At 43.9% G+C, this 72,089-nt stretch overlaps 1 protein-coding gene across 2 annotated transcripts; it reads left to right on the forward strand.

The window, feature by feature from the left end:
* Positions 1-9,126: 9,126 nt before the first annotated feature.
* MFAP3L (microfibril associated protein 3 like) lies at positions 9,127-36,759 on the forward strand. 2 transcript variants are annotated; one of them, XM_075611496.1, is made up of 3 exons: positions 9,127-9,288; positions 25,569-25,918; positions 33,465-36,759. In XM_075611496.1, the coding sequence occupies exons 2-3, from the start codon at positions 25,582-25,584 to the stop codon at positions 34,370-34,372; spliced, it is 1,245 nt and encodes a 414-aa protein (XP_075467611.1). In that variant the 5' UTR covers positions 9,127-9,288; positions 25,569-25,581; the 3' UTR covers positions 34,373-36,759. The 2 variants fall into 2 exon arrangements, with proteins under 2 accessions (XP_075467611.1, XP_075467620.1); XM_075611505.1 differs by having other exon boundaries at positions 9,133-9,281.
* Positions 36,760-72,089: the final 35,330 nt, after the last annotated feature.

Raw genomic sequence — 72,089 nt, forward strand, 5'->3', positions numbered from 1 at the left:
CCTGTTTTTTTTTATTGTTTCAAAGAAATGTAAGCATTCCCTTGTGAAGTTCGTTTATATCATTGTGCTTAAGCAGTAATGGTAATGTTTGCGTCGGGTAAAGTAACCTCGAGAATTAAATCATTTTAATTACGCAACCCTTGCCAAAAAAGGATAGATGGAAGGCCATCCAGGACCTTAGTTCTTCCAAGATTTTTTTAAAGTATTGGTTTAATGTTGTTGTTATACAGCCATGTCATACAGCCTTGTCATACAGCCTTGACAGGTCTGTTTCTAGCATTATCCTCAAGTATCAGATCGGTGTTCTCATAATTCTGACTGGAATCTTGCTTTCGTTATTTGTTTTATTCCGGTTTTATATGTATAACAGCTCTGTTTTTAATTCATTACTTTTAAACCCAGAAAATTAACCAAATGTTGTTATGCTCTCTAGTATTTTGGCTATTGATATATCAAGTTTAGATATAAATAGAAGGATGTCATCTGTAAACATTGTTAATTTTAACTATGTGTTTCCTATTTTGATTCCTTCAAAATCTTCCATATGTTTTAGGAAATGTGCTAGTGGTTCTTTAGCTAGATTAAATAATAAAGGAGACAATGGACACCCTTGTCTCATTTCCCTAAATAGTGTGAATGCTTCTGAGAGGCATTCTGCTGTTATCAGTTTTGCCATTGGTTTACAATACATGCCCTTCAACATTTCATTGAAATTTCCATGTAACCCATATTTTTCAAAGGTATGAAAAACATGATCACAGTATATATTATCAATAGCCTTTTTGTCGTCAATGGCTACCAGAGCCGTGTTTTTTAGGTTGTGAGTTTGTATCCATTGTATTACTGAAATCACCTTTCTAATATTTTTTACTACGGATCTGCCCTTGAGAAATCCTGACGAATCCAAGTGTATAAGTGAGGGTAGAATTTTGGCCATGCAGTCTGCCATTATTTTTGTCAATATTTTAATATCTTGATTAATTAAGAATATTGGTCAGTAAGATTCTGGCTTTAAAATATCTTTACCTGATTTGAGTATAATTTTAATATGGGCCAGCTCTGTTATAGCCACAAATTTATTCCCTTCCTATACTTCCTGGAACACTTTTTGTAGTGGCAGATCAATGTCTTTTTAAATTATTTAAAAATATTCCTGGGACAGCCCATCAGGACCTGGGGCTTTAAAGCTTTTCAAATTCTGTATTGTGTCCACTCTTTTCTTAAGGATTATTGGGGAATTTCTGCTTTCCATTTCTTCTTCCTCTATTTTTGGAAACTTAAATTTAAAAAAATAAACTCTCTAGCTTCTGTGTTGATGTTTCCTTTTCTATATGTAACGGGTATTCCCCCCCCCCCCCCACCCAATCGCATATAGGGTGTTTGTGCGGGGAACCTAATGTTACCTGGTGTGGTGCGTTATACCTGTCAGGATCACAGGAGGCCTGAGCCTCCGCTAGTGAGAGCCTGGGGTGAATCTCTGGAACGTTCTCGTCGGTCAGCGTCTCCACCTATGTAGGATTCTATAGGAATGTAGAATGGGCCTAGCATAGGAACCCACCCAGAAACCACATACACCAGGGTTATGGCTAAAAGGTTTACTGAACGAGCAAATAACACAATAACATCACATCACATCATATTGTATAGCAACACAACACAGAGTATCATACTTTCACAGTGCAACATCATCAGTATGCACAACGATATATATGCCACCCTCTGCCACTAGCTGGCAGCTATAAACTTGCCCCTAACTGGGCTATAACCTCCTTACACAGTATCCCCAAAGTCATTGTACCCAAAGTCCCAAGAGTCCCACAACCCCACCCACGTGGGGAACAGCGCTGCCCACTAAGATGAAGTGTATAGGTGGTGCACTTGGTGACTTGGATAATACTTGCCCAGTGCTCCTGCTACCTGGTGCGCAGGTGACCTTTGCTTGGAATCCCTTACTCCAGGAGATGATCCAAGATGCCTTCCGCCTCAACGGTGGGTGGCTCCCGCATGGAGTGATCCACCTTTATAATGTCTCTTATCTCTGCTAACGCAGAGGACGTATTACCTTCACAGCAATTGCCAGGATAGTCACGGTTCCTGGCTGGATCCTCACTTGTCTAGGTTCTACAGGACCCTGTCCCTAGTCTAAGGGGAGTCCCTGAAGTAACCACAAGCTGAGGTGAGTAGGGCCTAGCTGGGGCCTAAGGGGAGACTTCTGGCCTAGTGCAGGAGGCTACTTTCCTCCCTGCACAAACACACCCTCCCCTCTCTGTGTCCCAGCTCCTAACTGACAATCCCTGTCTTCACACAACATTGTTGCAACTTTGCAGCATGAGAATCTGTCAGCCTTATTGGTTGTCTGGCTGCCTGTGACCAGGGTGAAAGTGCAGTCACCAGAGGCTGCTGGGAATTATAGTCCTTGGTGGCTCTCTTTAAAATAGGGCCTCGTGCACGCTGTGTAATGGCTGCCGCCGCTGCTAACTGCGCATGTGCGAACTGGGGGATCTCCCTGACTATGGAGCGCCTCTTCTCACTCCCTGTATTGGCTGCCGTATCGCACCTGGGGCTATACTGCGCGTGCGCGAGCTTCTGCCTATGCGCGAACGCACACAAGATGGCGACGCCCAGTAGCTGATGTCACCGGGAGCCCCCCGTGACGCGATAACCCCTGCAACTGCCCTCACGCTGTCGCAGATAAGAGAGAGAGAGCCGAATGTCTGGGGAGCCAGAGGGGACCTGGCTACATATATATTTCTTTAAACTATTTTTTGAATACTGATCTTATTTTTTCTGGATCTGTTGTGACCGATCCCACTGGATCCATTATCTTGGTGATGGGTTTTAGATTATTAACATTTTTCATGAGATTTCATAGAAGTCTCCTTGTCTTGTTATCATATTTGAAGAATTGCACTTCTTTTTTTTTAATTTCTTTTTAATTTCTTCTATCCAGCCACATTTCACAGGCTGCTTTCTGTTGCCAGCATCATTCTCTGTTGGTTTAAGAGTTTTTTCATTTAAATTGTTTACATGCCTGATGTAGTGCCTTGCTTGCTATGTTAAATCCCTTATTGCACTGTTTTTATACCTGCCGACGTATGTCTCATAACTACTTTGAGGTTTCCCAAAATAGAATTGGATTTGTTTTATGTTCCTCATTATTTATTTCATATTCCTTCCATGCATTTGTCAAGTATTTTATAAAATGCTAATTTGGGGACAGATGGGAAACTCAACGTATTTGAACTCTGTCAGGATAAGCACCAGCTCTATGTCCATATAGACTGGCGTGTGGTCCGAAATGATAACTTCCCCTATTTTTTATTCTGAAATGCTACAGTATTTAACATGGATTTGTTTATCAATATGCTATCTATTCTTGAGAAAGTGAAATGGACATTAGAATAGAATGTGTAATCCATTTCTGTTGAGTTGAGTTGAGTGTTCTCCAACTGTCCACTACTCCTAGTGTTTCTTTTACAAATTTCATATATTTTGGTTTGGACATTAGCTTTTGGAATATCTTTTTTTTCCCACCCGACCTGTCCATGTATGTATCCTGGATGGCATTCCAATCCTTACCAGGATCAGATTGATACTTTTGTATCCTAGTAATTAATGGATTAGGTCCTTGAAGTATTGTGAGTTATGGTCATTAGGGCCATATATGTTCCCCAGCACATATTCTTTCCCAGCATTTTTATCTCTGTAATTATTAGCCTTCCATCCTTATATCCTTATGAGGGTCTAAGCCAGGGCTGCACAACATATGGCCCGCGGGCCGCATGCGGCCCGCCTGGCCTCTCTGTGCGGCCCGCGATGAATACGGCCGGGCGACAAATTAATTAATAAAATAAAATTTAAAAAAAGTTTTAAAAAAATGGCGACGATTCCCTGCGGTCCGGGCGCGCATGCGCAGGGCCCGCTCTCCTCCCCCCCCCCTCGCAACGTGGGATGGAGGGGAATCCTCTGCGGGCCCGCTCCCCAACGTGGGGCGGAGGGGGAAGCAACACGCAGCTCCTCTGCGGGCCCGCTCCCCCCCCCCTGCTCCCAACGTGGGGCGGAGGGGAAGTAATAATTATTAAGTAATTCAGCTCCTCCTGCTGCCTTCTTCTCACTGCTTCCCTCCGCGGCCAGCTTCCCGCGTCCCCCACGAGCTCACCTCCCGTGCCCCCACCCCCAACCCGCGCCCCCAAGCCCACCTCCCGTCCCGGGCAGCTGCCGCAGGGATATCGGGGGCAGGAGGGGAAAGCGTCCGGCGGCAACCTGCACCCACCCGGTCAAGGTAAGTCACTGTCACCCAGTCACTGTCACCCAGTCACTGTCTCCCACCCAGTCACTGTTAGTCACTGTCTCCCACCCACCCAGTCACTGTCTCCCACCCACCCAGTCACTGTCTCCCACCCACCCAGTCACTGTCTCCCACCAGTCACTGTCACCCAGTCACTGTCACCCACCCAGTCACTGTCACCCACCCAGTCACCCTGTCACCCACCCAGTCACTGTCACCCAGTCACTGTCACTCTGTCACCCAGTCACTGTCACCCTGTCACCCAGTCACTGTCACCCAGTCACTGTCACCCACCCAGTCACTGTCACCCACCCAGTCACTGTCACCCACCCAGTCACTGTCGCCCACCCAGTCACTGTCATCCACCCACCCAGTCACTGTCTCCCACCCAGTCACTGTCACCCAGTCACTGTCACCCACCCAGTCACTGTCACCCTGTCACCCAGTCACTGTCACCCACCCACCCAGTCACTGTCTCCCACCCACCCAGTCACTGTCTCCCACCCACCCAGTCACTGTCTCCCACCAGTCACTGTCACCCAGTCACTGTCACCCACCCAGTCACTGTCACCCACCCAGTCACTGTCACCCACCCAGTCACTGTCGCCCACCCAGTCACTGTCATCCACCCACCCAGTCACTGTCTCCCACCCAGTCACTGTCACCCAGTCACTGTCACCCACCCAGTCACTGTCACCCTGTCACCCAGTCACTGTCACCCACCCACCCAGTCACTGTCTCCCACCCACCCAGTCACTGTTTCCCATCCACCCAGTCACTGTCTCCCACCCACCCAGTCACTGTCTCCCACCCACCCAGTCACTGTCTCCCACCCACCCAGTCACTGTCACCCACCCACTGTCATTCACCCAAGGGGGAGAGTGATGTGAGCTGCAAGGGGGGAGAGTGATGTGAGCTGCAAGGGGGGAGAGTGATGTGAGCTGCAGGGGGGAGAGGGATGTGAGCTGCAAGGGGGAGAGGGATGTGAGCTGCAATGGGGGAGAGGGATGTGAGCTGCAAGGAGGGAGAGGGATGTGAGCTGCAAGGGGGAGAGGGATGTGAGCTGCAAGGGGGGAGAGGGATGTGAGCTGCAAGGGGGGAGAGGGATGTAAGCTGCAAGGGGGAGAGGGATGTGAAGTGCAGAGGGGGTGGGATGTGTGTGATGTGCAGGGGGGTATTGTGTGTTTGATGTGGAAGGGGGGTATTATGTGTGTGGGTGAGGGGGAGAGATGGGGGTATGAGAGATAGATGGGGAGAATCGCAAAGGTTGATAGTGTTGGGTTCTGGGGGAGATATGAGGATGATGATGAAGGGTGCTGGGGGAGATATGAGGATGATGATGAGGGGTGCTGGGGGAGATATGATGATGATGATGATGATAGGTGCTGGAGGAGAGATGATGATGATGATGATGATGATGATGATGATTTTACCCGTGCTGCCCAATTTTTTTTTCCTTGGAGCATTTCGGGCCTTCGCACTTTACGAGTTGTGCAGACCTGGTCTAAGCTCTACTGGGATGTTCTTGTTTATTAAAATAGCAACTCCCACTTGTTATTTATGGCTGGAGAGAATAAACTGTGACCTACCCATTCTCTTTGTAATTTTAGGCTTTCTTTGGAATGTAAATGAGTTTCATGCAGGAAGACTGTGACAGTGAGGGGGTAACCAGGCTCTCAAATAAAGGTTAAGCCCATTTAGTTACCCCTGATCCATGTTTTTGGGATTAAGAGTGTCATCTCTTGAGCCTAACCGTTGTACTTCCATAATGTGTAATTGTGCAATAATAAAGAATTTTTATGTTTGTGCCTTTCCAGGGATGCCAGCAAGCAGGGATTGCTAAGGTATGAGTTTCAAGGTGGGTTTTGCGGAGAAATTGTTGTCAGAATGTGCCTAGCGTGTCGGCATCCAGAGTTGCTGGTTCCCCCAAAAATGTACCCGAGAATCATGCCTGGTTCTCATATACATGTAGGCACATTATCCCGGCAATGTCTCACCTTGAAAACGTTTGCACGACTCACCGCTAGGGTTCCCTGCTTCAGCACAGCCCAGAAAGGTAAATGGGGCAAAGGGATGAAAAGTGTCCTTGTAACTATGAGGGGTCCCTAGGTTAAGGGGGATACCCAGTTACTTTCCAGGTAACCCAGAACCTATATAGGGGTTCATGGGTGCTCCAACCATAGATAAGGTTGTGACAGGATTCTTAGAGTCCAGTCCAAGTCCATGAGATAGTGTGTAGGGAACATAGGCTAGTAGAAAATAAAGTGCAGCTTTCTATTCTATTCCCCATACCCAAAGACTTAGGATATGTAAAAGTATATTTTTAGTAACATTGTGTTTCATATAAGGTATACTGTTGTGCACGGTAATGAGCTGGGACTTTCAGAACCAATGTTCCGACAGGCTACCCGGGCTACCAAGTTTGGTGCCAGTAAGTCTGCTGAGACATAGGAGTTGAAAGCCACCAGAGGATGCCTGAGGTGTGAAGACCATTTGCGTAGGATGGAAGGGCTCAAGTACCCACATCCTGGGATGAATGGAAGTCGTCCTGACTACCATTTGCCCCATCAGACTTGGAGGAGCCTGTCCAAGCGGGTGGCATCTGAATAGCAAGGAACTAGGTGGCGACTTGCGCAAGTCCCTTGGCAGATTCAGAATCCCTGTTTACCCGGCTTCACAGGACCGACTTCGCTCTGATTGGCTAGAAGGAAAGTTCCCACGCTGTGATTGGCTGTAGTATTTTGTGAATGAACTCCAAAATACTATAAGAAACCTCTCAGCCAATCAGCCGGCAGATTCTCAAGCACCTAAACAGCTACAGATGCAGCGGCCGTTATTCGAACATTTCATGCGTTGTATTCCTCGGAATACCCATGTCATGGCGCGTGATTTCTTCCAACCTTACCGCCTTAAGACGTGAGTGCATAAAATTGCATTTTAGTGTTCTGGTTTTTAAGCACCTGAAATTGACACAGTAGCACAGTAGCCCAGTACTGTACACATTACAATTCATTCATTTCTGCCACGGATACGCAAAGAATTGCACCCAAAGAATCCATGAAATTCAAACAAAGCAACCGCGACAAACACGTGTGCCTGGTGTGATTCGCCCATCTGCAATCTCGTAAATGGCCGCCGCAACTCTGCTGTGCATGCGCGAGGTCCCACGCATGCACGAACGCTTTAAAGATGGCGGCGCCTGGCTGTAGATGCCGCCCCTGCAGCTCCCCAGCACAGCGCAGGGGTCCCCCCACTAAGCGGAGGTAAGGGGGGCCCGTGGGGAACCCTGCTACATATATATAATACGTTACCATCCAGACGAACGATAAGGCAGAGACAGCACTCAGAAGGTAAGTTGCAAAACAACTATATTGTCATAAACATCACAAAGAACCGACGCTTCGAACCCACAGAGGGATCTTTTTCATGGGGATATGTATATATACTGTATATTACTGCTAAGCTGGACTGTCCCTTTAATGTCTTCATGAAAGACTATTAATCAGATATCAACTCTAAAAGCAAATAGTTGTTTTTGCTTTGTAATGTAATTATGATGACATCATTAGTCTTGAGAGGTTAATGTGTTGGATTAAAATGTTAGATGAATAAATGTTAACCACTTGACCACTATTTTGGAGTGCTACTCTTTTCGCTTAATTTTTTTTGTCATTTCGCCATCATTAGTCAGACAGACATAATTAGCAGATATGCATGAATTCAACTGAACCAAAGAAAAGGAAAACATATTAATTTTTACAGTACACCAATAAGCCAAGTTGTTACTTTAAGTGAGTGAATCTATACAAAGAAGTTTATTTATTTTTTGACAAGCTATGCAAGAGCATCACTTGAACGGTTCACTGGGCTCTGTATCCTCCCATCACAGACATTTAGATTGGTGGTGACTGCAGAGCGCCCTGAGAAGAAATCTAATTGCAACCGGGAATTGTTATAAAAATGACATAGGCGAGTGTGTGTTTTGTTATAGTGAATACAGGCATGTAAACATAACTGTGCACACAGCACACAGATACCGACAGCTGTGCATCTTCAAACTAAACGTGTGTGTGTGTGTGTGTGTATATATATATATATATATACGCACGCACACGCGCTCTCTCTCCTGCACACACAGATAAATAGCTGTGCATCTTCAGCTCTGTCCCACAGCACACACAGATAAATATGCATCTTCTGCTCTATCCCACAGCACACACAAATATGTGCATCTTCTGCTCTGTCCCACAGCACACACAGATAAATATGCATCTTCTGCTCTATCCCACAGCACACACAAATATGTGCATCTTCTGCTCTGTCCCACAGCACACACAGATAAATATGCATCTTCTGCTCTATCCCACAGCACACACAAATATGTGCATCTTCTGCTCTGTCCCACAGCACACACAGATAAATATGCATCTTCTGCTCTATCCCACAGCACACACAAATATGTGCATCTTCTGCTCTGTCCCACAGCACACACGGGCGCATACAGACTTGCAACCTCATGCTTTCTGCAGATGTATGTCAACCTAAAAGGACCAACGGGGCTCTGCAGAGAGCAGGGCGGAGCTCGCGCGGCTCTGGACGAGCTGATAGGCTGCCCGGCGTTCCAATAAGGCCGGAGGGGTTATGCAGCGCTTTTGATGGAGCCTCAGATATGGGGCGGAGTCTGCATAGGGCGAGGGACAGAGCCGCAGCCAGCCAGGCGCTTGTCTCGCTGTGTAAGGGGCGTGACCTATGCCGGCTATGGGTGTGGCCCGGGCCCGCTTCGGGCGTGACATGCCTGCGGTGGGCGTGGCCTGTGGGTGTGGCCCCGGCCCGCTTCGGGCGTGACATGCCTGCGGTGGGCGTGGCCTGCGTGTGCTGTGGGTGTGTCTGGTAGCTGCGGCTCGGGGGCGGCGCAGTGTCCGGATCTGGGATCAGGACGAGGGGGATCAGGATTGAGCCGGGTCCGGGTCTCACAGCGGACCCCCGGATATAGGTGAGAGGTGCGGCTACTACATTGTCCCCGCACTCAGCTGCATTTATATCGCACCGGGCTGTGTGCTCCCTGCGTTATCTCACCCCCGATTGTGTTACATCACTGCATGCCTAGTTATCTCACCCCCTGATTGTGTTACATCACTGCATGCCTAGTTATCTCACCCCCTGATTGTGTTACATCACTGCATTCCTAGTTATCTCACCCCCCGATTGTGTTACATCACTGCATTCCTAGTTATCTCACCCCCCGATTGTGTTACATCACTGCATGCCTAGTTATCTCACGTCCTGATTGTGTTACATCACTGCATTCCTAGTTATCTCACCCCCCGATTGTGTTACATCACTGCATTCCTAGTTATCTCACCCCCCCGATTGTGTTACATCACTGCATGCGTAGTTATCTCACCCCCCGATTGTGTTACATCACTGCATTCCTAGTTATCTCATCCCCCGATTGTGTTACATCACTGCATGCCTAGTTATCTCACCCCCTGATTGTGTTACATCACTGCATTCCTAGTTGTCTCACCCCCCGATTGTGTTACATCACTGCATGCCTAGTTATCTCACCCCCTGATTGTGTTACATCACTGCATTCCTAGTTATCTCACCCCCCGATTGTGTTACATCACTGCATTCCTAGTTATCTCACCCCCCCGATTGTGTTACATCACTGCATGCGTAGTTATCTCACCCCCCGATTGTGTTACATCACTGCATTCCTAGTTATCTCACCCCCCGATTGTGTTACATCACTGCATTCCTAGTTATCTCACCCCCTCATTGTCATATCACTCTTAGGTTGTGTTATATCACCGATCTTGCATAAAGATCTTGCCTTCTGTTCATGTTATCTCACTATATGTATAGTTATCTCACTGCAGCTTGTCTCACAACTCCCTCTGCTCAGTGAGTTATATCGTATCTGTGTTATCTGTGATGTTATAATGCAGTGTGTTGTCTCACTGTTAACTTGTAGCCACACGTATCGCATGATATGCACTGTCCTATTTGTCATGTAAATTGTCCCAGGTGTGTGTGTATCCTCTCACGTCTTCACAAATGAAAGAAACATAGTTTTTTACAGTATATAATTATGTGGATTTTCCAGAATTTTTGAAGACAAGTGTATACATGTGTCCCTGGCATGTATTCCTGTCTGTACTTCTCTGTGTGATACTGGTGCTTGCAGCCATAGTCACCAAAATTACTGGACTGTGCTCACACTGGTTAACTGTCTTCCAACACAAAACGATGAACTGCAGTCGTTTTGTATGGAGTGGTTGTGTTCCTTCTGTGTGCTCTTGATAACCTGCAATCTTAACCCCTTCAGTGCTGGAGAGGGGGTTGCAATACATTGCAGTTGCATGCCTGCCCAGCATGGAAAGGGTTAAACTAATCAATCAATGTGAGATTTGTTTTGATTTTTAATGTAACATTTAAGCAGCTTTATTGATGCTTTAGGGAGACTGGACATTTGGATAGTATGTTTAATTGCTGCAGGCCTCTGTCAGCAAGGGGTTAAATGTGAGTGCGTGTGTATACATACATACATACATACATACATACATACATACATACATACATACATACATACATACATACATATATACATATATACATATATACATACATATATACATACACATATATATATACATACACATATATATATATACATACACACACACACACACACACACACACACACACACACACACACACACACACTTTAAAAAAGAAAAAAATTATATGTGAGCACACTCGGGTTATCAACTGTTTATTTTGCCAGTTGTGAAATCCGTTTCGGTCCTCAATGGGATCTTTGTAAAGATGGCTCAGGATACAAAAAACACAATCATCAAAGAAAACTAATCCTAACAACTACAAAGTATCACAATAATTCATTATATAAAAAAAATATATATATTGATATTAATACAATGAGAAAAATACAGATATAATTGCTCTTTCTGCATACATCATACATATCTAATTTGATTTACTTGATACAAATGTATAATAATAGTTAAATTCCTCGGACTGGAGAACACTAAATAACACAGAGGCAGCCTTAATCACAAAATAAAGAACTGATTAAAGGAAGGGACATATACTGTAGGCTTCACTACTACCTAACTAAAGCAGGAACACTGTATTAATATAGCTAAAAGAGTATCTAGTGACTTAGCATGCCCCATGTGAGTCCAAGAATAGAAAAGGATAATGAAAAAGTCCTCTTCCTAAATGTTACGTTTATGTCTGAAGCACTTATTCTTACGACCCGTTATTTATATTATTTGTTATTTAAATGATTGTCACGTGTATTACTACTGTGAAGCGCTACAGTATGTACATTAATGGCGCTATATAAATAAAGACATACAATACATACAATACAATACTTGCACAGTGACCTTGTTTCAGTAATTTTAGTAGTTTTTTTTCTCTCTTATCCGTGTTCAAATCTGTACTGCAGCTGGATAGCTGTAATAAGTGTAGTCCAGTCAATATCATGTTTGCACAAGCTCAGTGTTTGAAGATGTGTTGGCATGCATCCTTAGGAATGTGTCTAGTTTGGAAGCATGACAGCTAGTCATGTGCAAATTTCTTCAAATTTGCGTAGCAATTTTTTTTGTGTGGTTTGCTCAGAAATTTGTAAAAACTGATATTTGCAACATTTTTGCCAGATTACCAAAAATGTCTGCAGGTTTGCCAGAATGACACCAGAAATGCACCACTGTTTGTCATAATTTCACGTAATTTGCAGTATATAAAGGGCCAAGTAATCTTGCACGCTGACTTTTAATGATTGGTGAATTTTTATTTGCGACGCGTGCCATTTTCACACAATGTTGGGATATTTTGTATTTTTGTCCTGTCCCTCTATCAGCGCATGACATGAGGGATATGCTTCTCCAAGATGAGGTAGGAAACAGAATACTTGACTCTATGAGACCTATTTAAGCCCTCCTCCAGTTTGTCCCTGGTCAGTTCTTTTGTGTCCTATGTTGGAGGTGGAAATATTTAAAAATGTTTGTACCTATGGAGCAGCTCCCAGTGTCCTCTGGTTATGGAGTTCATCCATAGGTGGTCATCACGCCACCCTACTCCCACCAAGGAACCACTAGCCACTAATCTCATGACTATAGTCGTTCCGTGCAGATAAGGGCCATAATCTGTGGAGTCTTGAACACAGGGTGTCAGAATTATTCATATGGTTTAAGGCATCCATGGTGGAGTCATTTCAGGCAGCCAAAGGAGAGGCCTCTCAAGGGTCAGTCAAGCGTTCAAGACAAATTACATCCCAAGAAGCAGAGTCAGATTTTTCAGGAGCAGATTCTAATATAGAGTATGCATCAGATATTTACTTACATTCCTCATAAAATGAAAAGGCTAAGGAGGAATCTTATAGCTCAGGTCTCCTTGAAGAGAAGGAAGAATTGAATAGATTGCAGGGGCTGAATGAGCAGCTCAGTGAGTAAAGACACTGACTGGCACTGAGTTTGAATGGGAATCTGGTTCAATTCCCGGTGTCGGCTCTTTGTGACCTTGGCCAAGTCACTTTATCTCCCTGTGCCTCAGGCACCAAAAACATAGATTGTAAGCTCTACGGGGCAGGGACTGTGTCTGTGAAATGTCTCTGTAAAGCGCTACATAAAACTAACAGCGCTATACAAGAACAAACAATTATTATTGGACAGATGTTTGGTGGTGCTAAGAAGAGGAATAGGACTTTTTCAGTGCACAAGGTGTTAAAGGATCTCTTTCTGAATGACATATCCTGATAGGGAGAGTGGCAATCCTAGCAAGTTCGCCAGGAGGAGGATAAGGAAGATTGGGAAAATCCGCCTAAAGTGGACGTGGTGGTAGACAGATTCACCAGACGGTGACTATTCCATTGGAAGATGCGGCATCCTTCAGATATCCTCTGGATAAGAGGATGGAAGGCCTCCTGAAGAGACTATACACTAACCTAGAAAGAACCTACAAATCCATGACAGTGGCAATGCCAAGAATATGAAGATTTGGTTCTCAAGAGGCAATAGAAGCAGGAACTTCACATCAGAAAATCTTAAAGGCTTCCGCAATTGTTTCTGAATGGTTAGATTTTTTTTATGCAACAACACTGCTAGCAAGGTCATCAGTGCTATAAGTGGTGATACACCCACCTGAACCAGTGGGCAGAAGATGGTGTTTTTTCAAGAACCAGTTGTTTTTCATACCATTCTTGGGGAAAGCTCTGTTTGACCAGGAACTGGAAGCCATAATATATAGAATTACAGGGGGAAAAGGTTATTTTTTTACCACAGGTTCAAAGACTGAGGCCGTCATCTTCTTTCAGAAGCCAGAGGCAGACCTTTTTGAGGGACCAGAATATCCAGAGGGCCAAGAATGTCTATCAAGCAGAAGAGCACTGCCTTAAAGTACTCAAACAGGGAGACACAGATATGGAGCAGGCCAGTCCTTCCCCATAAATTTGCCTTTCTGAATATTGGTTATTGGTCACTTTCCTGGAGCCTCTGGCAGTTGGTGGAAGACTCAGATGGTTCAGGAAGAAGTGGGCCCAAAATACAACAAACCAGTAGGTTCTTCAAATAATAGACAGTGCTTAAGTCATAGTTTCGAAGATAAAAACCCAAGTTCAAGATTTCTTCCATCATCAATTCCTTCAAAAACTACAAAAGATACAAGCATTATAGCAGTGCCTATCAGATCTTCTACAAAAATAAATGATCATAGAAGTGCCCAGGGTTTAAAGAGGTTTTACTCCATCTTATTCATGGCCTCACAAACGTAGGGTTCCTTCAGGCTAGTACTGGACCTCACAAATCTGAACAAGTATATCAGAAAAAGGCACTTCAGGGTGGAATCAATTAGTTCCATTATCAGCATTTTTTTTTTGAAGAGGAGCGCTAAATCTCCTCTGTGCAAGAATACTATATCAATCAAGATAAAGATGCAACATATACCTCCGTGCAAGAAAACTATTAAAGCAATCAAAGTAAAGGAAATAAAGAAGCTACAATTTAAACCATATGCTTGACTTCTTTTTCGTCCACTGCCAGCTACTCACAGCTTAAAGTGAAATCAGCTGTTGGTTTGACGAATCTCCTCTACCCCAAACAGCGCATCTCCAAAAAGAGGAAACAGAAAACCAATGGTGCAGATCAAATGGATTTTATATGTAACACCCTTTCCCCCATCCCCCGTCCCCTGGGAGATATGCATACATGGGGCATTATGGTGCTAACCTGCGGGCTCACCGAAGGCCTGAGCCTTCACTCATAGGGAGCTAGGGAGTGCTCGGTGCAGCACCTCCACCCGTGAGGATCCTGGTGTAGACGGAATGGCTCCTCCATGGGAACATATGTAGATATACAGCAAATAACCACAGACACAATAGTAATAAACAACAACTCTTTTTCCATATTGTCCCACACAGATACACATATATCATACAACACAATCACAATATTACCCAATCCCTTCCTCCTATCCCAGGGAGTAATTACACACCTAAGGATCCTTGTTGCACCCTATCCCTGGGGCACCTTAGTACCACAGATGTCCGCCCAGGCAATCCCCAAATGTATGTTTTAGGGCAGCGCTACCCTCCCTTGTGTATTGGTGGTGCACGTGGGTACCTTCCTGGTTACACTCGATCAATCAGGGAATTCCTTCTGCAGAAATGGGAACCGCATACGTGATCCCAGGATGCAGGGCTTCCCAACAATATGCCTTCTCACTTAACGTCCGGCAGCCGCACGGTAGTACCTCCAAGCCTGGTGAATCCTCCCCTGCACTTCATCCTGCTCCGCTGAGAAGCAAACTAATGGGCAAGTCCCTGTAGTATGGCCTCAGCTAGGGTGGGTCAGGGCCTAACTCAGGCCTACAGGGGTTTCTCTGCTCTAGTCCTAGGCAGCCTGATTGGCTCCCAGGACCCAACCTTCTCCTCCGAGGTCTCCGATAGTTCTGACCATGCCCTTGCTGTACTCCAGAGGATATCCTGTTCGAGAAGGGGATATCCTCTCCCCAGTCCTTTGGGAGTACCAACATGGCCGCCGCACCTCCGCATAGGAGACCGAAGAGCTGCATCAACTCACCCCAGAGGTGAGGAGGACTACCCTGCCACATATTCATAAAGAATGATGCAATGAATTGAGTGTGCACTCACACTTCCACCAAATATGGATCAGAGGTAACCAGATTGGCTTAATACCTTTTTATTGAGGACCTGGTTACCCCCTCACCATCACACCCACACTTTGGAATTGTACTATCAACACACAAATACATGAGAGAGCACAACATTTCCACTGTCACTAGATACCTACTCCTCCCTCATTTGTGGCTTCAATACATGAAAGAAAGGACTAATGAGGCTACTCATCCTTCTTTTTCTACTATGGAGAATTGCATTGTGGCGTGTGGTGTGGGAGTAGGAAAAGGGCAATCATGGAATTTGCAAAAAATAAAAAAAGAGTCGGAGGAAAGCTGTTTCTCATTGAAAGTGGCTTTTCTAGCTAAGCTATATTTAACAAAAATACATGGCAGTGTTTTGGGTATAAGTGGTTTCATTTGCTTTGGCTCACTAGACAGGACTGTGCCCTTGAGACACACTTGGGCTCTAGATTGGGAAGCTATGCGCTGAAACTACTCCGTGGTCTTGATCCCCTCCAGTGCTGACGAGGTTAATAGAGAGACGTGTGTGTTTCTCCTTCCATAAAGCTGCTCCATCTGTGCCAGTTCCCAGTAATTTTCTGACATAAAAGGACATAGCGGCTGCTGAGCTTAAAATCGCAGTCAACTGGGGAAAAGTAAGCACTCAGGCAAATGAGAGCTTGTTCCGCTTGAATAGAGAGGCACATACAGTCAGAACAAACCAGTAGCTTTCTGCTCCTGCAGTTGCCACGTAATGTACAATGTGTATACAGTACCTAGAAAAATGTGCAATACCTAATGAAATCATATATAATTATTCTTTCATTGATTATGACAGAATGCACTGCTGGATAGTACAGACTGTCCCTTGCTCTAAATCACAAAGATGTTCCTCCTAGTTTTTGAACATTGATTGTGCACCTACTTTGTATGTCAGAGCATTTTGGGTGCACTTCCACTTATTGTGTTCCCAAAATCACTATTAGTTTTGTTTATTGTTCTGATCTGTGGTGCTGCATTTTCGCCTCAGTGTTGCATGAACCCCCTGAGAAGCATGAACTGTATTTTTTTTTCTGTTTGTCATTGTGAGGTTTTTATGACTCCAGAGGCATTTGTCGGAAATTCTCATATTAATAGCTTTCCTATTTTATTATTAACCTTGTCGGTGCATTCTGGCACTCGTACTATGTGATTAAGATGTAGTGATCACATGGGGGCGTAAGGCAAGGGAGCTCAAGCCCTCCCCAACAGGTCAGGTTTTCAGGATATCCCATCTGTGACTCAACGCCTCTGATTGATTGAGCCACCTGTGCTGAAGCAGAGACTGATTGAGCCACCTTTGCTGAAGCTGGGATATCCTGAAAACCGGACCGGTTGGCGGGTCTTGAGGACTGGAATTGAGCACCCCTGGCATAAGGAACAGAAGAAGACTTTCAATGACCATCGTAAAGGCCAACATGCCAACCTGAATAAGATACAGATTTTTTAATTTGTTTTAATACTCTGTAAAAAAAAAAAAAAAAAAAAAAAAAAAATCGGGAAACAATCTTAGGGTGTTTTAACCAGAAGGCATTTTTTTTTATTATGCAGAACCTTAGATTGTTATTTGCTATATGTGTAGGACCTCTTTCTTTTTCAACAAAATTTGGAGGGCCCTATGTTCAAAGTGTAGGTACAATGTGAATTGCACATAGCTGGTTGATCGCTTAGCTCATGGATTGGAACAAATCATACTGGAGTGTGCCCAGTACAGGACAATAAAGTTCATTCACATCCTTGCGGTTGCTTGGAACAGAGAGGAGTTTATGGAGCTCCCTAATTATGGGGCTGCTCTTGTTTTGAAAGACACTTTGGCCAGTGTGTTTTACAAGTGAGAAAACATGAGGACATAGCAAGCGAAAAGTACCCCCTTTTTGTTTTCAAAGACTAAAGCATTTTTTGCCCGCCGAATTGCGTGATTGTTTATTTTTTTATTAGCTGTAGTTTTCCATCTTTTGTGTGTTTGATTGATGTGGAGAAGGAAAGGCCAAATTGAAAGATGTACAGGATACCTAATTGGTACTTGCACAACAGACGCAGCACAACAAGTACAGTAATTGACTCATTTTTGCTGCCTGGTTACGAGCCTCTTTGCAGCATTCTTTACTTTATGTAAGTGGGCGGCGGGGATGTCCTGTCAACAAGCGTATATTGCTGTTTGTCAAGCAAAAGCCAACAAACAGGCGGGTGATTTCTAATATATATTGTGCAGTTCTACTTAGCAACATGCATTGGATTTGCAATAAAGAAAAAGCACTCACCCACATAACTGTATTACCAGTGTACTGGCTCTTGCATAATTTATGACTATAGCATAATTATGAATTAGAATCCCTGAAGAATAGAGCTTTACCTAATCCTCCAAGGACCAAAGAGAACTAATGATTGCGCTATGTTTAATGGGTTATATACAGGTAATTAATGTCGTTAAAAAAATTAAAACAAGTATTAGTATTTTTCATTTTCTCTGTTAATACACTTCATGGGACTGCCCTCTATGGAGGCGCATTAATTACCAGGATTAAGAGATTTAAATTGTTGCAATTAGAGGCTATACTGGTTTTAATTCTTTATTTAATTTTCATTATTTATTTTAGCAGAATGTTTGTATAGATGTTGTTGTAAGGTAGATATGTTTATAAAGCGTGTAACAGTGTTTTGCAGCGACTAAAATATGGAGAATGGAAACACAGTGGAGTTGTGTATAGATGTCTCCAAACCGCAAAACTACGGTAGGTCTAACCTGGAGCAAGAAAATAGCACCAAATATATAATACTGCAGCATACTTTACAATGACATTACTTCCCATGGGGACTTTTTCTTTTATAAATATGGTGCCATTGTCTTTTGCTCCAGTTTTGCCCTCATTTTGTATTGTATGGTATTGTATTGTATGTCTTTATTTATATAGCGCCATTAATGTATACATAGCGCTTCACAGTAGTAATACACATGGTAATCAAATAAATAACAGATAATATAAATAACAGATCATGGGAATAAGTGCTTTAGACATAAAAGTAACATTAAGGAAGAGGAGTCCCTGCCCCGAGGAGCTTACAGTCTAATTGGTAGGTAGGGAGAAGGTACAGAGACAGTAGGAGGGAGTTCTGGTAAGTGCGTCTGCAGGGGGCCAAGCTTTATGTATCGTGTTCAGAATATCCACAGTGCTATTTTGCAACCATAACACTTTAACTCCACCCAGTGAGTGTATTATTGTATTATTTTGTACTACCAACATTTTAAATACCGGAGGTTTGTTTTATGCTGTGTTTTTTTTTTTGTTTTTTGTTTTTTAAACAAAAGTACTGTATGTCTAAATTTCTCATCTTGTACTGTATTTCAGGCAGTAAGTTCAAAAGTGCCTTACTGATGGGGTGGGATAAAGGATCCACGGCCTAAATGTTTACCTGGATTTTGATGCCAAATATAAAAAACTAGAAATACCAAAAGGCTTTTCAGGAAAGGAATAATTTGAGATTAGGAAAGTGTCCAGATCTCCCTGTTTTGCCAACAGTTCTTCTGAACTAGAGCAGCTCACAAACATGCAGCAGGTGCATGCATTCCAGGCACATGGAGAATAAAGCCCTCTGCATACTATTATTATTATTTTTTTTATTTTTTTTACTAAGTATTCATGGAAAATAAAGCATGACATTTCAATGAATGAAAGAGCTAGGGGTTTTACCTAGTTTCAACCTATCATATACAATGAAATTGACTTATTTAGGACTTGCATTATATGTGTTTGTGACAGATGAAATGATGCTACATCAGTACATTATTTGTGGTGTTGAGGGATGAATCACATAGCATTTTGAAGCGTCTTTGCAAAATCTGTTTTTTGATTCAGACTTTCCAAGGATGCAGAGAAAACCCTCCTTTGGTGACTTTCTCTTTAAACATTTATTACAATCTTGCCACAGTATCTTTCTCCTCACCCTAAGGCCGCGCTTATAGTGCCGGCGACGTCGCCCGAAAACAAATACATTGCCGCCGCCGCGTGTGCTTACAGTGCGCGCGACGGAGCGGAAACTGGAAGGCAGCAAAGTTTGATTTTTCAAGGGCTGTCGCGTCACGTGACGGCTCTTGAACAAATCAAATTGCCGGAATCCCCCGCCACCCGGTGAAACATAACTTTCGCCGGTGGCAACGGGTGACGTCACCCGCCATGTCGCCATCGACGGCACTATAAGCACGGCCTAAGGTTCTTTATACTTCTTACAATGTTTAGCAAGGGACTATTGTAGTTGAACCATTTTGAAAATGTGTGGCTGGCTGCATTTAAAGTGTCACCATGAGTAGAAGCTACCAATGTTCTCCATGGCATTTACTTCATTAAAGAAGTGTACAACACTATATTTATTGTAGGGATTGGAGCAGTCATATTGGTCATGGAGAAACTATATTACAGTATATTGTTGGTCGTGATACTTTTTATTGCATCAGCGGGAGAGTTCTCCGTTGATGTTACTACCTGAGCATTTGAGAGAGACTAGTTGGTGCATGAGATTTCAATACCTTACACAGCACACACATCTAGAGATTTGTGGAACTCCCGAGACATCAATCTACCAGGACTGAAATATGTTCAATTTGAGCTTTCTAGATCACAAATAATAAACTATTTAATGGGAAAGTACTGATTTTTATCAGTGAGACGTCATTGACGTCTAGTAGATGGCTAATAATAAAATAATAAGACCGACTAATAGAAATCGGAGTTGACATGTCTGGATTCCACATGCCAACTTTCCCGCAGATAACTTCACTTAACATACTACCTAGATTTTTGAAGTGAGTACAATCTCCTGCATGCGGATGAAAATCCGTCACGGAAGTGATGTATTGGGCTGCTGTTGGTTGCACATCTGCAGACGCGGCCGTCGCAAGCGCTGTACAAGTGCGCATGCGCAGAAACGGGAATACTAGTAAGTGACATAATGCGCATATAAAAATATACTTGCTTACGCATGCGCAGAGACTTACATCAACATCTGCGCATGTGTGGAGGTCTCAAGCGGACACACACACACCACTGCTCAAGTGCGTATAAATATAGAAGTGCAAATAGCAAACATTTTATAAATGTACCATTTATAATAAAAAAAGGAAGACGTGGAAAACATGCAATGTGTGTAAACATATAACACATGATTGATATATAGATTAATATAGTAACTGTAATGATTATTAAAAAAAAAAAAAAAAACGGGTGTGTGTTGAGCTTCTTTGGGTTTTGCCACTGAAGTTGTGTTTTGATTTTTATGATTTAAATTGAATGAAAGACTTTTTAGAGTAACAGCATTTAGATAGATATATTTTGGATTGTAAAGTACCTTACTTTAGTTAGCATAAGTCAATTATATCATGTATTCCTTGTGATAATATGGAAATTTCAATACAAAAATAAATTATACTCTCAAATCTCTTTCATTGAATTAAAAACATCACCATCACAAATACAATTTCTGTGACAAAACGCAAAAGTTTCACTTACAATGCGCGTGCTCAGCACACAGTTTTTTTTTGTGGGTCACATACATGATGTGTCTTATTTTGTAAAACACTGGCATTTTGGTGTCACCAATTGCTGTATAATTCTGTTAAAGAACCAAAAAAAAACAGAAAAGGTCACCATGCATTAGAGAATAGGAAAGCGTTTTTATAGCCATGACTGGTGGTCTTTTATTATGATGTTCAAGGGAAGGAGTATACGAAATGGACATTTAGCGCATTTAGAGATTTGTCATATAGGAGTAAAATCTGCCTCTTGTGCTATCCAGTTGTAGCACATTTTCCCCCCTCCCTAAGGGAGATTTGGTAGCTACAGGGTTGTGCTGTGGTGCTGGTTAGCTCACCTGTGATCTTCCAGGAGGTCTAAGGGCTCCGCGTGATGGAATTGGGAGCAGCAACAGGTCAGGCTTTTGTCCTCGGGTTCTTTGTACAGCGCCTCCATCCTATGAGGATCCTGCCAGAGACAGGATAGATCCCTATAGGCACCTTCTTCCCCCACCCCCCCCCCCCCCCTCAATAACTCCAGGCTCAGAAAGGGTATACAGGCATACCCCGCATTAACGTACACAATGGGACCGGAGCATGTATGTAAAGTGAAAATGTACTTAAAGTAAAGCACTACCTTTTCCCACTTATCGATGCATGTACTGTACTGCAATCGTCATATACGTGCATAACTGATGTAAATAACGCATTTGTAACAGGCTCTATAGTCTCCCCGCTTGTGCACAGCTTCGGTACAGGTAGGGAGCCGGTATTGCTGTTCAGGACGTGATGACAGGCGCATGCGTGAGCTGCTGTTTGCCTATTGGGTGATATGTACTTACTCGCGAGTGTACTTAAAGTGAGTGTACTTAAAGAGGGGTATGCCTGTAATCAACTCGTTATTGCAGTACACCGCATGCCTTTATGCTCTCTCCTGGTCCCTAGAGCAGACCCAAGAGGCTTGAGGCCCCAAGAGCCCCTCCTTAGCTCACTTACCCTCTGATGGGGCGAAGGGGATGCACTCCCACTCCACTGAGGGAGGGAAGGGAAAACACACACAATTAAGTCGAGTCTCCGCTTTTATACCCGGTGGCGGGGCCTGTAAATCTGCCCCATAACAGGGCAGGTTCAGGTACTGACAGGCATCACACCATCTGCATGTGACCCAGTCTGTACCCTCCCCAGGTATGACCCTCCAAACTGCCGGTAGGCCTGCACCTAGACATGATAATATTGTAGCTATCCAGGCTGCAACTGCAAGCTAGGCCCTGTGCAGGGTTTTAACCCCCACACTGCCTGTTCCTGTTAGGACTTATAGTGTTGAGGCCAGTGGAAAGGCTATAGCCAGGGGCACTAGGCTACATCGTCTAATTTACAGTGGGCTGAATTCAGATATTTTTCTATGTAACTGCAGCTGAAGATTCAGCTCCTGGGCACCATGGGTTTGAACGCTAGGGAAGTGAGAGTATTATAACCGTATAAACATTAGGGTCACTGATGGCACCAATAAATACATGGCAGCATATGGGTAAAATAAAGCGATCTGCAGATGAGATATTTCACAAATGTGGCACAGGACATGATCACAGCAAAATTACAACCCAATTTTGCAAGTTAGAACTGTTTATTAATAATAATAATAATAATGGCTTGTTCTTGTATAGCGCTGCTAGTTTTACGTAGCACTTAATAGAGACATTTTGCAGACACAATCCCTGCCCCGTGGAGCTTACAATCTATGGGTTTTTTTGGTGCCTGAGGCACATGGAGATAAAGTGACTTGCCCAAGATCACAAGGAGCCGACACTGGGAATTGAACCAGGTTCCCCTGCTTCAAACTCCATGCCAGTCAGTGTCTTTACTCACTGAGCCACTCCTTCTCCCTTTAACACTGTGACGTTAGTGATCCTTGATATTTGTGCACAGCTGGACATTTTCACATACAGCAGCAACTACAGGTTGAAGACTGCTTGCCTTGAGAATTCTGCACGTAAACCCATCCCACGCTGTGACATTTCTGCAGCAAGACTAATGGCTCATCGGATTAACACAACGGGTCTCTGCTTTTCAATGGGACTCGTTCTGCGTGAATCCTACCGGGCTACGAGTCCCATTCAAACGCAGGGGCCCCCACTGTGTTAATTATAGCCTGCTGTGGACCATCTCATGAGTTACTGCGAGATGGTCAAAGATTTTCCTTGCCAAGCAGTCTAAAACCGGCAGTTGCATCTGTATTCCCCCCCCCAGCAGTCCTATCTCCATTCCGCAGTTACACCATTATTGGGAGCATCAAAACTTCAGAAAAAGGAAAAGTAGCACCATGTTATTGACCTAGCAGCTGTCTATTTCATCAAGGCCAGTTTGAGGAACTGAGCCAAGGCTACTATACTTTGGCATGAAAAAATGGATTCCTGTCTTTGAACAAAATATGGTGTCACAATTTAGGATATTACTATTCATATTTATCACTTGGTGTACAGTTAGTTTAAGGGGTTTATATACGTGTTATTTAATATCGATATCAGACCAGGACCACGTTCAAACACTCAATACATACAAGTTAGATCACCCTTGTGTTTCACGGTTTTATATGAAGGGTTGCCTGAGGAAAAAATTGGTGATTATGAATAATGTACTTTTTGCAACATTTTCAAATCTTTCAAGTAATTTAAAAAGTTTATTTAAAGGCATTCTGCAATGGTACATATTATATATAATATAGCCAGGTATTGGTTTATTCATAAATATAAACATTAGCACTGTTAGAGTAGTGTTATGTACATAGGGCAAGTGGGCTGCAGTTGTGCACAATCACAATACAGTTTTAAGACGTTCCATAAACTCACAATACATTTTAAAAAGGCTCTGCAGTTCTTAAAAAGATGTAAACCACTAAATTGGGTCTTAACCTCCATTGTCTTCACAGTTTAAGGTGAGCTTTTATATGGTAATGTATAGGAACATTATATTATTCATAACTGCAAGAATGATTAAGGGCAACAAACACCTTTAATTTAACCTACTGTATTAGACATGTTGTGCCAATCATTCAGTTTGGTGCTATATGGGACTACACCTTTAATAATTTGCACATTGTGAATGCCTTTATACAAGACCAATCTGCAAGCAATATAAAAATTCAGCTTCTAAACTAACACACATTTCTGCTAACTAGTCTAGGTTGTGACAAATGTTAGCGTGGAATGATATTAGACTTCATGTTAAATACTGTACTGTAGCACAGAAATCACATATCCTTATTTCAAAGGCTTCAGCTTTGCTATTTGCTACACAGCTTCTACTGTTGTTGTGAATTTATCTCCTTACAAAGCACCCTTCATGGAACTAATTTCTGTGGTCACTAGTATTTTTGGAACATAACACTGGTTTGTTTATTTTTAAAGTATCCTTGGCTCCGTTCTGTCATTTAAAAAAAAATGTAGAGAGTACTTGGCTGTTGATTTTTCTTCATACAGTGTCTGTTTTCTATAATGTTTATACATTGTCTTATGCTAAAGTAAAAAAAACAAAAGTGGGCTTCATCCAATTCATTTTTGATGTATTCAGGATTTTGTGGAATACATAAAACTGTGAGATTTGTTTCATTTATTTTTTAGGCAGTGCAAAAAGGTCTTTAAAAAAAATAATAATAACATTTCTGATTGAAAATACCTGTTTTTCCTGTAAATTGAAATGTGATTTCTAAGTAGGGCAGGGGGAGTAAAAAAATAACGGTTTGGTGTTTTCCGCAATATCAGAGAGTATAGTGCAATACCTAAATGTCAACACGAAAGTCAGGTCTTTGTTAATTATTCTCTGATATCTTTTTTTTCAGGGGCTGAAGTGAAATGTTTTATAATAAAAAAATAAATAATTATTTGAGCTAAAAAATAATAATAATCAATTTGTCCCGTGTTCATTATTTTGCAATCAATTTATAATCTGCGAGTGTTTCTCCGACTGTCCATAATGTATATTGTATTCAATAACGTGTGTAAACTTTTACATTGTGCTCTTGCATTAAATTGAAAAGCCTTGTGCATTTATAAGCAGAATGTTTATTACCTTTTAGAGTTAATAAGTAGGTTGCTAGAATTCGTTGCATACATATTGTAATGTGAGAAAATAAAGAAAAGAATGTGAATCACACCCACACAACATTTAAGCATGAAAATGACAACATTTACAGCACTGGCTCCCGGTAAGTATAATAGTACTGTATGTCTGTACGGAATTGTCTGCAGGTCACATTAATGATGTCTTTATTATGATTTTACCTCTCAACTCAGGTATAACACACAACAGCATTTTAGTATGAATTGTCACGTTGCAATATATTTATATAAAAGGCAACATTTTGGTTAGATGTCATATGTAGGACATGTTCTCAGTAGCCATACAAGTCCTTGTTTTGTCTTTGAGAAACAGATAGTACAGTAAATGCAAATACAGTCAGCCTGCTGGAAAATCTCAGCCAGCAGTTTTTGTTTTGTTTGCCTCGTGGTTGCAGATTTTGTTGATGGGAACTGAACGGCTGTTTCCTTGTTTTTTCCTCTTTTTTTTTTTTTTTTTTAGGTTTGATTTCCTAATGTGGCGTCTAAACAGTCGGCAAATCAAAGATCTCCATCAGTCATATAAGGGAAAAAATCTGACCATGGCAGATCAAGATTCTTACTGGTTTCCACTATTGGTTGTCATCCTTCTGTTGTCACTGGTTACAATGACAAACTCGGAGATGACTGGTAACCATACTTCAAATGACTCTGAACCAGTGTTGGAGTCGTTGCCCGTTATCACATGTAAAGTAGATCATATCAGCGTGAAGGAGGGGAATAGTGTGCTCATCGACTGCAACATTGAAGGACATCCAGGTCCTCAGTTCCAGTGGTACAACTCTAATGGACATGCACTGGCAGTGGAAAATGGTAAGTTCTTAATATGACATTTTACTAACCTATATCATTTTGTCCTGCTAGATAAGCCTTTTGCCAGGAATTGTTTTCATTACTTAATGAGGAATTTAATTAGTGAAAAGCAAGCCTGTATAAAAACAAATAATCGTGAAATCATGTTCAAGTAGTATTATTGGTTGCATTCCTAGTTATTTTGGGGAACATATTACAGTATACACTTTCCCCCCCAAAAAAATAAATATACTATTTCTCTGCAGATGTGAAACTCTGCGAACCATAAACATCAGCATTACAGTAAAGAAGTCTTCCTGTTATAATAAGATTTCAGTCCGTTTAATAGTTTAAGAGAATACAAAATGTGATGCTGTTTTCTCTGCCAAAATGCATAATACATCCAAGACTCCATCAGATATCAGAAGTATATATTTATTCTCATAAGGCAGACTCTGTACGATATCTGGATATTAGTTTCAGCCCATGCCGGCAAACCAACCACGGAAACCACGCCAGTTCACCCCAATTTTTATTTATTTATTTATATATATATTTAAACCACCGCACTTCTGCAGGTACAATCTTAAAATCTGTTTATTTCATCCAAGATAAAAAAAAAGCACTGTTTTTTATGTTGTCGGATGAAATAAATGGAATGTAAGTTTATACCTGGAGAAGTGTGTGTGTATATGTATATATAATTTTTTTAATTGTATTTAATATTTGTCATTTAATCAATTATGATATTCAGATTATTTAATTCATAGATCTACATTCCAATGTTTTTAAGAAAATGTATGTGTATGGCAATGATATATTTTGGATCTCGTGGTCGCAGGTTTTTATCTTTTCCAGCATTGCACTTGGAACTGGACTGCAACTACCAAAGCCCTTGCACAGGTGGGAGGGGAACATGAGCTAGGAGGGCAGAGGCAATATCTGAGAGTTTGAGCACTAGGCATGTGCAAAACCACTGGCAGCACCTGCCAAAAACCAACATGACATTAAGCTTATTCTAATGACATGAAGTTCAGACATTGTTTTTGCAAATAATTAGCATTGTGGATACCATGTGAATGCAGGCATGGTCACATTATGTTCCCTGATTTAACAAAGCTTATTGTAACTATGCCTAAAAGTTGACAAAATACAATGGTATATACAGTACAAGGTACTGTACTTTTTGTTTGGGATGCATAATTAACTCTGGTCAGAATGCACAAAGAATTCCAAGGGCCCCTCATGATATGTCTTTGTAGTTGTACAGTTGTATGTAGGTTGTCCTTAGCTATACTTTTTCAGGACCAATACAATTTCTAGAAACATAAGCATCTGTGCAAAAATATGTTTGAGACTTACCATGTGGAGCTACATCATCAACTTAAATGTTAAGCCATTTCACTACGGCCCCTATGCCACATGCTGTAAAGCAGAGGTGGCCAATTTCCGTCCTCAAAGGCCACCAACAGGTCAGGTTTTAAGGCAATCTCTGCTTCAGCACAGGTGGCTCAATCAGTGGCTTAGTCATTGATTGTCACTGAGCCACCTGTGCTGAAGCAGGGATCTCCTTAAAACCTGACCTGTTGGTGGCCCTTGATGACTGGAGTTGACCACTCCGGCTGTAAAAGCATCTTGCTCATGCTACAGAGGAGTTTATCTCCATTCAAAATGAATTAGTACGAAACTATTCTCTAGCGCAGGGGTGCGCACACTGGGGGGATTCTCTAGGGGGCACGGCTTTTACAGAGGCCCCGCGCTCTTCCCCACAGCATTTAAATTAAATGCCGGGGGAGGCGTGAGGCCTCTGTATCTCCCTCTTACCTGCTCTCAGCCGGCTCTTCGGCGATGTGCTGCCATAACGCAGCGTCAAATGACAATGCGACGTCGCGTCACATGATGCCGCCAAAGAGGGGGGCGCGAGCAGGAGGGAGAGAGCAGACAGTGGGTCGCAAACAGAACAGTTTGTTCACCCCCGCTCTGGCGCAGTGAAGACGTCTTTACAGCAAATCTTACTGGGGACTATAAAAGTTCCGTATCACATTATGAAGTAGTGGGTCCCAGGCAACTCTGGGAGCCAGGGCCGGCTTGATGGCGGCACCATTGGTGTAGTCGCACTGAGCCCGCGCTCAGAGAGACTCCATGCTCTTCCTCACAACAATTTATCTGATTGCCGGGAGACCGCGAGGTGCCTCTGTACGTGCCTCTTACCTTTTATCCGGCATCTCTGCGGCGTCACGTTGCAATGACAACGTGACATAGAAGCGTCGTGTTGCCATGATAACATGATGTGACGTCATATGATGTCGCTGAGATGAGATGCCAGAGCAGGTAAGAGGCCCAGCGCTCTCCCACAGCATCGAGCCCTGCTAACTTTCAAGGCGTCTCTGCTGGCAGCAATCTGGTTAATAACATCCCGATTTTTATACCCCCTGCTGGATTCTTTTACTCTTCCATCACTGCTCACATATATTTCCTTAATGTCTACTAGTCTGGAGCTGCAGTCGAGCACTGAGCTACAGTGGCGGCCGCCTTCAGCCTCGTGCCGCCGTTTCAGCGCGACTTTTAAAACCGCGGACAGATGCAGTGTTTGATGCGGCATGTTCCGGTATTTTTAGGCGCCGCGGGCGGTTTCATTGTATTAGCGCTATTAGCGCTGTCTCGCCATGAATGCGGCATGAACGCGGCAATGTGCGTGACATTCAGAAAACATCCCCGAAAAAATTCGGGGATGTAGGAGAATAAAAGGGGCCGCGACAGTATGTGACTGAATTGCTGTTTTGTTCAAATGCAGTTGGAGTAAGTGTGGAGGAGTTATAACCTGACGGAAAGTGGTGTGCAGTATTGCTAGCATTGATGACTGAGTTACTTCTGTAGCCATGGCTGGTTCTGGCTATACTTCTGCCCCCCTTGCCATGTAAGCCCTGGTAGCTGCTGGCTGTGACAGGCTATCATCTTGGGTTTTCACCACCCTCCGGCAGCCTCCCTGAGTGACTGGGGTGGAGTTGGAACTTGGTCTGTGTGCAGCCAATCCGGGTGCAGACCTTGTGCCCTCCCCCTCTGCACTGAGGAGGAAGCCATTCCAAATCATAGGGAGTCCAAGTCTCTCCCTCAAGAGAGTGAGACGTGCCTCAGCCCCCTCAGGGGGTCTGAAGAGAATACCAAGCAGGCTTGGGAGGCCACAATTCTGCCAGGAGGCCTAGGCACCATCCAGAAGCCTAGGGGCTTGATAAAGCAACTACCTCTGCTGTATAACATCTGCAGTGGAGGAATAAAGAAGCCCTTTTGTTTTATATACCCCTACCTACGTCTCAGTCTATTGGGTAGGGGTATGAGAGATATGTTTCACAGTGGGGATTGTCTCCAGTACACCTGGAGCCTGCTGTGAATGGAGGCGTTGCACCAGATAAGAATCCAGCCTGATGACAACCGAAAGCCTGTCAAAGGGATAACCAGAGGTTTGTAACGAATCCTTCAGCCTGCGAGCACTCGGCTGAGCTCCTCACAGAGGGGTTGTGTGTGAGAATCGATTCACAAAACGGAGCATAACAATCTACAGTGACTCATTCCATCAAAGCCCCACTCCCTGTGGGCTACACACTGTGACTCCACCCCGTTTTCCCTCTCCGGGTTTTCACTTTATTTTAAGTTGCTTTTTGTTTATATTTGTTCAGTTAGGAGCTGCATTTTAAAGTTTTGCGGCTTGAAAGAGGGCTGGGTGTAGCGGAGAGGAGTTATTGACGGGGGAACAAGCAGAGCTTGCAAGGCTTTTAAAAGCTGCCTGTATTTCCCCCTCAGCAGTAGAGAGGAGGCTAATTGGTTCTTAAAGGGACAGCTCCTCTCTGCACCTCTTCTCCTTAAGCACTTTCTTCCTCCCCTGGTTTTATAGGGCAACACCATGCAGGTGGGGAGACAGCAGGGGGAGTTTCACACAGACCCTACACCCCCGAAACCCAACTCGCTAACTACAGCATCCAGTGCCCTGGCTGCACCTCACCCAGCTCCTGCTAGCATCTTAACCCCTGCATCCCCAGCCACATCATGCAGGAGGTTACTGGAGGCACTATCCCCAGCGCTGCTGGGGCTAAACCTATATTAAGAGTGAGGTCCCCTGACCAGGCCATTGAGGCATTTTTAAGGAAATGCTGGGTCCCTCTGCAGTGGTGGCTGCAGGCAAAATGTATGGAAAGTGGGTATTATTTTTACATACCCTGGCTTCCTCCCACACTCAGATGCAATGGAGCATTGCTGTAGGAGTAGCTATATCCCCATTGAACCTCTGGAAGGGCTGTGCACACCATCTAATGTGCCCCCTTCCTCCCAAACTACTTCATCCTACAACAAACTCTGGGATACATTAAATCTCCCATCATTAAAATATCCTTGGGTTGAAGGCATAGGGCCCTGAGGCATGTGCTCTCCTTTAGGCAGCAAGTTCACCTGCTGCTGCCGGGTTGAGTTGAGGCCTCCTATGAGGTCTTTACCTACAGGGTATATAATATGGCACAGAGGAGGTGAGGTGTTTCCTTGGTAAAGACCTAGGGAGCGCTCACAAGTGCAGTCCCATGGGGCATATAAGAACTGACCAGGCTCCTGCAGCCACTCCTCCCCACTGCTAAAGTATCCTGTCCTGCTGTGCCCACAACAGTGAGGCCCTCAAGAGTGCAGTTATCCCCTGCCTTGCACAGGCAGCGACCTGTAATCCTCCCCCCCAAATAAGGGAGCAAGAAGAAAGGCCACTATGGAAAAAAACAGCCTCTGTCACTGTTACCTCCAATCTTTACCCAAATACGAGCACCTTCCATGATGCAGGAGAGCAGGGGGAGACACTGTTCTCCCACGTTATGACATCACTTGATTTGAAAAAGAGTTTAAGTGACTCACTATTTGACGGCTTTCTTCGATATGTCTCTGAAGTCTTCATGAGAAACTGCCCAGATACACGAAGCTCCATTAGCCTACTCAACTTAATGTTAACCAAAATTGACGTAACGTTAATGCCAACGCCTATGCACTAAAGAGAATAACGATCCAATAACCTAGAATTAAGCACTGAAATAACGTATTAATACATTTCTACGAATATTAGGCTCACTCGTATGCAAATCAGATACCAATGACCCATGAACCTAACATTGCAGGTGCCTAAACTCTGTTAATGTTAGCACAGGGAAATAACGTTACCATACATAGGTTACACGAAAACTTACCGTTGTTCCCAACCAGACCCTGATTATCCCAACATTATTTCATAGAATTACCTATAAAGATAAATACGTGTTAAAGTAAAAAGTGGTACCATAATATATTATTTTTATCTGGCACTTGGCACATTTCATTTAAATAGTAGCGTGTCAGAGCAAGATGTATATGATCAATAATATAACATTAATCAACACATGCGTTACATGTTCGGAACACGGTATGGTTATTTGTATATTGTATTTTCCTAATGTGCACTGTATTGCTTAAGGCATCTCGCCGCTATTACCGTACCCGTTAATGCATTATAATTAACTGAGTGGATATTCGGTCAACAACAAAAGACAAAAATACCCAATGCTACATCCAATGTGACAAAATATATAGTTAAATACAGCTGCAGCGGCCGTTTTTTAAACAAATCACGCGTTGTGTATATCGGAATACCGATGTCATGACGCGGGATGTCTTCCAACCTTACCGCCTTAAGACGCGAGTGCAGAAAATGGCATTGTAGAGTTCTGGTTTTTAAACACCTTAAATTGACACAGTAGCACAGTACTGTACACATTACAATTCATTCATTTCATTGCAACTAAAGAAACAGAATCCATGAAATTCAAACAAAGCAACCGCAATAAACATGGGTGCCTGGGGCGATTTGGCCGCGTTCATGCTGCGTGGAGTACAGCAGCGCACACAAAATCGTGGCCGGGTTTTTTTTAATACATGCCGCTGCAGCTGTACCTCAATCTCAGTATTCTCATGAGTAAGGGTCATTTAGTTAAACCCTTTGGCCAAAGCATTATAAGCCTGCAGACACGGCACAGCATGACCAGTATGCAGGTCCTAACACTACCTGTGAAAATTCTCCTTTACCTCTGCTGGAGGGAGAATGACCTCAGTGGGTCAGTCCACACAGGAACATGAATAAAATATTAGTTTAACTCAGGTAAAATAACTTCTGTTGCCTATTTAAGTAACGTCACATTATTTGCCCTGATGTAACAGAGCTTGGTGCAGGTGGCCCAATGATGCCTAGCGGGGTGGAGCAGGTGAGAATAAACATCGTCGGTTGCCATGTGTCATTCTTTGTAAATACTGCCCATTGTCCATCAGGAACAATAGGATACTATATAAAATATATAATATTCTGACTGTGCATACTGTATATGGACAGAACATGTAACGTAACACATGTCAAACGCGCGCATTAAAAACATCTACTGCATACTAGCCATGTTCTGTTTCTCCAGAGCAGTGTTATTTCCGGCATTTCCTGCCTTTCAGATAAGATATGAAGACTCAGGAAATTGCACTAACATTACTGTTTTAAAACCTGCCCGCATGTGTTTTTCCATTAATCTGTATAGAGGAGAGAAACCTTTGGTTGGGGAAAGAAAATATAATGCTAATGAAAATGTTCAATTTTTTCACTAAAGGGTGCTATTAACCACCAGTGATGGCTCGTCAATGGTGTTAACGATTTCTAATGACTATCACTGTTTTATAAATAGCATAGATACTGCATAATTAGCTTTTTTTTTTCTTTCCTGTGATCAAAGCTTCCGGATCTCTTAAAAACTCGATTTTATTTTCCCCCTACTCTTCATGTTGTTTTGAAAGATGTTATGTCTAATGTTTATAACAGAAAGTCAGAATGTCTTTTCTCAGTTCTAATGTATTTTAGCTTTCTGTTACATAAAAACACTTCTTAATTAAGTATTTGATTAAAAGAAGGTCTACGCTTTCTCTGTGTTTCTCATCCCGTGAATGTCTGTAGAACTCTCAATATAGCCAAATAACTCCCAAAGCTCACAATTTGTACCTATTATATCTTGTTTCTGTTTCTTTGAAAGTGCAAAGGTGGTTTATTTGCAAATCAATCACTTCAAACCGGCCGGGGCGCCTCAAATTTCCGTCCTGCCGTATATGTGCTGCTGGCAGTGCTGACCTGGCCTGTCCGTCACTGCCGCGACCAGCAACAGCACGCTCCATTATGATTTGCAAGTGCAACAGCAAAGCATGATTGGGTGCTGTTGCCGGCGGTGACTGTCAGGTCATCACTGTGTTACCTCTTCCCCTCCCGCTCTTTACCAAGCTCTGGCTCCTAAAAAATTTCCACTTGCCCCTACATTTGTAATATATTTTTGTCTACTCATTTTAATATAAATGTTATGTACAGAAGAAAAATTATTAACTAGGTTTTTAGAGCAAGCACAAACAATTTGCTGGTTTAACCCCTCCATGCTAATACGAATGCCCAAGGCATACGACTTGGTTAGTTAGATGAAAGTTATAGAATGTTAAATAGCAATAAATGTGAATTCTGATTTCCTATTTTTGTTTTTGTTTATTTCTGTAGGTAAATGGTGGATTCTCGACAATGGACTTTTAAATATTACCAGTGTATCTTTTGAAGATAGAGGCAAATACACATGTGTTGCTAATAATTCCCATGGCAGTGTGAATAATACAGTAACCCTGAGAGTCATTTTTACCTCTGGTGATATGGGCATTTACTATATGATTGTCTGCCTTGTAGCGTTTACCATTGTGATGGTCCTGAACATTACTAGATTGTGCATGATGAGCAGTCATCTAAAGAAAACTGAGAAGGCAATTAATGAATTCTTCCGGACAGAAGGTGCAGAGAAATTGCAGAAGGCTTTTGAGATTGCAAAGCGGATCCCCATCATCACATCTGCCAAGACACTGGAACTGGCCAAAGTTACTCAGTTTAAGACTATGGAGTTTGCCCGGTACATTGAGGAACTGGCCCGAAGTGTTCCTTTACCACCCCTTATCATGAACTGCAGAACTATAATGGAAGAGATCATGGAGGTTGTTGGCCTAGAAGAACAGCGGCACATTTTTATAGGGCAGCGATCTCTGGATCAGGGTTGTGATGGAGACAAAGTCTTCACTATCCCAAATGGGTTACAGAGAAGTGATTCCCCAGCAGCTGATTCAGATGCATCCTCTCTCCATGAGCCATCTCGGCAGATTGCAATAACTGTGTCTGTACACCCAGTGATGCAAAAACAGTGTTTAGACACACAGTCGCAGGACAGCTTGCAGGACTGCATGCAGGACAGCACGCAAGACAGCATGCAGGACAGCACGCAGGACAGCACGCAGGACAGCACGCAGGACAGCACGCAGTTGAGTATAAAGGAGGAATGTATATCAAACGAAGTGCAAACTGATGAAACAGCAGCACCTGTGTCAGATGACACTGCTACATGTATTATTTATGAAAGCCATGTGTAAGCTTATTTGGAAATCTATGCATATTACTACAAAAAGACACACAAAGCACCTTAGAGAAAAGACATTTAACAATTGCCACTAAGCCTTACATGAAGAATGTATCATCTATCTTCTCCAAATACAAACTCATTTGGGCTGAACCTCCGCTTTGTTCCTTATTTGGGAAGAATCATATTGACCGTCGAGGGGAATTAACTACCACTGGATTTTGATATAAGCTCCTTTTTGTGTGTTTTTAGAAAATGGTGTATATCACACTAAGGCAAATGATTATATTAGACCCTAGATATCTCAAACCTTTTATTTATTATTTTGTGGGGGTTTTTTCATTCCCTTAATTATTGGTTTCCTTCTGACCGGTGCGCTTGTATACATTTGTAAATGTTTCAGTGGTTGCACCCTTAAACAATGTGTATAATTTAGATACCACCTTCACTTGTCATTTAGAACCACATAAGGGTAGGAAACAAATTTGCAGCTTTAATTTGCTTAGTTATGTTATTTTGACTTGAACAAAAGAAGTGCGATCCATCTTTATACTTGTCCCAAATAATTAATTTTTTTTAAGTCTTGTCAATTGACAATTTAATTGTTACTGCTAGACTAATACTTCATCTTTGTCACTGTTTTGAGCAGATAAGTGGGAATATAAGCCTTGTGGGTTAGAAAAAAAGACTAAATGAAGTCCGTTTTGTGTCTTGGAGGTTGGCAATTCAGATCAAGGAATAAGGAATATAATTACCTTGAGTATATATCATGCTTGTGTGAGAAATTCTAACATCAAATAGTCTTACAAGTAGTTCCTTATGATCTGCAGCTGTTTTATAAATATTTTCCAAGACACCCCCTAACGCTGAAAAGAACTGCCTAAATATAGGTTATATTTGTTATCAAACAAACCCTAACATTATTTACATGTCACAGGTCCCCAAAACAACAATCCACTCCCGAAGTCTACATGAATTGAAAGCGGCAAACCAAGTGTGCAATTTATTATTATTTTTTGTGATTTGTTTTAGTTTTTTAACAAAGGATTGAAGCACGGGTCTCTGGAGCTGAACCCCATTATTTTCAGCTCCTGTAGACCTCTGCTTCCAGAGATACTTACCTCTGTAGGTGGTGGCAGTAACTGCTCCGGTCGGCTAGCATGGGCATCCTGCGGGCCAATAAGAAGCTGTGACATCATTCGGTGCGGCTTCCTATTGGCCTACGTGACGTGCGAGCTCTAAACTTGCAGGAGATACCGGCACCAGGTTCGGAGTGAAGTTTCTCTTGAAGCAGGGAGTCTCCGGAGCTAAAATGAATGGAGTTCAACTCCGGAGACTGTCTGCTTCAATCCTATGTAAAAAAAAACGAAAAAAACACCATTTGCTAACAAAAATTGATTGCTTGTATTACACTCTTGCTAACATCTGCCAATATACCATGGTAAGGAATCTCATTGAAAGCAATTGAGGTTTGCTTTGATCTGGGGCAATTCTTTTGCGTTGACTTTGCCCCCATAATGTTCATATCTAACTCCTGAGCATGTACTATTTCTATTTCTTTATTTTGGGAGGGAAAAAAATAAATAATTTTCTCTAGCTTCTAAATATACCAGGGTACCTACAGACTGCTGTGGGTTCTGCCGAGAACTCAATTTTAATCTCCCGGATGGGTTTTATCTCCTGAAGGAAGCATCAAATTCCCCCCTCCCCCATCCACCCCCTCCTCCCCCATAAAAACAGTGTTGGAAAGGGCAATACAACGTCTCTTAAAGGGAATTTAAAAAAAAAAAAAAGTGATTAGCACAGACGCTTTAAAATAATATAGACAAAATATGGACGTTTTGGGTATAATGTGACAAAAAAACCTCCACAAAGCTATGGCATGTTATTTACGCCAATCTATAAGTAAAAGGTTAAATCGAACTTTGGATACATTTACTGATACCTTAGATGGTTGTTCATGAAAATAATGAGGATTGTTTATGTAACACAGGCTGCACGTTTTTACCTTTTTTTTGTCACAAATAAGCAAACCCACACTGCAAAGTTAAGAATATATGTAATATAATTTTCCATTAGTTGCATTATTACCACTACAGTTTGCACCTGAGAATAATGTATTGACCTCATTGTTCTCTTGTCTCCGAGATGGTCACTTGAGCAGCAACAAGCACTTAAAATATCAAAAGCATACTGCTGGCAGACCAAATAATATATGATGATACTTAGCCATTAATTCTCATTGCACTGACAGGCATGGCAAGCATTAAATGTTAGTGAATCTTTGTTTGATCTTTGCAAAAACTCCTCTACATCTATTTCACTTCTGTGTGTAAAGAATCTGTAAAAGTGTTGCCATTGTTTAGGAAGCAAAGCACATTAAACTGAAACTGCATTGAACGTTTTGCTTGTTTCCCTTATATTTAATTCATATGCAAACTTCTGAGGCGGCATTGACACGTTATACAAGCAAGTCCAGTGCTCAAAGGAATATAATACAACTGTTCATTTCGCCAGTTCTGTATCTCAGAAACATCCTCTAATTATGTTTCGTTTGAGCCTTAAGTCAGGTAATGACGATGAGCCTGGGCTTAAAGAAGCAATGCATGTAATTTCCTACATGTGTGGGGTTTTTTTTAAATTAGAAATCATCAGTTCTGTGGTATTAGGTAATACTTACTTAAAAAAATGTATTCAACTCGATGCCATTTTTAATGAGTTTTAATATACCGATAAACCTTTTGATTTCTATAGCAGGTTTTAGCAACCTTCCAAACTGTGACTGAAAAAAAGGATGGTGTGTTTTAGCGCTAAAAAATATAAATAAAAATAGAAGTGTGTACAATTGCAATACAAATAATTACAGTGCGAATAATAACAACAACGTGGTAGAGAATAATTAAAGTGAACAATGTGAACAGGCTGCCAGGAAAAACTAACCCAAACACAGTTAGTGAAAACAAAGAAAACAATACAGACCGGCGCCTTAAAGTCCAAATGGGAGATATAAAGTTCAATTGATGATTGGAATGATCAATGGATGTAGATCTGGTCAAGTGGACAGCTGGTTCCTCGGTATCAGAGGCGTTAGGACATGCAGGGGAGACAAGAAGATATGATCATAGTGTAACACTGTATATAATAGACATGTAACACATACACTTAAACAAACAGACACACACAACACTAAACAATAGGCTGACTAATATAACGATAGTTTAATGATCACAATAAAATAGCAGATGACTGGTGACGAGCAGGTCAGGGATCCAGTGTGTAAAAACTGGAATCCTACTTACAGCAGGTCCCTAGGATTTGCGCAGGTAAGGATAGTCTGAGTGTCCGACAACGATGTTGGTGGTCGCGTGCCACGTGCAGGTGCCTGCAGGGGCTGCCTTGGCTGGCTGCCAAAGATGGCGCCGTTCCCTTCTCCTCCTCGTGGCGTCCTTCGTTTGCACACGGAAGTACGTCACAGCGGGCGGGACGGGACACCAGGTAACACTTGCCGATACCAGCTCCTGAACACTGCGGGCGGGACGGGACACCAGGTGCCACTTGCCGGTAACTCCTGAACACTGGGGCTCCAGGGACTGATAGAATGGTCTGCTCCTCTACCAGTGCTGCTAATAAATGATTTCTCAATGGCCCTTTAAAAATCATTTATTAGCAGCACTGGTAGAGGAGCAGACCATTCTATCAGTCCCTGGAGCTGCAGTGTTCAGGAGTTACCGGCAAGTGGCACCTGGTGTCCCGTCCCGCCCGCAGTGTTCAGGAGCTGGTATCGGCAAGTGTTACCTGGTGTCCCGTCCCGCCCGCTGTGACGTACTTCCGTGTGCAAACGAAGGACGCCACGAGGAGGAGAAGGGAACGGCGCCATCTTTGGCAGCCAGCCAAGGCAGCCCCTGCAGGCACCTGCACGTGGCACGCGACCACCAACATCGTTGTCGGACACTCAGACTATCCTTACCTGCGCAAATCCTAGGGACCTGCTGTTAGAAGGATTCCAATTTTTACACACTGGATCCCTGACCTGCTCGTCACCAGTCATCTGCTATTTTATTGTGATCATTAAACTATCGTTATATTAGTCAGCCTATTGTTTAGTGTTGTTCAGTGTTGTGTGTGTCTGTTTGTTTAAGTGTATGTGTTACATGTCTATTATATACAGTGTTACACTATGATCATATCTTCTTGTCTCCCCTGCATGTCCTAACACCTCTGATACCGAGGAACCAGCTGTCCACTTGACCAGATCTACATCCATTGATCATTCCAATCATCAATTGAACTTTATATCTCCCATTTGGACTTTAAGGCGCCGGTCTGTATTGTTTTCTTAACCTTCCAAACTGTGCTACATCTTTGTAACACTTTACTGTTTTGTGATTATTTGTTGCCAATTTTCCCAGGAGTTCTACCTGCAAACTAACAATAGATAATGTTACCGTCATAATATAAGAATACATTGTAGCTGCTGAGTTCCACTGACTGCAGGATTGATTGAAACTGAAAGACAGCCATTTAGTGCACCCTGACAAGCAGGATCTTTGCTGAACGATCACGGGAGAACAAATCGATCGACAGCTTAGGTAATTCATTTTCAATAAAGTTTATCAATGGCTGCATATATTAAAACAAAACATTTTTGTGCCGCTTTGATTGCCTCTTTAGAAGAGTATAGCTTACAGCAGCGGTGCGCAAACTGTGGGGCGCGACCCCCAGGGGGGGCGCGACACTGCCGACGGGGGGCGCGGGGTTTACAGAGGCCCCGCGCGCTTCCCGAAGGCACTTAAATTAAGTGCCGGGGGAGCTGCAGGGCCTCTGTAACCCTAACTTACCGTGGCTCCGGCGGCTTCCTCCCTGCGGCGCCATGGCAACGCGGCGTCAAAATGACGCCGCGAGGTCATGTGACGTCACGTTGCTATGGCAACGTGACGTCATTACGCCGGAGCGCGGGTAAATTGGGGTTGGGGGGGGGCGCGGGAGCGAGGGGACAGCCATCAGGGGGGCGCAGGGAAAAAAGTTTGCGCCCCCCTGGCTTACAGCACCGTGTCCCAGCTGAGTCTGCAGTATTAGAACCCGAGTCAAATGAAGCAGAAAAAAAACGTACTGAAAATGACACCTTGTGCCATTTCATGTGTGGGAAAAATTCCTTCAACTATGTCTACGATACGTCTACATATACATGTATATACAATCCATACAGAACATATGAAGAAAATAGGTGCGCGGCTCACAAACTATAGAAGCAGATGTGCATTAAAAGTATATTATAAGAGACTGTACATACAGTACAGCAGGTGTGGACCCTAGCTGGGAAAGGTATTGTAGTAGTAAATATTTCCTTTACCTTAACGTTACTTTGAAGCAAAAAACGAAATTTGAGGTCAACTTGCCAAAGTGAATGTGGTGCATGAAACATGTAGTTCAATTTATAACTATGCCCTTTACGCAATCTAATTCTTCATCCCAGACTCCCTTGCTGTGCAGAAGGACCCTCCGATTTGTAGTTAATTAACTTTCTTTGGATTGATGTTCAGCATGCACCATACAGAATCTGCTCTGAGGAACAGAAATCCATTTACTACTAGAGAGAGCTACATTTTTTGTTATCTTACCACTATACTGTACCATTTTTCTAGTGCCTTTAAGCATAGGTGGAACTTGATGGACATTGAGCTTCTTTTTTTCATCCTCCGGTACTTTGTACTTTACTTTTAATGGATTGGGTTATGTGTTTTTCTAGGAAGAGTTGGTATGAGATTAAAAAACTCCCTTTCTCACTTCCTAAACATTAACTAATACTTTACAAAATGTGCCTTCTTCGTGCTGTCTTTTACTTAGATGCCATTTGATTTTTTGCTCAAATTTTTGGGGGTTCTGTTTTATTGACATACAGTATATAGTGCAGTCCAAGACCTTTAAAGTTTCAGTCCAAATGAGGGTAATACCTGTATATTCATTGGAATTCTGAGTGTTGAAGTCCCTTCTGGCACTAAGGGTTATGTGTATAAGTATCTAAATCATTTAGAGATAATGGGGCTACATAGAGAAAAACGGCAACAATGTGTGTTTCTTTCCCTGCATCTTCGCTAAGTTGTTAAACGAGGTCTTACAGTTGATGCAGCTATTTAGTCACGAGTTTATATCTAGTTTGACACACCTAAAAAGAAAAAAGTGACTTGCCCGGATGCAAAGTTTTCTTTGAGTCATAATATGGGCATCTTGTTGTTAGTCCTATCATCATTCCACCAAAGCACTAGCTGCCACTTGTGGGGCAAAAAAAGGTCAAAGGTACTTATGCATTTCCAAAATGCCTCTGTAAGCGTAAATCTGGCAAAAAGATCTATTGAGACACTTTTTACACAGCCCATTTTATCTTGTGAAAGAACAAAAACAGACAGAGGCATATTCATTAAACTTAGAGGGAAATCGCCTGAAGCTGAATGCAGTTAGATGCCAAAAATCTGTGCTTTTTTTCCCCGTATTCTTTAAGAATTATCTATGCAGGAATATAGCTTCAGAAAGTATCCAAATTGCATGCAGTTTCAGCATTAAATGTGTTTTATTGTAATGTCCATCTTTCGTTATATTATACCATAAAAATACTTGAAGCTGCTATTTTTTTACATACAGGCAGTCCTCGGTTATCCAACAGAATCCGTTCTGGAAGTGGCGTTTGATAGTGAAACCGTTATAAAGTGAGCCCCATGTTAATGAGTGGCAGTGAGCGTCGGATAACGCATTCAGGTGTTGAAAAACGTCCCTTAGGGTTGCATTGTAAAGCGTTGGATCTGCCATTCGTTGTAAAGTGAAATGTTGGGTAACGAGGACTACCTGTAATTGGAACCTGGGCAGTCTCCAAAGCTGAACCGCACCACTTTCAGCTCAGGTGGTTACCAAGATAATTATCACACTCCTTGACTCATGGTGACTACAACATGACCACCACTGTTTGACCAATCGGAAGTGGTAGCCAATGACGTTGTGGCTTCCTATTGGCCATGTGGATCCCAGAAGATTTCAGTGATCATATTGTTGCCCTAGCTTGAACCCTAGCACCGACAACTAACATGGTAACCACCAGAGGGGTGTTGAGCTGAAGATATCCGCATCCTGCTTACTGACATGTAAGGCAATTTTTTTAAATTTATTTCCTAAACTCAAAAATGAGAAGCGGTGTTAGCCATCATACTTTCTGGCTCTTTTTTTACATTATGGTCTTTTTTGGTAACAGTTTTTGTTGACTTTGGATTCCAACATACCATATTTATTCCAAAACAGTATATACAACTGTAAGAAGCAAATGTGCACTCCAGACACCAACACAAGGGCCGCTTTTTGTAGCTTTTTCTACATAAGTGGCTTTTGTGGGAAAGTAGATCTCTCTTTTTTTTTTTTTCATTTATTGAGAAACGGCTACATTACCTCCCATAATAAATTGTACATATTACACTAGTTTGTTTTAGTGTTATTCATCAAATAGGAACATGGTATCATTGTAGAGTACAGTAGAGGCAACGTTTATTCTAACATTTGCCGTAAACTAGCCGGGTTACATTCTGGGTATGTGCTGGGTATGTGCTGGGTATGTTCTGGGCTAGTTTGAGGCACGTTTAAGGCATTTCTGCATTGACTAACGACCCATAGGATTAACACAGCAGGGATCCCTGGCAGTCCAATTCAGTTTGAATGGGACTGCCAGGGACCCCCGCTGTTAATCTGATAGGCCATTAATCAATGCAGAAATGCTGGGGCTAGTTTAAGGAAAGTTTAAGGCATGTATTCAGAATGTACCTGGGTGTTTCCTGTTTTTTTGGGGGAATTGCCACTGGTTTTTGTTCGAATAAGAGTTGCCTCTACTGTAGATGGTCTGTAAGGACCAGTCCAGCTCTCAGTGAACCCATGCAAAACACTAACTTTTGGTACTCATACCTAAGCTTTGTTCGACATGTTTCTATGGTGACTGAATAATTGCATTACAGTATGTTCTCTATACTAGAAAAATAAATACGTTATTTTGCACAAGAAATATATATTTTAAAATGTACAATTAAAAAATACAGTAACTGTAGCCTTCAAGAGAGATTTTATGCAGCAAATATTGTGCTTCTCCAGTGCCCACAGCTCACAATTTATTCTGGGCACTTTGTAACCATACTACAGACAGATGACAAGCAAAAACATGATGCCTGATCGTGCATATTTGGAAAACATCTCTACCCTTCCTAAAGATACATTTCTTCTATTTCGTTTCCTGTCAACCTTTTATAAGGGTTTTTTTTTTCTTCAATTGTACTGACAGAGGTTTTGTGACATTGCCCTCTACTGGTTTACATCCTACCTATTTGACTGCACTTTTAGTTTTTCCTTTGATGGCACCTCCACCTCCTCACTCCCACTCACAGTTGGTGTACCCCAGGTCTGTGTTCTAGGACCTCTCCATTTATACTTCTTCCCTTGGTAAATTAATAGGCATTCGGTTTTCACTACTACCTCTATGATGATGATACCCAAATCTACCTCCCTTCTCCTGACCTCTCTCCTTTCTCTCCAGTCTCGTGTCACTAACTTATCTCTTCATGGATGTCCAATCACTATCTTAAACTTAACATGTCAAAACTGAATGTACTTTCCCTCCCAACTCTACACGTATTCCGTATTTCTCACTTGATACACCAAGCTAGATAGGTGTCATTCTTGACTCCTCCCTCTCCATTTTACATATTTAGTACCTCTCCAAATCATGTTTTTCTACCTCTGAAATATTGCTAAAATACGTCCCTTCCTCACAGAACGATCCACCAAAATTCTTATGCACTCATCATATCCCAACTGGACTATTGCAACCTGCTTCTAGTTGGTCTCCCTCCTGCCATCTGTATCTTCTCCAGTCAATTCTAAATGCTGCTGCCAGGTTCATTTACCTCACTAGCGCACTAATTATGGAAGTCACTACATTGATTACCCGTACTCTAGAGACTCAAATTCAAGATACTTGCGCTCACCTACAACACTATGCATAATACCGCTCCTCGCTACATCTTTGACCTAATTTCCAAGTACTCTCCTACATGCAGTCAATGTTCTGCTTTTGATCTATGTCTCTTCACCTCTCATTTCTTCCCCTCACTCCCACCTCATAGACTTTCTGTATCACACCCCACTCCAGAATTCTCTACCATGCACAAACAGAGCCTCGCCTACCATACATGTAACAGGGTATGTCCCATTATACCTTTCTTTCCCCCTGTTATCCCTGTTATCCAAGTCCTGTTAGCTGAAGGCAGTAACAGGTTAAATCTATGGGCTCTTGACACCCCTTGTGCTCCTCTTTGATGGACAGGAGTGCGGTGATGACTCATGTCCTGTGTGCAGCCTCATGTCCTGTGTGCAGCCTATCAGGGATAGGTACAGATCATGAGCTCGCCCCTGCTTCCTGAGGAAGAGGCAGAGCCAAAGGTTAGTGAGTTAGTCTGTGTTCACCCTTTGTAAGGAGTGGACGTGAGTTCCTTCTCCTCCCCTCCTGGGAGTGTAAGAGGCCAGTCAGGCCACAAGGCTGACTGGTCTGTAAGATCTAAGGCTCCAGACTCAGAGAGAGCATGCATCCTCCAGAAGCCTGGAATCTTCTGAGACCCTCCCTGTAACCACGCTGTGCAACATCTAATGCAGTGATGCAAATAAAGAATCTGTGTTCTACTATACCCCTGTGGTGATAAGTCAGTGTGCATGGGGTATGGAAGTGCTTCAGGAGTGGTAGTCTCGGGTACTGCCTGAGCCCACTGAAGCTGGAGGCGCTGTACCAAGAACCGAAGCTCATGCAAGAGACCAAAAGCCTGTCCTGTTGCCCCTTACTATCGCGGCCACTCGGCTCTTTTCATTTACTTTCATCCTAGAACCACATATTCAGAGTCCTGATGTCTTCCCTCGCTGCTTCCTAGATTGTAAGCTCCTTGGGACAGTGACCTTCTTCCTATTGTCTCAACACATATGTACTCCGTACTATATTATTGTCCTCCCTCCCACATTGTGCTGTGGAATATGTGGGCGCCATACAAATAAAACATAATAATAAAACTGTGTACACTTCATCTATGAAGAACTATAATGTTGTTATTTTAAAAGGTATCACAACCTACAACTATCTGCATTGTGAAGTTAAAAAGCTAATACTGTATGAGCAGTAGGGGAATAACCAATGTGAAGGTATAACTGCATGCCACTGGCATAATTCTGTGTTTCCTGGCTGAAGTATGAAACACAGAATTATGCAACTACACTAATTTTTATCACTAATAAGAAGTTGGTTAACTTGCATGCATCTGATTTCATTCAATGCTAACGCACTTTACAATTACTGTATATTGTAGAGACGTTTGTGCACCTGGCTCATTGGTTAGAATCCTTATAGTTTATTTGTGGCACTCTGATGTTCTAGCAACCTCAGTAGAACAATGACATTAATTCCAACAGCTCAGCTTGTGCATGTTCATTGCCTATTGCACTTTTGTCCTTTCATATGCAATGGATGTTTCTTATGAATATCATTTATATATTTATCTGGGTTTTTGGAAGACACCACACTCCAGAGCCTCCGCACAAGTATTGTTTAAAAAAAAAAAATGTGTTTTGTATGGTATACAAATATTTACATTTGTAACCATAAAGTAGTAAAATATTAAACCAGAAATAAAATAATTACCAGATTTTTGGCAATACTGTATAGACGTTAAGTAGAAATGAAAACACTGTTCACATTGCCCCTAAAATGTTATTCAAGTTAGTCATGGTAAGATCACACCAGATGTGCCGTTGACTTTACTAGACTAATTAGACTATCACAAAAACAGAATCATATAATACAAATCCATATAAATATATATTACAACTGAAACATATGACTGTAGCTTAGGCTCAGAAAGATTGTGACAAGCCCACGGTTATGTGAATGTAAGGGGAAGAGACAGAAATTAAATCTACTTGTACAGTGTATGCAAGGTCAGTGATCTCTACCACCACTGTCATGTAAAGGTTCAAACTATTTGCCAGCAGTGTTTTTTGAGGGAGAGAAAATGAGCACTACCAGTACTGGGTCAAACCAAGTGGTCCGACTTCCTGCCAAGAGAGACATCACTCACAAACAAGAGAGATCTTGTTTTCCTGCTAGCTACTGTATACGAGCACACCAAAGAAACAGCAATATTATTGAATATGTCTAGGGCAGTGGTTTTCAACCTTTATTTTGTTAAGGAATTCTAGAATTATATTGTGAAATTCTGGAAAACCCCAACCCTCTTTTCCCCTTTTATTTCCCCCTTCCTCCCCCCCCCTTACAATCCCCCGTTCTCTTTTACTCTCTTATATCCCCTCCTCTTCCCGCCTTACACTCTCTCTCACTCTTCTCCACTTAGACTCCACCTTCTCTCTTCCCCCTCACAGTCCCCTCTATCTCGTTTCCCAGTTCTACTGCCTCCTTCTCTCTCTCTCTCCCCCCCTCACATTCCCTTCTATCTCGTTTCCCACTTCTATTGCCTCCTTCTCTCTCTCTTCCCCTCAGTCCTCCACCACACACACGCACCAACAATCTTACCTTGGGGTGACGTCTCCAGTAGTGTGCCAGTTCTGCACCACCCTGGGAACTCCGCAGCTCCCTTCTACGGTCGGATGAAAGTTGGACTCAACTTCCAGCACCACAGGAGGAGGGAGAGGATTACAGTGACCTCCGGGCTGCTGCTGCATGGGGAGCTGGAAAGCCACAAGTGTGCCATTGATGGGGAGCTACAGGGACACTTGTCACAGCTCTCCCCTCCTGTCAACCACAAAAAAAAAAACTTGAGGGGCGCCCGCGAAACCCTTGTTGAAAATCACTGGTCTAATTTTTTGGGGGGTAATTTGTTCTGGTGGTTTCTTTTTATTTAAAAAAAATCTGTGTTTATCAGTGTTTAACATACTGGACACCTAACAAGCTCCTATTGAACCCCCAAAATGACCACAACATATATATAAGCATATGAGTGTCACAGAGGAGTGCTACTGAGCATGGCAATATATATTTTTAAAACCAGAGACAGAACATAAAACACAGACAAAGCTCAGTTTTTAGCACATCCAGTGAGACTCATACACGGTACAGTGCCTAAATATATGTATAAATATCTAATAAGTAAAATGGTCTTTTAGTTTGACATTTTTGGCCAAAATTGAGCTTTGTCTGTGTTTTATGTTCTGTCTCTGGTTTTAAAAATATATATTGCCATGCTCAGTAGCACTCCTCTGTGACACTCATATGCTTATATATATGTTGTGGTCATTTTGGGGGTTCAATAGGAGCTTGTTAGGTGTCCAGTATGTTTTACAATTCTTGTCCAGCTAGTCATGGCTGATTGGAGGGTGGCAACCTCCTTCCTAATTTAAGCTCACCCCCTCCCACATTTAAATGGTTATGGGCTCACTCCATAGCATCTTCCACTCAGGGGAACTTGCCTGCTTGCAGTTTGGCTGTGACATCTCTAATACAGAGTGCTTTTCCTGGTAATGTACAGGTTAATAAAAGCTTCAGTCAGATTCAGAACTTTGCAACTAATATTGACAGATTTACTATAAATCATTCTTCCTGTTATTACACAGGTTATTAAGAATTTATATTAGCGTTAGGGACCCCTGATATGTGGTCTGCCTTGGCGTTGGCTCAGGGGCTTACAACAATTTTGGCCAAAAATGTCAAACTAAAAGACCATTTTACTTATTAGATATTTATACATATATATTTAGGCACTGTACCGTGTATGAGTCTCACTGGATGTGCTAAAAACTGAGCTTTGTCTGTGTTTTATGTTCTGTCTCTGGTTTTAAAAATATATATTGCCATGCTCAGTAGCACTCCTCTGTGACACTCATATGCTTATATATATGTTGTGGTCATTTTGGGGGTTCAATAGGAGCTTGTTAGGTGTCCAGTATGTTTTACAATTCTTGTCCAGCTAGTCATGGCTGATTGGAGGGTGGCAACCTCCTTCCTAATTTAAGCTCACCCCCTCCCACATTTAAATGGTTATGGGCTCACTCCATAGCATCTTCCACTCAGGGGAACTTGCCTGCTTGCAGTTTGGCTGTGACATCTCTAATACAGAGTGCTTTTCCTGGTAATGTACAGGTTAATAAAAGCTTCAGTCAGACTCAGAACTTTGCAACTAATATTGACAGATTTACTATAAATCATTCTTCCTGTTATTACACAGGTTATTAAGAATTTATATTAGCGTTAGGGACCCCTGATATGTGGTCTGCCTTGGCGTTGGCTCAGGGGCTTACAACAATTTTGGCCAAAAATGTCAAACTAAAAGACCATGTTACTTATTAGATATTTATACATATATATTTAGGCACTGTACCGTGTATGAGTCTCACTGGATGTGCTAAAAACTGAGCTTTGTCTGTGTTTTATGTTCTGTCTCTGGTTTTAAAAATGTATCAGTGTTTACAATGAAAGAAACATGACCCACATTTGAATTTGGTTTTCTCAGTGCACTTACTTTATTTTCCTTACTATCCTTGTGCTGCCTTTGTCTGCTATCTATGGCCGGGCTGCTGCAAGAGGTGAAATAGGAAATGATGCTTCATTTCTGTTTTGTCTTCATTTTAATAAGAAGTGCAAGATGATCAATCTGTGTTTTTCGGTTAAACCTTAAACCGGAATCCCTAAATATGTCAGACAATTCTTCTGCTTATCTTCCGAGCCTGTATTTGTCCTCTATTTTGTGATTGTACGTTGTTCCTTCTCATTTTCTCTCCTACATACTACCAGTATTTGCAACCCAATAAAATACTCTTGGTGGCTCCATCAAGGCTGACTTTTGACTATTCCTACTGTATAATTTATCCTATTATCCAACTCAGACTATTTCCTCTTATGATGGAAGTAGCTACATATAATACTGACTATGTACAGTAAATATATCAAATTAGCCTTTTTTTTATTCTAAAGTAAAGGCCATTGGCACCCCAACCATGGCCCGCACACCAACCAAGCCGGGCGCCCGTTGGCCCGGCTGTTAAGCGATACTGGGCTCGGAATCACGCACAAATGAGCCCTGCCCACTCGCTCCCCACCCGAAGGCTTTAGGGGTTATCTGCACCATAGAGCCCCCGCTGGCAAGGTTACCGTGCACTCACCCCCCCAACAGCCGTCGTGATGAAGGCAACACCTGCCTTTAAAATGTCCACCTCAGGTATGTCAACATCAAAGTCTTTCTTTTATCTACATTCTGAAAGGGGGAAAAAATACAGCATACATAATATAATTAAATTCTGTCACGTTTATCACACAAAGGGCCGGGTGGGCGGGAGTTCCTTCCTGTGCCAGACTGCCTTCCTGCTCCCTGCCAGTTTAAATCCGCTAAGCACCCCCCCCCCCCCACCCCGTGGCATGGTGGGAAGAAAAGGGGGAGGGGGGAGCATGCAGGCAGGAGGGGAAGCAGTATCCAGCCGTCCGGGACGGGGAGGCAATGCGCATCCTAGCGCTACAGGTGAGGGGACCCCGCAAGGGGGGGGGGTTAGGTGGGAAGAGGAGGGAGCCTGGCCCCAGCGGTCATGAGCCCTGTCGCTGAGGGGCTCCAAGCTGCCTTCTAATTATTCAACACACATACTGTTAGATTCTTCCACCTGAAACGGGATATCTCAGTTGCAAGTACAGCTGTTTGGATTCCATAAACACATTTAACCATGCATAAAGCAAAGACGTGCCTGCTTTGATTCTACGAAAATTAGACACAAATGTGCTTTCCTAAGGTTCTCTGAATAGGGGAGTGTTTTCCATGTAACCCATAGTGTTTTTGCATAATGCAAAAAAAGTTTGTTAACATCCCTGTCATCATATTTAGGTTACTCTGATAGTGTACTGTGCAGTTTCTGCAGTGATAAACCATGTATGCAGCTAATGCCTGAAACAAAACCTCAGGCTAAGCCCAGTACAAATCCCAAGGTAAGTACATGGTTGGCCCAGCTGTATTGTCTGCATAACCAAGAAGTAACAAGTAATTATGTGCCAATACTGACAGGCTTAGTGAGTATGTCATGTATAGAGATTGACTGGTATCTGATCCAATAAGGAGACATATCCTGTTTGAAGAGACTTCCCTTCACTATATAATCTAGAGCAACATGTGCTATCTCTTTCATGTTCTGTTCCTGGGGAGCTTGAAAGGAGATCTACACCTCAGTCTCCTTATCACTAGCACAGGAGATACTGGTATAGACAGAACAGTGCTCTGGACCTCTTAATAGTGACCTTGATTAGGCACCCAGCATAACACTTGTAGATCCTGCCAGGCAGATAAAGTATCTTCTGGTTTAGATTGGACTGTTAGACCAATAACTCAAGACTGCATCCACACATTTCATATCTTTCAAACATCATGTAGTGTTTAAACTACACCTAAACAAGAGTCTGGACATTGGTGTGCAAATGAGCACCCAAACTACCTTTTTTATGAAGCGGTGGGATTGTCCAAAAACTGTGTTTTAGCCCTGCAAGTTTTATTCACCGGGTGCCTTATTCCCAAACAGCCGCTTTGACGGATATTGTGGTTTTTAGATGAAAATCCCCATTGAGCCTAAAAATGTTGCACAGCTCTACCTAAAAGATTCATAATACAAAAGCAGCCCTAAACTCGTTGAAGGTAATTTAATATGCACCAAAGTTTCGGCACATATAGAATTATCCCCTTTACCCAGTGTGCTGATTGAGTTATAGTAGGGCTCTAAAGCTTAGTCTTCAAGGATCAGGTATCACGGGAGACCGAAACTTAACACCGGGATCAAGGCATCTTAACACCAGCCAAGGCAGTTCAATAAAGAGTATTTATTGCGGCCGGAGCCAACACAACACAAAATACAAATCGGACCTTATACCAAAAAACAATTATAATAATAATAAAGCCCAGTGTGTAGCCCTTGTTTGGGGCTACTAGTTAGTAAAAGAGATTAGCAGCCTTAATGGGTTAACTGTGTGGGTTAACTGTATCACTCGGGTTACTCCCCTCCCCATTATGTAGTGCAGGATGACTATGCAGATAGGTATAGCCACTCCTTTGTATGTCTTGTGACCAGCAGTATCACCATAAGGGGATAGAAGGGTATACTTTATATATAGCTTCACCGGATGTTCTAGAAACAGGTTCCTCAGAGTTCAGACTGAAGTCTCACTGTGAGAACTGTAAATAGGTTTGTGTGTATAGTTACGTGTATTAAGGCTTTCCTGCCACCATTTATTGTTTTCATTTAAGAAACATGCCCTATATGGTTAGCGCCTACTGTATAATAATGGCCAATAATTCTTCTAATTTGGCAAGAGGAGTGAGCATTACTTAATAGGAGTTCTCAGAGTAGTAGCTCCAGAGCATAATTGGATCAGAAGGTCCTTAGTAAACTCCCAATCCAATATGCATGGACGAGGTAGGCAACACACAGAATGACAGCATACTGGTCCCCGAGAACAGAGTGTATTCCCACCACAGGCCCACTTGAGATTGGGCACTTTTGACACTATGCAGGAAATTGCAAATCTATCTATTACGAAGGGAAACAAGCAGGAGTACCTCCCCAGCGTAGGAGTGAGAGCTATCATGGGAAGAAAGCACAGAGTCACTGTTGCAGGGTACATGCAACTACACACGTGGGTTTCTTGCCAAGGCTTATTTATTTAGCCTTAACAGATATACAACACACAAAACAAAAATAGCTTTTCTTCAGCAAAAACAAAACGAAACAGTTTCTCTTTAGCAGACAGTGTGTAACTCAGGCAGGAGACAGACAGTTTATAATTCAGTTACTTTGTTTATCAGACCTTGTTTTCAGGAATCACTTTAGCAGCTTACTCCTCTCTCATCAACAGCCTCCCTCTGTCTACAGCCTGGGTTTTAACACACCTTGATTAGGCAGCTGGGATCCAACTAATTATCCTGAGGTTCCCAGCTGAAGTTAACCTAGTCAGTGCTGCACTGCAGACTAGACATAGGTTTTCCAGGCATACAGTATAACTGGTGGCTTTTGTTTACCCTGTCACGGTCACCATATTATTTGCCACCAGTTAATGGCTGAAGTGAAGTTTGTTTTTTGTATGGCGAGCATTATTAATGATGGGAATAAAGCTCTTGTTTGTTCTATAAAAGTTTCTGGCTCCAATTATTATTCTATCTGCATATCCACGTCCAGTCTGCACGGATCCAGCATCCTGAAAAGGTATGAGAGGCTGAGCACAGCCATGAATATATTACACTCGATGTAAACTCCTCTAGAGCCGGGCAAGAAAGGTTACACCACTATAAAAACATCTTTGAAAAAATTATATTCATGCAACATTCCAAATAGTATAAATAAATGAGCTATTAATCCATTTCTGCATCACTCTTGTATGAATACTCTTTCCTGTATACATCACTTTAACTTGAAACGTGATTACAGGGTGTAGAGCAGCGATGCGCAAACTGGGGGGCACTACATTTTCTGGGGGCTGGGCGGCAGTTATAGAGGTCCCGCGCTCTCCCCCCAGGCATTTCAATGAAATGCCGGGGGACCGCGCAAGGCCTCTATAAAACACTTAACTTCTCGCGACGCGTTGTCCTGGTAACACAGCATCATTTGACGCCGGGGTTGAGCAAAGGGGGGGAGAGGGAAGCGAGTGGCCGTGTAGAGCAGACAGGGGTGCGCACCGGAAAAGTTTGCGTAACCCTGGTGTAGAGAGTAAAATAATTTATTGTAATGTCTATGTTTAAATGCCAATGTATCCAATAGTTGGCTATTGATGGCTTTTATTAGCTGCTTCTCTACACCGAAGAAGATTTTGATCTCACTCATTCTGTAGCACAGGGAATCATCATCAAAACATATTGTATAGAGGCCTGTTCCAGATTTCTCTGCGATTAGACAGACAATTAGAGGGCTATTTTAGAAATCTACCAGCAGCAAAACTGACAGAACAAAACATCTTCTAGTGGTATGCTAATTTATACATCTCTGTTGTGGTTCTTATGGCACTGGTTTGGTCCCTGTTTTGAGAGTGTAACAGTCAATGTGAGCGGTTTGAGAGGAATTGTCTTGGAGCAACATTTCCTGGCTTTCTGCCCAGTGACTTTGTAGAGTTTAAACTGCTATTAACCATGCTTACAGGACATTACTTAATAGAGTATTTTGGGCTACACACCTCTATATTTCTGCTGACTGTTATTCTTCTGTGTAAGCCAGTGAGCACGAGTGCACAGAACTTCTAGCAATCACAGCCACTTACAGTAGCACAGGTGGCTTGGCTACATACACCAGGGAGTCACGGTGTAACCACGAAGAAACAGCAGCACACCCACCACCTAAGGGAACACAGGGATGTGTTTAGCATAGCAGTAAGATATTGGAAGCTCATTTATCCTCAGAATTTGGGGCTCAGCTTTTAATTGCATGCTCTGCACTAATTGCTGTTGCTGTTCATGATTACCATTCTGTACATGCCCCTTTCACTGCCTGTCATATTGTAACAAAACATCAAGTGATTTACTGCAAGCTCTTTTGAATAATGTTCTCTGTTTGCCATTGGATCAGACTGGCAAGAATACCTCCATCAATGCTGCTTGTACCTATGCTGTGATTTAGCAGTATTAAATAAAGACATGCTACTGCTGTTCCAGTATCTGGTGAGAGCAGATTCCGGGAAATGATATCTCCAGGATCTATTCTGGTGTGAGGATGTATTATGTATTTCATCTTGATACTGAGGATATTGCAACAGTTGTCTGCTCAAAGTGTGAGGCTAAAATTAGCAGAGGACATAGACAAGTATAATTTGTCAACTTCTGGCCTCCTGAACCCCGTTAAGCAACGTCATTATGGTGGCACAGTTGACAATAATTTCCAAGTAGGTAAACTACAAAGACAGCTCAGCAACATAATTTCCCCAGGTGTTACCATCTGTTTCTGCTATCCTCACAGCACAGAAATCCGCATTGTCAGGTCTGTGAATGGCCACTGTCCGTTTCTCCATTCTATCAGTGCAAACATCTATTCGACGGATGTTTATGAACAAACAACTGTTTGGCCAAAATTATTCAGGTTGATTGGGATAGGGCCTTAACCCCCGTCTAAGGCCGCGCGTATAGTGCCCGCGATGGGCGACGGGACGGGTGATGTCACCCGTCGCCATCGCCGCTAGCGAAAGTTATATTTCGCTTTGCAGCGGCGGCGCGGGCTTTCTGGCATTTGATTGGTTCAGGGGCTGTCACATGAGGCGACAGCCCTTGAAAAATTAAATATTCCGAGCTTCCAAATTTGGAGACGCGACGTCGCATTGTCGCCGTCGTGCTTACTATAAGCGCACGCGGCGGCGGCGGCAATTTATTTGTTTTTGGGCGACGTCGTGTCGCCGTCGCCCGCACTATATGCACGGCCTAAAGGGCTCCAAATAGAAGACCTGTATCCGGCTGATGAGTCCAGCAGGGATCTGGTTAATTGCAGCTACAGACAATTGGCCAGTCTCCACCTTGCTCATCAACTGCAGGGGATCTCTCTAGCACTAAAGAAGTGGCTGCTGTCAGAGAGAGATCCTAGTGAGCCAGACCCTCTATCCCCGGACCCAGGGGGTGCAGGAACCTTTCGGAGAAATCACCCCATGAACACCAACCCAGACCCTGGACTGTGGAAAAGAGCACTCTGATACTAGGTACCTCTTTGGACTTTTGGGTCAGAGGTTGACAAGAGGCCTAGCCTCCCAGCCCTGCAGATAGGGAGTGAGAAGTGTGAGTTAGCCCTTACAAAGGGATATGCCTGTGTTGTTCGTATGCTGCCTTAAACTGTATTGTTTAAAACTATGGGCTGAATAAAAGCCAAGGTTTATTTTCCCCAATATATGTCTCCCTAGTTATACCTCTGCACTCGTCTTCTACAAAGATTTATCAACATCTCCCAACTGAAACATTGGTACATAAATATCCTACTCCGTTACCAGGGATAAAAAAACCAACACCTGTAAATTTAATTTGAAGATACAGGTTTTATACACTGGTTGTGGTTGGTTAGAACCCTTTTTATAATGCGTAATCAACCACTTTAAGTGTTAGCAATGGATACATTTTATTTTTTTAAACTAACTTTTTGTTTTACACTTTTTCACATCCAAAAGATTTGCAAACAAATGATGATTGCATTTGAACATAGAGAAACATTGCAAGTGTACTGTTTCTTCTTTTTTTATTTTGATTGTAAGTACCTTCTCTAAGCAGACCTGCACAGCATTAAATGTGATGGAAGCTCACTCAGCATTAAATGATAGACTACAGATGAGCAAAGAGCTGCATGGTCAGTCACTCTCATATTTTACAACTACACCTTGTAACTTTATAGTGGAATTACCACACCGCAAATTTTTTTTTTATATATATATATAATTTACAAGTTTATTGTGTAAAGTCCATGATTTCAATAAGGAAGTTGCGTTCCAAGCAGACGTTTCAGTCTCATAGCAATCTTCCTTAGGGCATTATACTGTAGTATTGGGTTTGTGCAGAGGATAGTTTCTTTATTTTATTAGTAAATAATGGACATATACAGTAGGCATACCTCAACACAGCAAAAAAGGAACAAACAAGTGCACGGGTCATAAAATAAATATGGAAATACTTCACCCAGAGACCAGTGTGATGAAGAATGACTGAGCACTCCTGTCTGGTGTTGTAAAGCAAATAGTTGCATTAACGATGCAGAGAAATCAAACTTTTCGGTCCAACTATGGGAAAGCCCTGATGAAGCATCGTTAGTGCAACTATTTGCTTTTCAACACCAAACTGTTGTGCTGATTCATTCTTCATCACACTGGTCTCTGGGTGAAGTATTTTCATTAGCAAACAATGTAAATCTTTCTCCCAGTATTTAACCTGTGTAACCTTCACACACTATAAGGATTTATTATTTTATGGAAATTTCCAATCATAACATTTTCTGACACAAAATAGAATGTGCAACTGCAAAACTGGCTGAAGCGCAGATAATGTGCTTTGTGTGGCACGATACATATTTGCAGGTTCCTGCCCTAAAGAACTTACATCTAATTCTAGTGATTTCTTCAGTGTGAGGGGGAGCATAAAACTCCAACCAAGGAAACAAAAATATATAAAAAGAGCAATATAGAATAGTTCTTAAAAATATAAGGTGCATCTGTAAACTATATCTTATGCACTCACATATGCCAAAACGGTATAACGTCCTTCCAAGTTTGATGTGGGTATGTTGTGTGATCTAGGGAACCATAGAAAGAAATAAGGATACAAATAGTGTACAGTAGTATGGCAGAATCTATTTGATGTAAAAGATGGGAGATACGCTCACATTTCACAAATTGCTTCCACACATAAAAAAATAGGACAAGGAGGGTGAACAGGGAAACATAGGGAGGCCTGAATGTAGCCACGAGGTTCTCACTGGCCAGCACTCAGGGATCCAACGACAGCTCAGGAGACCTGTCTACGTACTGTATGTGTACGTCACTTCCGGTATTGGACTTTCCAGTATCTGTCACTGCTACCTCCTTCTCGACTCAACGCATGTCGCAAAGACGCTTTGTCAGGAGTTATATTGCTACAACTATTCGAGCTGCCTTCTATACTCCTATTGTTTGAGCATCTAATTAGCTCAACTAGATAATGGGTATTACGATGCATTAAACAATAGACTATTATACACAAAGCATAATATAACAAGAAAACCTAGACATATAACACTAACCTACTCCACTAATACACACTAACTATGATGATCATTTGGCATACACACATCTGCACTATGATAGTGGTGATATGTAACAGTGTCTGATAACCTATTATGATGTATATATATATATATATATATATATATATATATATATATATATATATATAAAGCAGAAAATAACCGTGTTAGTCCAGTTGCGATAGTGCAGAATAAATGAGTTCTTCAGTATTAGGTGATACCTTTTTTATTGGACTAACAATTTATGTCATAGGACAAGCTTGTCCTATGACATAAATTGTTAGTCCAATAAAAAAGGTATCACCTAATACTGAAGAACTCATTTATTCTGCACTATATATATATATATATATATATATATATATATATATATATATATATATATATATATATATATATATATATATGTATGTGTATGTGTATGTGTATGTGTGTGTGTGTGTATATATATATAATCAAATCTAAATCCCTCTTCCACCTTAAACCCTTCTCACTTACTGCCCCACACCTCTGGAATGCCCTTCCACCCAATAGCCGACTAGCACCCTCTCTATCCACCTTTAAGACCCACCTTAAAACACACCTGCTTAACAAAGCATATGAGTAGCTCTGTGGCTAACACTATACACCTGATACATAAAGCTTGGCCCCCTGCAGACGCACTTACCAGAATGCCCTCCTACTGTATCTGTATGTTCCTCCTACCAATTAGATTTTAAGCTCTTCGGAGCAGGGACTCCTCTTCTTTAATGTTTCTTTTATGTCTGAAGCGCTTATTCTCATGACCTGCTATTTATATTTGTTTTATTTACGATTACCATGTGTATTACTGCTGTGAAGCGCTATGTACATTAATGGCGCTATATTAATAAGGACATACAATACATACATATGTAGCAAGGTCCCCCCAGTTGCTCCGCGACCCCCGTTACCTCCGCTGATGGTGGGGGCTGCCGGAGCCAAGCGGCAGCCCCGCCGGCGTTCCTGGAGGGTGGGGGACGAGCAAGGAGCACTCCGGTGCTCCGGCGGCTCCCGCGAGGGGCGCCACCATCTTTAATGTAGTTGCGCATGCGCAATGGGTCACGGTAGCCGGCGGCCACTACAGAGGTTAGCGCATGCGCAAAGGAAGTGCGCGCGAGGCCCCCACAAGGGAGAATAGCTCCCCAGAAGAGTCAGCCCCCAGGGTGCACAGGGGCAGATTCAGGTGACGCCAGGTAGCCAATAGGGCTGTAGGATCTCCCTGCAGGGGAGATTGGATACATTTCGCGGGCTCTAAGCACGTTAGGAAGTCGGCGTCAGGAGCAGCTAGGGGAAGGAGGTAGGGTGCAGGAGTCAGTGACTCCCTGCACTAGGCCAGCAGCCCCCTAGGCCCCAGATAGCCCTGAGTCATCAGTAGTGTTGTGTTGTTCAGGAACAGGCCCCAGGTTAGGGACCCTGCCCCATTATTATTATCCAGAGTCAGATAGGGACACAGCGGACGCTGCGCGTCCATCCAGAGGTTTGGGCTCAGACCTCCGCTGCGGCTGCAGCAGCCATCCGGGTGGGATCGCCCCGGACGGTAGTTCCTGTATTCACTCGTCATCAGGATCCTTTGTGAAGCTCCTTGGCAGGCCCGGGCACTGGAGTGCTCGGCAGGTAATCTTCAAGTGCACCAACTATACCATTTGTTCATACAAGACATAGTGGCTGCGCAGTCACACATATATTATCTCACTTGAGGGTGGAGGACATATTGTGTGGGGTTACTGGACATGGGGTGGGATCACCCGGTGAAAGGGGGTAGCGTCCTGCGAGACGCAGTAGTAGTGTCTCTAGAGAGGGGCATCTGTTGATATATATATATATATATAATTAAGTACGTTTGCCACAGTAAAGTTATTGGTTGTTTTACATGCTGTGTGTGATATATATAAATTGTCCTGCGAGGATCACTCCCCCTCTGGTGGGAGCCATCGCAGGTGGAGGCGCTGCACCGAGTACGAGGTTACTCCTATTATTATACGTGCCCCAGGCTCCCCGTGGCAGAGGCTTAGGCCCCCTGTGAGCCTAACAGGTAAAGCACCACACCTGGTAACATTAGGTTCCCCACACACACATACCATATGCTATTGGGTGGGGGAATACCCGTTACATTTGGAGGCGCTGCTGAGATTCTACCTGGGGTGCCCTATTCCATATCAAATTGTCCGATTTAACTGCCATCATGTCTGTGCCATCAAAGCAAGAAGTCCATGACTGGGCCTTAGCGCGCCGCATGTTCCCAAGACGCGTGGTTGCAGTGGCGGGAGTATCAAACGACACGGACTTATTCGCAGTGCGCAGGCAAGTAAGGAATTGTCCAGGACTGACCACCGCCCGGGTGGTAGACTACAAACTTGATGCTGACGGCCGGGGGACCACCTACCTCCTGGCCACCGAACGCGACCTATGTTCAGAGACTGTTCCCCATGTATTAAACCTACCAGAGCCTTCCGCAGAGGACTGTCTCATGATATATCCTGATACCCAGGCTCCCGAAGAACCGTCCACCAGTTCTCCTCACAGGGTAGGTCCCCCTAAGGTCTCCTTCACTCCGAGCAATGTAGGAGGAGTAGGCAGCTGGGCGGGGAGTCGACCCACCTCGCCTACCCCTGATACACGGTCAGGCAGTCCCCCAACCACGCCTAGCGTAGGGATTGGAAATAGTAGTCAGCCCCTTAGTGGAGGTCTTTCCTTGAATATGACAGCCTCCCAACTAGTAGAAGCTGTAACCATCTCGACCCAAGCACAGAGCTACCGGAAACTAAAGGCCTTTTCTTGGATTCTACCGACGCCTTCAGGAGAAGAAGGGATCGAGACATGGAGGGACCATACTCTCCAAGCAATAGCGGAGTGGTCGTGCTCCAAAGCAAGCAAAAGGCAGAGGTTGGATGAGTGCCTCAGAGCCCCAGCCTCCCAACTGGTACGGACACATCGTGAAGTGGAAGGAGAAGTTACGGCCCAGGAACTGGTGGAAATGCTCACTCAGTCCTATACACGAGAAGACGACGAGGATGAGCTGATGGCCCAGTTCAAAGCTCTTCGCCAAAAAGAAGGAGAGGATTTGTCTGCCTTCATCCGCAAACTGCAGCTGTCGCTGGGGACCCTCCTGTCCAAAAACATAATTTCAGTCGCCGAAGTGGACCGGTACCGATTCAAACAGTTACTCAAGGGGTCGTTGCCTAATCACAACATAGCTATAATGATGAGGGCCGCCCCGATCGCTGCTGTACCACCCAGCTACATGGAATTGTTGCATCACATCAGAGGACATGAGGTGCAGCTACATTTTCATGAATCCAAAAAGACCAAGGATACCAGCAAGGGGGACACCTATTTTCACTCCGCCCCAAAGGGTAAGAAATCTTCCAACCAGGAGGAGGAGGTGCCTCACAAATCACCTGCCGGGAAGGGACGTACCTCAGAGAGATCCTCTCCCACGTACAAGGGTCGTCCTGAACGCCGCAAAGTAGTTTGCTATAACTGCGGGAAGAAGGGCCACTTCTCCAGCGATTGCCCAGAAAGGGAGGATCCTCCGGAGGAAAAACCTCCCGATAGAGGAACTTCAGCCCGAGCAATGGTCTGCCGCGTACAAATGGCAGAGTCTGACCCAGAAACCCCTACTGGAATCGAAGATGTCCCTTCTAACTCCGGTCCCAGTGATGACGCCTTACCAAGGGAAGCTTACAGTCAAGTAGGCCCCTTGGCCATCGTGCCTGTTGTACTGGAAGGGATCTATGCATCTGCCCTACTGGACACTGGATCCCAAGTGACCATTATATACCACAAGTTCTATGACCAGCACCTTAGACACTGCCCCCTGAGGTCGGCCGAACATATGAAGGTTAGGGGGTTAAGTAATGAAGACTACCCCATCAATGGGATTGTGAGGGTTCAACTGGAAATACTCCAATTGAACACCGGCAAGAAACACCCCATGCATGTAGCGGCAATGGTATGCCCGGAGCCCCAAGACCAGTGCAAGTATCCGATCATCTTGGGAACTAATACTGATATAGTACAAGCTGTAATCAGAGCATACCTGAAAGAGACCAACGAGTTGCCGCTGGCCAATTCGCTCCTAGATCCGTCCTACGAGAGGAGTGCAACCGGGTATATGCCTTGGAGCGTCACGGGGATCTCTACAATCGTCAACGCGGACTGACGACCATATTACCAGGGGGTGTGCAACGAATGGCCGTCTGGTGCTGTTATCCCGAGCGAGATGAGAATGATCAGCTTTTCTCTCTGGAGAGTACCCCGGAGGAAGAAGTTCAGAGAGGGTATAGTGTACTACCCGAGGTGAGGGAGTGGACGACTAAAATCCCTCTACGAACCTACGTATATGTGCAGAACATCTCCCCATTCCCGATGGAACTTGATGCCGGACAGAGTCTGGGTTGCATATATCCGGTCAGCCCTGTGGAAACAACGCCCCAGGTGAATGCGGCGGCAGCGAATGAGTGGTTATTCGATCTGGACTTCAACTTCGGTGAGTCGACATTGCCCACTGAGTGGAAAGAGCGGCTAACAACTCAGTTGAATAAACGACGGACGGTAGTCTCCACGAGTGAGATGGATGTGGGGTGCAGTCGCAGTGCTCAACATGCCATTAGACTGAGTGATGCTACTCCGTTCCGGGAACGCTCTCGTCGCATCGCCCCTAGGGATGTGGACGATGTGAGGAACGTCTTGCAAGAAATGGAGACCGCTGTGATTTTGACGGAGTCTCGGAGCCCTTACGCCTCTCCCATAGTGGTGGTGAGGAAAAAGAACCGATCCGTACGACTGTGTGTCGACTATCGAATCCTGAACAATTGTACGATACCGGGCCAGTACAACCTTCCTCGCATTGAAGAGATCCTGAATGCTCTGAACGGAAGCCAATGGTTCAGCGTGCTCGATCTACGATCCGGGTACTATCAGGTACCCATGAATGCAGAGGATCAGGAGAAAACAGCCTTTGTCTGCCCCCTGGGGTTCTACCAATTTACACGTATGCCTCAAGGTATATGTGGGGCCCCTGCTACCTTCCAAAGACTGATGGAGAAGACTTTCGTGTACATGAAGCCTCAGGAGTGTCTCTTCTACCTGGACGACATCATTGTCTTCAGAAGGACCCTGGAAGAGCACAAAGAGAGGCTGCTTAAAGTGATAGACCGTCTTGGGAAGGAAGGGTTGAAATTGTCCCTAGACAAGTGCCGGTTTTGTCACACCTCGGTGACCTATGTGGGGCACATCGTGTCTGCTCAAGGAATCACCACCGATCCAGCCAAAGTAGAAGCGGTCGTGAACTGGCCGCGTCCCGAGAATGTCACGGAACTACGATCCTTCCTGGGGTTCTGTGGGTATTACCGTCGCTTCGTGGAAGGGTACTCTAGTAGAGCTAAACCCCTGAACAATCTGTTGAAGATATACCCCGAAGATACAGGGAGGAAGGCCGTATCGGCCCGCCAACCGTTTGGTGATAAAAGGACGTCTGAGTGTGAACAGGCCTTCCTGAAATTGAAGAAGTGCCTGACCGAAGCGCCGGTGCTTGCGTATGCTGATCCAGAACAACCATACGTTCTGCATGTGGATGCCAGTCTCGTCCTGCACCAGAAGCACCCCGAGGGCCTTCGGCCTGTAGCCTACATCAACCGCAGTCTGACACCCAGTGAACAGAAATACCCCATCCACAAGTTGAAGTTTCTGGCTCTCAAGTGGGCGATCACCGAGAAACTCCATGATTACCTTTACGGTGTTACGTTTGAGGTAAGGACGGATAACAATCCCCTCACGTACATCAATACCTCGGCCAAATTGGATGCAGCAGGACACCGATGGCTGGCAGCCCTGAACAATTACCGATTCTCCCTGAAGTATAAGCTGGGACCCTTGAATGTCGGGGCTGATGCCCTCTCCCGACGGCCATGGCTAAGTGCTACTCAAGATGATGAGGAATGCGAAGAACTCCCAGGACCAGGGGTGCGAGCTATGTGTAGCACTGCCGCCATCGTCAATGATCAAGTGGCCTTCTCAGAATTACGGATTGCGGATTCCTTCGGATGCCAGTCGCAGGCTATCCCAGCTGCCTACTGCGATCCAAAAGGGATGAACATAACTCATGACAAAGTGCTACGGTGGAAAGATCTGGTAGACTACCAAATACGAGATCCTGTCATTAGTATCATTAGGCAAGCCGTTGAAAAGAAGAATCCAGCCCTTCTGAAGCATGCTCCCAACGACTTGGTGGCCTCGCTCATGCGGGAAGTGGACAAATTCGAAATCGATAACTGCTTACTCTATCGGGTGGTGCAATACCACAACCACCTGGATAGACGACAACTAGTCCTCCCTAAGAACTTGCAATACATGGTGTTGAAGTCCCTACATGATGAGCATGGACATCTCGGTATAGAGAAGACCTTTGGGTTGGTCAGAGACCGCTTTTTCTTGCCCAAGATGCGAGAGCCCGTAGAACGCCACTGTCGCCGTTGTACTCGGTGTATACAACGCAAGACCCTGCCTACCAGAGCAGCACCCATGGGCCACCTGAAGAGTTCTAGCCCAATGGACCTTGTGTGTATGGACTTTCTGTGCATTGAGCCTGATAGCTGAGGAATATGCAATGTGCTGGTCATCACGGACCATTACACCCGGTATGCCCAGGCCTTCCCCACTAAAGACCAGAAAGCTATCACGGTGGCGAAGATATTATGGGAGAAGTACTTAGTTCACTACGGTCTTCCAAATCGCCTTCACTCAGACCAAGGTCGGGATTTTGAGAGCACTCTGATCTGAGAACTGCTCAAAATGCTGAACATCGCCAAATCACGAACGACCCCGTATCACCACGAAGGAGATGCGCTGCCAGAACGATTTAATCGAACCTTACTGGACATGCTCGGAACTCTACAGAGTGCTCAGAAAACTGAAGTCGACACGTGGAGGCCCTGGTGCATGCGTACAATTGTACCCGACACAAGTCAACTGGATTCTCCCCATACTTCCTCATGTTTGGGCGAGAGGCGAGATTGCCAGTGGATGTACTTCTTAGAGTCTCGACGGATGGGATACACAATGCTACCCATTTCAAATACGTGCAAAGACTTAAAGACAGTTTGCAGCAGGCCTATCAACAGGCTGAGAAGTCTACAGCTAAGCTGAACGCTGACAATAAAAGGCGATACGATCATAAGGTCAAATATCATGAGCTTCGTCCTGGAGACGCTGTGTTGCTTCGGAATCTGGAAGTCCCAGGAAAACACAAACTAGCCGGATGGAGAGACTGTGTATATGAAATAGAATCTCAGATGCCTGGCCTCCTGGTCTATCGCATCAAAGACACTGAAGGCCGGGTAAAGGTATGGCACCGTAACCATCTTCTACCCATTCCACAAGTGGGAGATGAGGGAGCAGAAATACTAGCCACACCGCTCAACGGTGAGTCCGACTTAACAGAGATGGGTCAAGAGACTGTAAATAACGAAACCCACTCTGAAACTCCTGAAGACCCTATGGAAGGACCCTCTCAAAGGGACTATTCCACAGAAGGGGCATCTCCCGGAGGAGCTACGGGTAAAGGGCCCCGTAGGCCAATGCCTACTAAGGTGGCACCAACAGGCCAGCCTTTGGATCCACAGAGCCCGTGCTTTGTGCCAAACAGAGACTGTTCAGAGACATTTCTCCCACAAGGGAAGAGGCTGAGCCTCAGGATTGTGTTTATTACTCTCCCGAGGGAGTTGCAGAAGAACAGCTCCGAAGGAGCCAAAGAGTCAGGTACCCTCCAAATCGGGTAACCTATGATCAAATTGGGGCACCCCATTATGAGGCTCAGCAGTGGTCTCGGAGCAAAATCCAATCTGTGATTGTGATGCTCACAGAATTGTGCAACATCGTATAAAGTCAATGCGAATGTGCTAAGTTATATAATTGAACTGCATTTTTATTATATAATTGCTGTATATAGTATTTAAGTGGTGTCCCAAGCGCGGACGTTGGAGATTTTACCAGGGGGAGGATGTAGCAAGGTCCCCCCAGTTGCTCCGTGACCCCCGTTACCTCCGCTGATGGTGGGGGCTGCCGGAGCCAAGCGGCAGCCCCGCCGGCGTTCCTGGAGGGTGGGGGACGAGCAAGGAGCACTCTGGTGCTGCGGCGGCTCCCGCGAGGGGCGCCGCCATCTTCAATGTAGTTGCGCATGCGCAATGGGTCACGGTAGCCGGCGGCCACTACAGAGGTTAGCGCATGCGCAAAGGAAGTGCGCGCGAGGCCCCCACAAGGGAGAATAGCTCCCAAGAAGAGTCAGCCCCCAGGGTGCACAGGGGCAGAGTCAGGTGACGCCAGGTAGCCAATAGGGCTGTAGGATCTCCCTGCAGGGGAGATTGGATACATTTCACGGGCTCTGAGCACGTTAGGCAGTCGGCGTCAGGAGCAGCTAGGAGAAGGAGGTAGGGTGCAGGAGTCAGTGACTCCCTGCACTAGGCCAGCAGCCCCCTAGGCCCCAGATCGCCCTGAGTCATCAGTAGTGTTGTGTTGTTCAGGGACAGGCCCCAGGTTAGGGATCCTGCCCCATTATTATTATCCAGAGTCAGTTAGGGACACAGCGGACGCTGCGCGTCCATCCAGAGGTTTGGGCTCAGACCTCCGCTGCGGCTGCAGCAGCCATCCGGGTGGGATCGCCCCGGACGGTAGTTCCTGTATTCACTCGTCATCAGGATCCTTTGTGAAGCTCCTTGGCAGGCCCGGGCACTGGAGTGCTCGGCAGGTAATCTTCAAGGGCACCAACTATACCATTTGTTCATACAAGACATAGTGGCTGCGCAGTCACACATATATTATCTCACTTGAGGGTGGAGGACATATTGTGTGGGGTTACTGGACACGGGGTGGGATCACCCGGTTAAAGGGGGTAGCGTCCTGCGAGACGCAGTAGTAGTGTCTCCTCTAGAGAGGGGCATCTGTTGATATATATGATTAAGTACGTTTGCCACAGTAAAATTATTGGTTGTTTTAGATGCTGTGTGTGATATATATAAATTGTCCTGCGAGGATCACTCCCCCTCTGGTGGGAGCCATCGCAGGTGGAGGCACTGCACCGAGTACGAGGTTACTCCTATTATTTATACGTGCCCCAGGCTCCCCGTGGCGGAGGCTTAGGCCCCCTGTGAGCCTAACAGGTAAAGCACCACACCTGGTAACATTAGGTTCCCCACACACACATACCATATGCTATTGGGTGGGGGAATACCCGTTACACATACATACATCAAATGACACTTAAAAATAAACATTGTGGCAATCCATTAGGAATGTAAATCCCATACAAAGAAAAAAGGGGAGAAAGACAACATATCAAGAAATTAGTAAAAAATATAAATGTTGCAAACCAACAATGAGTATATATCCATCCTCTGAAAATATGAACATAATACTTCATCTGTGTGTTGAATAAATATATTTGTCATAAAATCTCATTTGAATTTTAATTTAAAAAAAATATAAAAAATATTAGATGTACAGTATATATTCAATACTATTGAAAACATTAAGAATACATTATAAAAACATTAAAAAAAACATATAAGGGTATTTGTCAAAAAGGACAATACAGTATACATATATATTTATTTGATTTTTTCTTTTTATTATTATTATTTTTATGTAAAAATCATATGCTTCACTTCCATGAAATGCAGAAGGATCAATAACAGATGTAGCACTTCCCCCCCCACCCCCCCCACAGTGGGAGATACACAGCTTCTGCTACCTATAGTGTGGTGCGAGTACTTGTTAGGGTCAGATGGTGGGAGATCAGGACAGGCTTAGGTTCTTTCTCTGAGCTTCTTCTCAGGGTGCTTTGCGCCTCCAGCAGTAGTGGGCTCCAGGGTGTTTGGAGATCAGCCCCCACTATTGCATACTTCTTCCCTCCTGCCCAGGGACTGACACTTAGGCTACGCTTATAGTGCCAGCGACGCGACGGCCAGGCAACGCAACGGTTACTGGAAAATCAAATAGAGATGACTTCCAGCGACCGCGACCAATCCATCGCTTCGGCACGCCGCGCTTACTATAAGCGCATGTGACGGCGGCAATGCATTTGTTTTGCCGTGGCATCGTGCTGCCGTCACCGGCACTATAAGTGCAGCCTTAGATAGGAGTATGATGAACAAGGGTCTTTTTTAGACAATCACTGCAGATGATCTTCATACAGCACTGCAGGGTCTCCGATGCTCCAGGCCTCTGGATGATGCTTGCCCAAGATATTACAGGGCATCTGTTGGTCTAATCAGATGTTCCCCCAGCCCCAGGGGCTGGAGGTGGGACACGCTCATCCCGCGATGGGAGAGACTCATAGCCTTACTGCTCTCTTCCTCATCCAGAGCAGGACTGAGTAAATTTGGCACTACCCCTCATCAGGAAGCAGAAGGGTTGGGCTCAGGGTCTATACCTATCCCTGATAGGCTTACACAGGCCATGAGTCACCACCTTACTTCTGTCCATCAGAGAGGAGCATGAAGGGGTGTCACAAGCCCACAGAATTAACCTGTCATAGCCTGCAGCTAGCAAGACTTGCATAACAGAGAGGGGAAAGACAGGCAGAATGGACTTACCCTGTTACACAGACAAGATAAATTCATATTGAATATAGATGTAGCCCCCTTTACCCTATGTCTAGGGTGACTATGTGTGGTGTGCTGTTACCTGTAGGCTCATAGGAGGCCTTAACCTCTGCTGCTGGGAGCCTGGGGTGTACCTGATCCGTCTGGTGACAGCACCTCCAACTATGAGGGATCCTAGCAATACTAGAAAACCCTGTCACAGGACAATATACCCAGTAACACACACCAGAGTATGGCATAACGGTATTTACTAGGCACAGACTAAGAACACATACAGTATAATATACAACAACGCTATGCAATACATATATATGCAGACACACAGTATTCCCACAGTACTTGGGTGCAGGGGCACCAGTGTCCCAGTGTCCAGCCCACCATAGGCATGCCCCCCCCAAGTGTGTGTGGCAGCGCTGCCCACAGTAGAATGTTGGTGCACTTGTAGATAGCTGGTGTGATACCTGCCAGGTGCTCCAACACCTGGTACCACAGCTGATGTTAGACCCGTCTGATCCAGCACCTTTGCCGTCAGCGATGGCGTCCGCCTCCACGTGGGGTGGGTCCCACTATGAATATTGTGTCTATTTGGGGTGGTCTGGTCCCAGACCACAGTCCGCAACTGCTGCGCTGCGTCACTGCTGTATCCCTGATACTGATCAGCTAATGGGGGCAGTGTCCATGTCTAAGGACCTGTCCCTGTAGCAGCCACTAGCTTTCAGGAGAATCAGGGCCTAGCTAGGGCCCATAAGGGGGTCTGGCCTAGTGGAGGGGCCACAGACACCCTGCACACACACCCTCACCTTTCCCTGTCCCAGCTCCGACTGGCGTGGCTCGCAGCGCATCAAATGTATCCAAGGTGCAGGGGAATCCGGGAGCGCGAATGGCTGCCTCGCGCCATGTGGTACATCACCCCTATGCATTCTGGGGGCTGTAGTCCCCATGGAGCCCTCTGTGTAATGGCCGCCGCTCCTGTCACCCTACTGCGCATGTGCGCTTCTGTAACGGCCCCCGGACCTCCGAGGCCACTGCGCATGCACAGGGTTTCGCACATGCTCTGATTGAGCCTACTGTGCTGAAGCAGGGATATCCTTAAAACCTGACCTGTTGGGGGGTCTTGAGGACTGGAGTTTAGCACCTCTATATTAGGATATTGTAGGAGGTCTCCCTGAAACATTAGACTTGAAGACTGACTTTCCTTCACCACTAAATCTGCAGGTCAGGCGTTTGAAAAAGGCTTGGGGTGTTTTCACCCAGTCTTTAATAAAATTACATCTAATTTTGGTGCGTGAGGCACCAGGAGATAAGGTGACTTATCCAAGGTCACAAAGAGCTGACACTGGAATCAGAAAGGTGATTACCAAAGCAGTATTTTTACCACTGAGTTCGGGAATGTATTCTATCAGTGTATCAGTGTTATCCATTAAGCTGCTATAGTGCATATCAGTGTATCAGTGTTATCCATTAAGCTGCTATAGTGCATATCAGTGTATCAGTGTTATACATGAAGCTGCTATAGTGCATATCAGTGTATCAGTATTATACATTAAGCTGCTATAGTGCATATCAGTGTATCAGTGTTATCCATTAAGCTGCTATAGTGCATATCAGTGTATCAGTGTTATACATGAAGCTGCTATAGTGCATATCAGTGTATCAGTGTTATATATTAAGCTGCTATAGTGCATATCAGTGTATCAGTGTTATATATTAAGCTGCTATAGTGCATATCAGTGTATCAGTGTTATCCATTAAGCTGCTATAGTGCATATCAGTGTATCAGTGTTATACATGAAGCTGCTATAGTGCATATCAGTGTATCAGTGTTATACATTAAGCTGCTATAGTGCATATCAGTGTATCAGTGTTATCCATTAAGCTGCTATAGTGCATATCAGTGTATCAGTGTTATACATGAAGCTGCTATAGTGCATATCAGGACACTAATGCACAGATATGGACCGGGAAACCAAAGGGTTAACCAACCAGGCGCTCAAGAAGTAGAAGAAAGTTGCTGAATCTTGCTTATTAGTTCCATACATGTAACAGGTCACGGCAAAACTTCAAATAAGTGAGTATGAGAATCTCTCCCAGCAATTGGCTCACCTTAGAGCACTAATAATATTGAGATAGAGGGACTCACGGTTCATGAAGCGTGTGACGCCGAGCCTTTGTGTAGATAGTCCTCCAGCAGTCAGATGCACCGCCAACCATCAAGCAGCTCCTCCGTCGCGATGGGTGGTCTCTGACCGGTGGTGACTGTGCTGTTAGCTGAACCAGCAACCCGGCGTGCCACCGGAGGCAAGCAGGAACTGACGAAAACTCCTCCCACCGGAGGAAGAAGCGATGCACAGCCGTGAAAAAGAACCGGAGGAAGGCTGACGTAGTGACTAAAAAAAAACTTTATTGTAGCATAGTGTAGTACTGGCGGATCCTCTGACGCGTTTCAGCCACAGCAGGCCTTTGACAAAGGCCTGCTGTGGCTGAAACGCATTAGAGGATCCGCCAGTACTACACTATGCTACAATAAAGTTTTTTTTAGTCACCACTTCAGCCTTCCTCCGATTCTTCTTCACGGCTGTGCATCCCTTTTCCTCCGGTGGGAGGAGTTTTCGTCACTAATGCACAGAAACTCTCATTGAAGTGAAAAGGAGTTTCAATGAGATAGTGCCCTGGTTGGCACTATTGCAGCTTAATGAATAATCTCCTATGTGTTTTTGCATTGGAAAGTGCCCTAAATGTGCATCTAGTAAACTAAATGAATGAAAATAAATGTATATTTTACATATAATGTTTAGCCTGCTGGTATGTGTGTTGTAGCTGCATTTTGTAAAAGTCAATGCACCCGTAACAATTAGCTGCTAGTTCACTGCACAGTTAAAATAGCTCAGCATATTAATTCCAGCTATAAGTGATGTTTTTTTTTAATGTTGCCTCGTCTCTTGTATCTAATTCTGTTTTTATTTTAGATTGAGATCATGCAACTTCTGTTTACTCTTGACTGGAAGCTATTGCCATCCAATGAACTGCAAATAAGCCATAGGGCATAATTCCTGGAAGTTACTAAATGATTCCAATGACTTCCATGTGAGTTTGTTCTGTTAAGGCGAATAATTGGCAGGATACTGATCTGCTGAAGCGTACTTTGAAACCTTTTAAGCAGCTGTCGGTTCTCATTGTTATTTCTTTCATATTTTCATTTTTCTCTTATTGCTTCATGCAGGAGATATGAGCAGTTGAAATATGAAGCTGACAATGGAACTCTCCCAGAAGCCCAGTGCTGTCTGAGGTTACCGTGGTAACGTCAGATGCTAGCGATTAAGAACAACTATTATTTTTAACATTAAAAAAAAAAACTTTTTAAAGAAAAAGCAGATTGGACTCAGGGGGCTTAGTATTGGCCTTAGATGGTTAAACTCATATAGGGAGGGTCCGGTTGCTCTTTAAACTGTATACATACACGTTCCTCTTCCTCGCTGTTGAATATTATGGAATTGGAGACATATTGAGAGTCATCACCTCATTGCCATACCACTTTCACTTGGGTACTAAAAATTATATTTTGATCTTTTGTGCCTTGAGGACAGTATTGTACCCTGAAAAGCATGAGGTCTTACAGTAGTTTCCATGTCCCCTGATTTCATATGTATGCATTTACATGAACTATAAATACGTGCGTTTTTAGGGTGAGTAATGAAGAGTAAATAAAAATACTATAATATGGCATTTGATGACGGGGGGGGAGGGGAAGCAATTGTCCCATGCCCGGCGACTACGGGGGGGGCAAACTTCTGCACCTAGGCCTCCCCCGAAGGTAAGTTAATGTGTATGTAAGTGTAGCAGGGGTCCCCCTTCTTACCTCCTGGGGGAAGATCAGCTCCATGGCTGGGAGAAACAGTGCAGTTGCGTCAGCCATCTTGGTACACACAAATCAGGCTATTGGACTCCTATGCAGATGGTGTGGCTGCCATGTTGGTACACCCAAACTGTATAGAAAAATAGAGAGAGGATGTCCTGTGAAGCAAGATTTCTTCCGCGGGACAGAGGTGACCTTGTTCAGTTGATCTGGAGCCTGCAAGGAGTGAGGTACGGTAGTGTCCGAGGAGCCGGAAAGCTCCCAGACTACCCCATAGACATACACCCCTAGGCCCCAGGCAGTCCCCTCACTGTAGTGAAGTGTGCAGGGCCAGCCATACCATTATGGATCTCACTTTAGTGAAGGATTGCTGCGGAGCAGGATCCAAGCAGCAGAGGAGTTCTTCAGTAGCAGCGGCATCGTGCAGCATCCGGGTGTGAGGCGTGAGGAGCTGCTGTCGGAGACCCCGCGCCATGGGACTCCGTCGCTGACCACAGCTTGTCTGGAGTATTCCCTGGTTAGGACCGCAACCAGGAAGGATGTGCACCAACGCAAAGGGGAAGGGTAGCGCTGCCCTCACACACTCATTGGGAAGTGTTGTTTTCTGGACACTGGGTATAGGTGCCCAAGCACCCTAGGTATTATTGGGGCTAGGCCGTTCGTATTGTTATTATTGTTGTATTGTGTCTGTGGGTAATATTTGGGCCTACTGGGGACCACAGTAAAAGAGTTATTATATAATCCTGGTGTGTTGTATTATTGGGGTATACCATAAATGTATACGTCTTCCTATGAGGAGCCATCCTGCTATCCGGGATCCTCATAGGTGGAGTCGCTGCACCAGAAAGAGAGAGAACACTCAGTGCCCCAGGCTCCCCATTGAGCGGAGGCTCAGGCCTTCTGTAAGTCTAACAGGTAGCACCAGTGACCGCAATTACCACTATTTCCCGTGGGGATAGGGTGTTACATATATATTGGGGGTGGGGGGTTATTCTGTGTGTATTGAGGAGGGGAGTTTATTGTACATTTATTGGGGAAAGGGTGATTGTGTGTCTATTCAGGAAGGGGGATTAGTGTGCATATTGGGGAAGAGAGTCATTGTGTGTATTGGGGCAGGGGCATTATTGTTTGTGTATTGGGGGGTTATGTGTGCATTGGGGAAGTTTGTGTCTGTGGGGGTATTGTGTGTGAATTGGTGTAGTTATTGGGTGTGTATTGGGTAAGGGGGTTATTGTGTGTGTATTGCGGGGTTATTGTGTGTGTTGGGGAGATGGGCTTATTGTGTGTTTATTGCTGGAGGGGGAATTATTGGGTGTAGTATTGGGGGAGTATTGTGTGTGGGTGCATTTGGGAAGGTGGAGTATTGTGTGTGTATTGTGGGAGGGGGAATTGTGTGTGTTTTGGGAGAGGGGGTATTGGGTGTGTGTATTGGAGATGGGAGGGTTATTGAGTGAATATTGGGGAAGGTGGTTATTGAATGAGAGGGGGAGAGAAAT

The sequence above is a fragment of the Ascaphus truei genome, chromosome 1 (genome assembly GCF_040206685.1).
Source record: "Ascaphus truei isolate aAscTru1 chromosome 1, aAscTru1.hap1, whole genome shotgun sequence".
NCBI lineage: Eukaryota > Metazoa > Chordata > Amphibia > Anura > Ascaphidae > Ascaphus > Ascaphus truei.

Coding starts and splice junctions, on each gene's coding strand:
- MFAP3L (XM_075611496.1), top strand. CDS start 25,582: ATGTGGCGTCTAAACAGTCGGCAAATCAAAGATCTCCATCAGTCATAT. Junction 25,919..33,464: donor TGCACTGGCAGTGGAAAATG/GTAAGTTCTTAA, acceptor TTATTTCTGTAG/GTAAATGGTGGATTCTCGAC.